At 31.5% G+C, this 72089-nt stretch overlaps 1 protein-coding gene across 1 annotated transcript; it reads right to left on the minus strand.

Moving 5' to 3' along the window:
* Positions 1 to 14056: 14056 nt before the first annotated feature.
* LOC124364349 (putative defense protein) lies at positions 14057 to 26443 on the minus strand. Its single transcript, XM_046819737.1, has 4 exons — positions 26291 to 26443; positions 25307 to 25646; positions 14916 to 15007; positions 14057 to 14288 (listed from the first exon to the last, which is right to left on the minus strand). Exons 2-4 carry the CDS (start codon positions 25643 to 25645, stop codon positions 14207 to 14209), a joined length of 513 nt encoding a protein of 170 aa, XP_046675693.1. The 5' UTR covers position 25646; positions 26291 to 26443; the 3' UTR covers positions 14057 to 14206.
* Positions 26444 to 72089: the final 45646 nt, after the last annotated feature.

Consider the following 72089-nt stretch of genomic DNA (forward strand, 5'->3'; position numbering starts at 1 on the left):
TCTTGCTCCAGAACATTTTAAAAAACAAACTTTGCACAACTCTACTGGTTAAAACTGAATACGTTGTTCATTCGAGAAATTTAAAGTTCTATTTGGAACAAGGTATGATTTTTGAAACATGTGAATAGAGTTATCGCATTCGATCAGAAGCCTTTTATGAAAGATTACATTGATTTTAACACAAACATGAGAACCAAAGCTACAAGCGACTTTGAAAAGGACTTTTATAAGCTGATGAACAACTCAGTTTTTGGAAAATCTATGGAAAATGTGAGAAACAGATGTGATATTAAGCTTGGAAATGAAGAATTTTCAATGAAACAAGCTAAGAAAACAAAATTTCAAATGCTTTAGTATCTTTGACGACAACTGTATAGCGAGTCACATGTATAAACAGAAAGTAAAATTTAACAAGCCGATCTACATAGGATTTTCAGTTCTCGACCTCTCAAAATTGCTAATGTACGAGTTTTATTACAACAAATTAAAGAACTATGATCCAGATTTGAATCTGTGTTACATGGATACAGACAGTTAATTTTCTAGAATTAAAACGTGATCCTTACAAAATTATTAAAGAAAATTTGAATGACTTTGATACGAGCGATTATCCAAAAGATCATGAATGTTTCGGTACTAAAAATAAGAAAGTCATAGGAAAATTCAAAGACGAACTAAATAGCGAAGATTTAGAAGAATTTTGTGGTTTAAGATCAAAGATGTACTCGTACAAATATCTAGACAAAAATCCAGTTAGGTGTAAAGGAATTAAGAGAAGCGTTGTAAATAAAACAATAAATATCGAAAACTTGAAGAGATGTTTGTTCGAAGATAAAGAAGAATTTAGGGAGATGACAGTAATCAAAAGCTACAAACATGAGTTGTACACCGTCACTATAAACAAGTTAGCACTGAACGCTAAAGATGATAAGAGAATTGTCCTAGAAAATAAGATCGATACAGTACCTTATGGCTATAAAAATGAAGCAAAATCTGATATATTAGATGAGTTAAATAAACTTGGAAACTTTGACATGTAAATGGAAGATGATTTGATTCACTGCCACAAATGCAAGAAAAAAACGAAAAAATATAGATTCTAAAATCGTTCAAACTCAAAACGGATTGTATAGAATTGCAGCAAAATGTTCAAAATGTAAGACAAATAAGAGTAAATTTATAAAGAATCCAAATGAAAAAACAAGTAAAGAAAGAATCTAAGAATAAGGAAGAAATCGAGATTGAAGCTAGAGAAATTCATGCACCAGTACGAAAAAAGTTTAAAAAGAGAAAAATTATAACTTTAGGAATTGACGATTTATGGGCAGCAGATTTAGTTATAATGTCTAACTATTCGGATCAAAATGATGGATTCTAGTATATGTTAAATGTTATTGATACTTTCTCAAAATATGCTTGGTCAAGAGCTATCAAAAGAAAAAACGGCAAGGATGTTTCAAAAGCTGTCGAAGATATAGTTAAAAGATGCCATAAGGATCAATCACAAACCTCCTAACCTACTTCATACAGATAAGGGTTTAGAGTTTAAAAATAAAGAATTTAACGATGTTTTGAGAAAATACAACATTAAGATTTATCATACTGAAAATGAAGAGAAATCAAGTATTGTAGAGAGATATAACAGAACTCAAAATGAGAGAATGAAAGTAATTTTTTGAGATTAATAAAAACTTTAAATGGATCGATATTCTTCAAAAAATCGTAAAACAATTATAACGATACAGTTCACAGCACAATAAAAATGAAACCGAAAGACGTAGATAAAGATGCAGAAAAGGAGTTATTAGAGACCGTTTTTCAAGTATATTCCACCAGAAATTCACATAAAAACGAAATTTAAAGTCAATGATCATGTAAGAATTTTTAGTAAAAAACAAACATTTTCAAACAAATATAAGAACAATTGGTCAAGGAGAAATCTTTGTGATTTATCAAATTAATAACACAGATCCTGTAACTTATAGTATAAAAGATTTAAATAATGAAGAAATAACCGGAAAGTTTTATGAATATGAATTGAGAAAGTCAAAGCTTTAATTTTTTCTATATAAATGGAGGCTGAAAAGAAATGTATAAAGTGTCAAGAATTTAAAGATTTGACGAAGTTTTCTCAAGATAAGACTAGAAAAGATGGATTATACTATTATTGTAAGGATTGTCGTAGTAAAATATAAACAGAGAAATTATACGATAAAATAGAAAAATTAACGTTAGAAGAGAAAAAATGTTGCGTTTGTAAAGAAATTAGGGATATTTCCAAATTTTACGATTGGCATTATAGTAAAAATAAAAAACATGCACATTGTAAAGATTGTGCCAAAAGAATTATTCAAAAAAGTCAAAAGAAACCGACTCTTTGCGAGTGTGGACGAATCATTCAATGGTTACCTCATCTTCAAAAACATTTACAGACAAAATATCATAATTCGAGAGTTTAACATTTTCATCGTAAAGTCTAGATTCATTGATAAAAACAGTGTCAGGATGAAGATTGTTAAGGGGCCATTCGAATAGCCCCTTGTTTCTCGGGGTCTATGGGATAGACTCCTGTAATTTATACATACAAAAGTTGTTTTTATCATCATTATCGACATTATTTATGATAGCTTGCCTCGTGTTTTCATATTCTAAAATTTCTGCAACATCTTTTGCTTTGAACCAAATTTTGAAACGTTTCTGCTATCTTCGTTTTTGATTTCAGTATTAAAGAATATATGCCCGGTTCATTAATGAAAATAGTGTTTTTTTTTGAAAGTTTGAAGGTAAGAACGATTTGTTCCCCCCTTCTGAATCTATGTTATCGTAGTTTTTTATATTTGTCTTTAACGTGATCTCTAATCGCTTTCATCGTATTTTTAAATTCCAATATTTCTGCAATATCTTTTGCTTTAAACCAAAATTCATTATTTTCGTCAACAAATGTTAAAATTTCTTTATTATTGAATTTGAGTAGATTCACAACTGACTCCATTTAGATAGAAAAGAAATTTAACTAGTAATTTTTATTTCGAGAATAAAGGCCAGATTCATTAATGAAAATAGTGTCAGGATGAAGATTTTGAAAGGGTCTATGGCATAGACTCTTGTTAATTTATATATTTAAAGGCTATTTTCTCGTCATTATCAATATTATTTATGATAGCTTGTCTAGTATTTTCATATTGTAAAATTTCTGCAACATCTTTAGCCTTAAACCAGATCACATTGTTTTCGTCTACAATCGTTAAGATATTCGTGTTATCGAATGTAAGTTGATTATTTCTTAGATCTATGACTGAATCCATTTAGATAGAAAAAAAATTTAACAAGCAATTATTATTTTGAGTTTAAAGGTCGAAAATAGTGTCTGGATGTAAGAGTCGCGATTCGATACCCTTGAAAATGTATATCTTCTAGTCTTTTCTTGAAAGTTTAAAGGTAGTCTATTCAATAGACCCCCTTGATTCATGTCCGTTGCTTCAACAATCTTAAGTAAATTGTAGTTTTACTCTCATTTTTCAATAAATTACCTTCAGAGTCTTGAAACAGTTAAGACGATTTTTTGAATTCTTTTCATATTTTTTCTAATTGGAATATAGTCTATTTCATTCGGGTTTTCACTAATTTTTGATCCATAAGCAACATTTGGGAAAAATGTGTACAAAATTTCAGATTCTTTGTGTAAAATGTTCGGTATGATTTTCAAAACTAGGTTCAACGAGATTACAATGTACTTCAATTACATCAAACGGTCTAAATTTTGGCGTTTTATTTCCTAAATATACCTGATTTGGCTCAATAGTTTCTTGAACAAACCCTAATAAATCTACAATAATTGCTGAAAACATTATTCTTACTGGTGATTTTATTTGAATTTTATTAGAGAGATAATTTTTTTGCATTTCAAACTTGTTTTCGTCAAAGTTTAAAGATTTATCTGATTGTTTGAATGTTTTCAGATAATTTTTAAGGGAATTTTTTATTTGATCGTAGGTATAATATCCTTTGTTTTAAACCATAATATTTTGTTATGTTCTTCTCACTAAATCCTATACAATAAGGAGAACTTTCACTAATATTTATTACAAAATTGTCAGAATAAAAAACCGCTTAAACCGATAAAATAATTTGATTCTTCCTCTAAGTGTATAGGATGTTCCAAGTTTAAAAATAATTGAGAGCTTTCTGAAGTCAACTTGAACAGCTTCATTTTCGCTATTTAAATGGAGAAATTTTTAAAGCAAAAAGATCAGATAAAACTTCAAACGTTTGAAGAAAATAAGAAAGATCAACCAATCAGATTGTTAATTGTTGGTTCAAGTGGATGTGGAAAAACAACTTTATTATTGAATTTTATCTACAATAGGTTGATTCCTTATTCCAATTTGTATGTTTTTAGTAAATCTTTAGAACAAGGACGCCTATAAAAAATTACAAGAAAGATTTGAAAATATTGAGAAGAACTTAAGCAAAGAAATATCACATTTTTACAATGCTTCTGAGGACATAGTTCCATTAAGCGAATGTAAACCCAATTCGTTAATCGTTTTTGATGATTGTATTTTGGAAAATCAGGACGTTATTAAGGAATATTTCGTAATGTCTCGTCACAAAAATATCTCTTGTATCTATCTTTCTCAATGCTTTTCAAAGGTTGATAAAACAAGTTATTAGAAATAATTTGAATATGTTGTGTGTTTTTAAGCAAGACGATCACTATTCGAGAAAGATTTACAACAATTATGTTGGTTTTGATATGAGTTTTAACCACTTTATTGAGTTGTGTGATAAAATTTGGAAGGAAGACTACGGATTTTTAACAATTAATCTAACTTTGAAGCCTAAAAATGGTAAATATTTGAATAAAATTTTTCTAATATAAATGCTGCTCAGTGGTCTGACAAATTTACTCGATAAAATATTTGTTACAATTATTTTTACATTATCTTTACTTTTTATTTACATTATGAAAACAACTGAAAAACGGTAAATCTGTTCACGTTTTCACGCTTCGTGTTCACGTTTTACGTTACACGTTCACGTTCTCGTTCTCGTTCTCGTTCTCGTTCTCGTTCTCGTTCTCGATCTCGTTCTCGTTCTCGTTCACGTTCACGTTTCAAAATTTTCCTAAATAAATGGCGAACGTAAACTTCAGAAGAAGCAAAAAAAACTTGATCAAATAGAAAAGAAATTAATCAAAGAATTTAAAGAACAGATTCGAATTGATGAAAAAGAACAAGAATTTATTCAAAAAAATTAATCAACCTGTAACTTCTGCAAATAAAAAATGTTGAGGGCAAAATTGAAAATGTTTTAAGCGATAATCAAAATTTAATGAATTTGGTTCCAGGTTGTACGACAGTTTGCCGATATTTCGATACCAGAATCTGAGTTTGAATTGCCAAAATTACCATCTTCAACACCATTTAGACCTCGAATCATTGAAAGACTCTACCATAGTTGAACCAATAAGTCCTGGGACAACGGATATAATAATTGGTGAAATTGGTAAAAAATTTCTTCCTAGATCCACCCCCCCCCCCCCCCACCCCCCCCCCCCCCCACCCCCCCCCCCCCCCACCCCCCCCCCCCCCCACCCCCCCCCCCCCCCACCCCCCCCCCCCCCCAATAACATTTTAATAACGTTAATTACATTACCGTGCTGATTTATTTATAATGTAGTTTACAGACAAATATATAAATTATTGTAATTCTTATAGATTACGAGACGGTCTAAACAAAGCTAATGTTAATTAGTCAAAGCCGAATTTGCAGATCATTTCAGTAGTATACATAGAGAGTCTGGTTTTCAGAGTCTGGATGTTATACTTTAAGTACTGGTTGAAAGTTAGTATAGGTAATAAGCGTTTAAATTGAGAGTCTGGATATCACACTTGGAATAATGGTTATTATTAGTATAGGGAGAACATGTTAGTTCTATGTTTTATGGACAACATTGGTGAGTGTGTTATTTACCAATGGGTGAAGGCACTAAACTGAGTTTCTGCAAGATAAATATGTATCCAGCAATAAACTTCAAATTAGTGGGAGAACGTTGAAGATTCCAGCAGCAAAAAAATCAGCTACACCAATAGCCTGAAAATCACATTGGTGAGAGTATTATTTACCAATGTGTGGAGGCTCTAAGGGATTTTCTCCAAAATAAATATTTCATCCAGTCAAAACTGCGTAGTGCAAGACCTAGTTTAACATGAAAATTCGAACCACAAAACAACCAGCAACAGAAGCCTAAAAAACACCCGTGGTGAAGCCGTCATCGACCGGAAGAGCATATTTCAGGCACATGCGGCCCTTATAACCCCGATGGAGCAAGTCAAGTAAAGAAACATTTTAATAAATGAGTTACATATCAATAACATTTTAATAACGTAATTCATTATCCGGTGTGATTATTTATAATGTAATTTACAGACAAATATCTAAATTATTGTAATTCTTATAGATTACGAGACGGTCGAAACAAAGCTAAACGTTTAATTAGTAAGCAGAATTTGCAGATCATTTTAGTAGCATAACAGAGGAGTCTGGTTTTCAGAGTCTGGATGTTATACTTTGAGTACTGGTTGAAAGTAGTATAGGTAATTAGCGTTGATTTGAGAGTCTGGATATCACACTTGGAATAATGGTTATTATTAGTATAGGGAGTACATGTTAGTTCTATGTTTTATGGAGAACATTGGTGAGGAGTGTTATTTACCAATGGGTGAAGGCAACTAAGGGAGTTTTCTCCAAGATAAATATGTATCCAGCAATAACTTCAAATTAGTGGAAGACGTTGAAGATTCCAGCAGCAAAAAAACTCAGCTACACCCAATAGCCTGAAAATCACATTGGTGAGAGTATTATTTTACCAATGTGTGGAGGCTCTAAAGTGATTTTCTCCAAATAAAATATTCATTCCAGTCAAAACTGCGTAGTGCAAGACCTAGTTCATGACGAAACATTCCAAACTGAAAACAACCAGCAACAGAAGCCTAAAAATCACCCGTGGTAAAACCGTCATCGACCGGAAGAGCATATTTCAGGCACATGCGGCCCTTAAAACCCCGATGGAGCAAGTCAAGTAAAGAAACATTTAATAAATGAGTTACATATCAATAACATTTTAATAACGTAATTCATTACCGTGCTGATTATTATATAATGTAATTTACAGACAAATATCTAAATTATTGTAATTCTTATAGATTACGAGACGGTCGAAACAAAGCTAATGTTAATTAGTAAGCAGAATTTGCAGATCATTTTCAGTAGCATAACAGAGAGTCTGGTTTTCAGAGTCTGGATGTTATACTTTGAGTACTGGTTGAAAGTAGTATAGTTAATAAGCGTTGATTTGAGAGTCTGGATATCACACTTGGAATAATGGTTATTATTAGTATAGGGAGTACATGTTAGTTCTATGTTTTAAGGAGAACATTGGTGAGAGTGTTATTTACCAATGGGTGAAGGCACTAAGGGAGTTTTCTCCAAGATAAATATGTATCCAGCAGTACCTTCAAATTAGTGGAAGACGTTGAAGATTCCAGCAGCAAAAAACTCAGCTACACCAATAGCCTGAAAATCACATTGGTGAGGGTTTTATTTACCAATGTTTGAGGCTCTAAGGGATTTTCTCCAAAATAAATATTCATCCAGTCAAAACTGCGTAGTGCAAGACCTAGTTTAACATGAAAATTCCAACCACAAAACAACCAGCAACAGAAGCCTAAAAATCACCGTGGTAAAAGCCGTCATCGACCGGAAGAGCATATTTCAGGCACATGCGGCCCTTATAACCCCGATGGAGCAAGTCAAGTTAAAGAAACATTTAATAAATGAGTTAAATATCAATAACATTTAATAACGTAATTCATTACCGTGCTGATTATTTATAATGTATTTTACAGACAAATATTTAAATTATTGTAATTCTTATAGATTACGAGACGGTCTAAAACAAAGCTAATGTTAATTAGTAAGCCGAATTTGCAGATCATTTCAGTAGCATAACATAGAGTCTGGTTTCAGAGTCTGGATGTTATACTTTGAGTACTGGTTGAAAGTAGTATAGTTAATAAGCATTGATTTGAGAGTTTGGATATCACACTTGGAATAATGGTTATTATTAGTATAGGGAGTACATGTTAGTTCTATGTTTTATGGAGAACATTGGTGAGAGTGTTATTTACCAATGGGTGAAGGCAATAAGGGAGTTTCTCCAAGATAAAATATGTATCCAGCAATAACTTCAAATTAGGGGAAAACGTTGAAGATTCCAGCAGCAAAAAACTCAGCTACACCAATAGCCTGAAAATCACATTGGTGAGAGTATTATTTACCAATGTGTGGAGGCTCTAAGGGATTTTCTCCAAACTAAATATTTATCCAGTCAAAACTGCGTAGTGCAAGACCTAGTTTAACATGAAAATTCCAACTGCAAAACAACCAGCAACAGAAGCCTAAAAATCACCCGAGGTGAAGCCGTCATCGACCGGAAGAGCATATTTCAGGCACATGCGGCCCTTATAACCCCGATGGAGCAAGTCAAGTAAAGAAACATTTAATAAATGAGTTAACATATCAATAACATTTTAATAACGTAATTCATTACCGTGCTGATTATTTAATAATGTAGTTTACAGACAAATATCTAAATTATTGTAATTCTTATAGATTACGAGACGGTCTAAACAAAGCTAATGTTAATTAGTAAGCAGAATTTGCAGATCATTTTAGTAGCATAACAGAGAGTCTGGTTTTCAGAGTCTGGATGTTATACTTTCAGTACTGGTTGAAAGTAGTATAGTTAATAAGCGTTGATTTGAGAGTCTGGATATCACACTTGGAATAATGGTTATTATTAGTATAGGGAGTACATGTTAGTTCTATGTTTTTTGGAGAACATTGGTGAGAGTGTTATTTACCAATGGGTGAAAGGCACTAAGGGAGTTTCTCCAAGATAAATATGTATCCAGCAATAACTTCAAATTAGTGGGAAGACGTTGAAGATTCCAGCAGCAAAAAAATCAGCTACACCAATAGCCTGAAAATCACATTGGTGAGAGTATTATTTACCAATGTGTGGAGGCTCTAAGGAATTTTCTCCAAACTAAATTTTTATCCAGTCAAAACTGCGTAGTGCAAGACCTAGTTCATTACGAACTTTCCAAACTGAAAAAAACCAGTAACAGAAGCCTAAAAATCACCCGAGGGTAAGCCGTCATCGACCGGAAGAGCATATTTCAGGCACATGCGGCCCTTATAACCCCGATGGAGCAAGTCAAGTAAAGAAACATTTAATAAATGAGCTATATATCAATAACATTTTCATAACGTAATTCATTACCGTGCTGATTATTTATCATGTAGTTTACAGACAAATATCTAAATTATTGTAATTCTTATAGATTACGCGCGCGCGCGCGCGTGTGTGTGTGTGTGTGTGTGTGTGTGTGTGTGCGCGCGTGTATGTGTGCTTGTGTTTTCACGTAATTCTATACTTAAGATAACTTGTGTTTTTGTGATTGGTGGATATATTTTTTATATACGATTTTACTATTATTGTATGCGATTGTATGATTTATAACCCTCTTCTCATACGTAAGGTTCCAACTACTATTAATATTTGTGCTTGTTATTTGTTTGCAGGTATGTGGGTCCAGAGAATCCGACGCAATCCTCAGAATGACAGAATATGATGGAATTCAAAGAATGTTTTTGAAAACACTTTGTAGACTGCCCTTTAACACAGCAAATTAAACACTTTTCAAGTTGGCTCGGAAAAATTATACTACTCTACCCTTCAATTAAATCTAAATTATCGAGGAAGAATCTGGATTATGACGCCAATGACAGCGTTGAGTTGGTGGGCCAGTTGACCAGAGTGGTTGAGGCGATGTGAACAGACTGGCGAGTGGAACGTACAGGGTGTGCGTGTACGTCTGTCTATCACTCACATTATTTAACAATCAAACCTGACCTTGGAGATAAGACATTCCTGAAAGATTGTTATGACGTGAATATTATATCTTGGGCAGTATATGCGCGGGCAGATTAGGTCGATTAGAATTACAAACATTGGTTTCCTGATAAAAGTTACGTTTATTCTTTGTGTGCCCGGAACGACTTTGTGAGTCGGTCTTTTACTTTGTGGGTATTTGTGATAAAAACTAAATTTGAGATAACAGTTGTAAGGAGCTAAAAAAAAACTAAAAACAAATTAACTATAACCCACTCAACAATTTTAACCATAAACGTGTGTTCCAAACTTTAACTTGAAACACTGTAATATTAATTCAAAACTATTTAAAAGCCTTTAATATCTCATAAAATATATCGTATTCTTATGTCAGACCTGTTAGACTTCAATCTTTAAATTTACCAATTATTTAAATTTTTTAACACTGTTATAAGACTTCGAATCGGAAAACGAGACCTTACAGGATGGAGACGAGAAACCTAATCTTAATTGGGCAAATATATATCTTTAATATTTGCCATAAGACTTTTGCACGGCTTTACTGTGGGTAAGCCTGCACTACATCCACAATATTTGTTCAGTTACTATAAGACAATACAAAACCACTTTTCTTAAAAAAAAACTTTAATTTAAGCCTCCCCTTGGCCCTATTTCCGGTAAAAAAAGGAGTCTAATGCCTCCGCTATTATGGTTATCAATTATAAAAGTGGTTGAATTAAATACTGCAATTTTAATCCTAGACCAATACATTATATTATATTGCTTACGTGGCGATAGAATATTTATGTCACTAGTTTTGTATAACTTTTTAATATGCGGCAGCAATGATGAACTCAAACCATTCAGTTTATTTAGACACTCGAAATTAGTTTCATTTGACACGTAGAATGGCATATACACAGTAGCTGAAAGAACAAATAAACTGAGATACCAGTAAAGTCTGTAAAATATGAAGTTTTAATGAAAGGAAAGTTATTGAGAGGATCGTTGGTCCATTTTGCCTTGGAGAGACGCAGGATACAAAATAGATACATAGGAAGAAGTATTCTATAATTTCTATTATAGAAATAATTAAAGAAATATCATGATATAGTGTACAGAGATCAGAAAGCAAGGACGTACAGTGTACGATATCAGGATTAAAGGTATTTATACTTTTTAAGTACTAATTTTAGTTTTCTGTACTTGTAGCTTCCAATAACCACATTGTAAATACTTCCATAGTTGTCAAAACACTGTTTAAAAGCTATTATATCTCAAAGCGAGTTGTAAGTACTTTATTGTTTAGAGTTATATTTATGTAAATCACAAATATTACACCCTACGAAACGATGCTAAATACTCACAGTGAAATACACCCATTTGGGTACAACTGACATACTGACAAAACTGTCACATTACAACTGTCATACCTTGCAACTCTCATACTCTAAAACTGCTATACCACTGTTTTATTTACAATATGGCTCGATGATGGCTGATATTCAAAATTGAAATGAATAATATTATAAACGCAAAAGTCGATTTAGATATGGAGTGATTTAAAAATTATATGCACCTAAGATATCTTTTAGATTTTACGGATTCTTAGTGGGTATAGCAATGCATTAATGGGATTTTTCACTATACATACAAATAGGATAATACAAATATTTTATGACAGTAAATTAAGAGAAATGAAATCGGAAAAATTGGAATTCTCCTTCTTTGTGTTGAGAATAATACATTTATAAACTTTCCATTTGAACAAAGGTATTTTAAGTTGATTTGTTAAACACCTAAAAATAGTAATCCAAATATAATTATGAATTTTTACTTCTTTGGATAATTGACTTGAATTAATATTATCAATTAAGATTACACTCAATCAACGTTATTACTTAAGTACACCATTCATTAAAAATGCCCAGCCTCTTAGTTGATTGCACGAAGAATGGTTTACATTAGTGAATTGATTCCATTGAAAGAACTGCCTCAATAGATTATGATAAATGTTCTGTATTTACGCTAATGTGTTTATAGCTTCGTCATCTCCTCATAATACTGTTCTGTTCTGCCAATATATCAACATGTGTAATAAAACAATAGCCCTATATAAAATTTAGAACCCTCACGGGTCTGCAAAAATTTCTTTTCTGTCTGTATTTGCACATGTAATGTCAAAAATAAACTGGCCTATATACGAGTACTTGAAAATTTTTATGAAGCTTCATTTTAATAGGTAGCAATAAGATCGATGATTGAGCATGCCCCTCCGCGGTTTTCAATGAGCGTTAGTGAATATTTTTAAACTGATTTTATTAGTAACCATGAGAATATAACAGAATGAAAAAAAAAACAGTATTCACACTAAGTACATTGATATTTTAATATGCAATATTTTTATTCGTTGAATAAACAAAAATAATTGAGTTTAAAAGTGAAAGTGAAAATTCGGTGATGAGAACAAACTCATTGCATTGATTAGACATCAAAGACGGACACCTATTCTACATAATACAGTGTAATCTAGGTGAAGAGGCATTCTCATTGCACAATTGAGAGGACTAGGACGTTTTAGACACGATACCAAAGCAAGGGTGTGTACACCAGCTTAGATCGTAGTATTCTTTAATTTCCGGGTATTAAAAAGCATTCTGAACATATATACTGAACAGTTATATTGTTAATGAAAATATGAGGTTAATGTAAACGACAAAGTAAATTTAACCCACAGTATATACTGCGCCGCAGCATTCTGCTACACTGTTTATTTAAAATTAACTAGTCTTCTAAATTAAAAGAAAAAAATAGGTGAAAAGAGTAAATATTAGAATCTAGAAGAAAGTTCAATGGTCTTAACTGTATAAGTTATAACTGTATACGCAGGTTAGAACATGTTATGTAATTCCTACACCAAAGATCGGAGTACAGGAAAATAAAGGCTGTTGACTTAGACAGAACCGGCCTCCACGACATCGAATTTGGCTGAACCTTTTGTCTCACCCTTTTATTATATTTATGGTTCGTCGTCAATAACCATGATTTGAGAGGGCCTTTCCTGAAACTTTGGGTGCTGGACCCAAGGGAATAAAAGGGTTTTCCAGCAATAAGATTTTAGTTCGTTTTGAGCTTAACTTTTTTATTTTAAATTTTAAAAGTCTGATTTTTATTTTAATAATCCTTGCAAAGGTATATTTTTAAAATGGTTGTCTATGTTATCTTCTACTTTTTTTGTTAAACCTAAGTGCTATATTTCCTTCCAAGTATTATTTGTAGCAAAGAGACCCCAAGTATATGGTGAAATACGCCTTATAGAAAGCAAGTTACCGAAGAAAAGGTTTCCTTAACATGCTGTATCGTACTTTATTATTGTACTTTCCGCAAAGGCGTAGCGTTATAAGAATGGAAGGGACGCATCCCGTAAATTGACTTATAAAAGTTCTTTTTCCCACGAAGCTGCTAAACTCTTCCTCTATCGGATTTTACTACGAAAATACACAGATGATCTAAAATACATTACGTTTAATATTAATAATAATTTAAGCACTGTAAAAAGTATACGAGATATTAAGTCTACAACTGGCTATACGCCTTTGTATAATTGCATGGATTGTTTTGTATTTGTTCTTAAATTGATAACATTAATTTTTTTCCACTCTTCTTACAATCATAGCTTTATAAATATCACTAACAATAATAATATTATCTTCCTTCAGTATTCCATCTTATTTCTTTGCTAATTACTTACAATTTAGCTATAAACTACTGTTAGTTATTTTTCCCTACACCTTCAAAAATATCCCTGAAAAGTAATAGTAGCTGACTTTTAATTTATGAAGGAGATTTATTTTTTTATTATTATTCAATTAATGATATGTATCCTTTAATAAATATAACTGGATTGATATTTTACCCAAAATAATAATAGCAATATTCCATTCGTCGCCAATTTTTGAAACATATGTCTTAATCTATATTGCATTACTCTTACTGGTATGTGTATAATTAAATTTAAAATATTATACAATTTTATTATTGTTCAATCACTCTTGCTTAATTATTTTGGTGTTTGTGAATACATTTTTGTGGCTATTTATGAGGAATGTGTGTTATTGTATATAAAGCAGACTGTATATTTGTGGAAAGTATGGAAGGGTTACTATTAAATAAACAGTTGTTGGCATAGTGTACAGAACTCTCCTAAGTACTTGAAATGTGAAAGGACGAAAGGGCTACAAGAAGTCACTTGATAATTTGAAGTGTTTTCGTACGCTGGCAAGCCCAGAACCTCACTAGAGGGTTAACCTTTTCAGCAATTGTGACACTGCAAAACGAAAAATATCACATTTTAATAAAAAATAATACTAATTTATTATTTAATAATTTATATACATAAATACAAATATAACAGACACCATATTTATAATAGTTTTCGTGAACGTGGTATATCGTTCAATGACAATCGGCAAAAAAAAACTGATATTAGACAAGATATATTTGAAAATCCATCCGATGTCCTACACCATTCAGATGCAGTTTCTATCAAACCTGCTACTAGAGTATACAAAATATTTATTTTTTTAGTCCCCACCACTCAAGGTTTTAGAGATGATAAGTGAGTGTGTGTTTTTGATTTACCGCAATTTGTTATAATGTGATTATAAAATGTTCCAAATTATAAATAATTGTTATGTGAACAAAATAATCCTTAACATACAAACAAAACTAATGAATGGAACTAATATATAGGAACATTAAGGTATATAATCTATAATAAACGTACCGACGGTATTTAGAAATTTCCAAGGTTTAGGAAGTTTTATTCCAGCGATCAGTAAGTAACCAAAAGTAGACTTTATCCCTGTAATTTGGTATATAAAAGACATTAACGTCACAAATCGATGTTAGAATCTTCTCCTATCATGCGGATAGACACATGTGATGTACTCACTAAAATGTTACGGTAGCGTCATTGTCATCCTCGGGCGCCCATCTGGCCGTCACCTCCGTCTTGGGGGAATTGTCAGCGTGCATGGCCGTGCTCTGACCATAGAACATGGTTAATATACTTATATTTGTCATGTTTCATAATACTTAACTTAGATACACCTCAGCACTTCTTTAAGTTTGTTTCTATGTAAATTAACTGAATTTAACATTGTATGCAGCTTCTTCATTATTCTCTTATCTAGGAAAATAAGAAATGAAAATTCATATAATAAAAATATTAGAATAAAAAACTTGGGTCTTTATGGGAAATCTCAGCCATTCCTTAATGTCTGCGTTACGGAAAAAACTTATCTTTTACTACGGAACTAATTAACTAATCACATACAGGACGTGTAATATTCTCATTCTTGTAATAATCCACAAGATTTTACTGATTCAATGTGATAGATAAAACTTACTCAGCTGGAAGATATAAAAACCACAATATAAAAGGTTTTAACTTGTACCCTGTATCTTGTTTTAGTTATACATGTCTATTTATTTTTCTGTTCGCATAAGTGTTCATACATATAAATGAAGCGTGTGCACCTGTGATGGGAGTATAAATATTGAAATAATCATTATTTTCTCGATATAACAGTCGATTCAATGCGACTAATCTGCTGAATGAAACTAATTTTTAAAAAATTTTAATTTTTTATAATTTATTTTAGTTTTGATATTTCCCACAATTGATCACTTTATTGTGACTTCTGTATAAATTATTACATATGAAGCGTTCAGGGCTTGACAAAATAATGGAAGTTATTAATCGTATTGTCGGTAATGAAGGGAATATCGGAATCAAACGGTAATATGCCCAGAGGGTGAACTTAGTTTAGTTCCCTCGTCAGGTTTGATGAACTGATTCTATACCGTTACTAATAACAACTTAAATAACAATTTAAAATACAATTTATGTATTACTAATATAACAATAATAGTATTTAAATACAAAATAATCTTGACTAACGCCCTACTGAATAAGTTAAACTATTCACGACCCGCCTCTTGTCTCGTCTCGAGACACGTACGACCTTTGCTCATGTGACGTCTACTTGGTTTAAGGCGCGGTGAAATGAAAACATCGCGGCTAGCGCCACAACCTCCCTTTCTGCGGGGCGAAACACGAGAGTAGACTAACCTTTAAGGGGTTGGGGTTAAGGAGGGATTAAGAAAAAAGTATATGTCAGTTGATCAACATACTAACTAAATAAAATGCCTATGCAGCAGACAATTCGGAATTTTGGTGGCCCCTCTCCTAGTGAGGAGCAGATAACCCCTGGTTGGATTTACGACGGGGCGACGCGATATTGGCATAACAAACTACGTGCCGTGACGAGGCTCCTGGGCCTCCCCAGGGAGACTCCCGGCGACCAACGCGACCGACTCAACCAGTCGTGAGGTTATCAGTAGTTGGGAGGTAAACGTACCTGCTAATATGGGGGAGCACAGGACCAGACGCCGTGGACAGAGCAGACTCGAGTTTTCTATAAAATAAACGCAATCTGATTACCAGCGTGGACTCCCACCTCCCCATGGGGCGAAAGGAAAACAGAAAACCCATTAAGCAAGAGGCCTCTTAGAGCAGAGAGTAGTGAACCAAGGCAGGGTGTTTTGGTATAGGTTTTACTAGGATGGTAGCCTTAGATACGTAATACTATTAATCAACATAAAAATATTTGGGCCCACGATTGCAGAGGGTGTGTTATTTGGGTGGTACCAAAAGGTGAGTCATGGCGCCACAAATGGCAAATTGCCATTGATTCATAAGGTTACAAAATTGTCCAGACAGTTCGTAAACACTATGTATGGTTACGGTCTTCAATGTGAAATAGTCTATTGGGACTCACCTTAAATTACAAATCATTGTTTTGGGAAACTAACCCAATAACCCATTGCAATCGATTTAAATTTAATCAATTTCTTATCAAACTGTACATATTTGTGAGACTTGGTACGAGGTAAGGATAGGAATTTTAAAGGTGCACACCCATCTGCTCTAATTGTAATTACAAATTAATTAAGTTTATAGGGTTGGTATAAATATTACGAGTGCACGCTGGTAATCCGCTACTAAGAAATCGGACTTTCTTCACAAACTCAAAGCCTACTCACCTTCAGCATCTGTCATGCTATATTAATATATTGGAATAAAAGCCAACCGAACAAAAGAAAGGAAATGCAAACCAAACAACGACATTGGCCTAACTTTGAAAACAAGTAGTTAGTAGAGAAGAGGGAGAGTTGGGTTTGGTCAATCACTCGTTTATGTGCAAATGAACTAATTTACTAATAAAATCATAGTTGACTACCCGTTTGTAAATAATTTTTAAGACTCGCGCCTATATTTATTGATGAATGACGAAACTAACTAAAGGATTCCCCTTTAGGCCCATATTTAGCTATTTCATTAACAATCTTAATAGCTATGACAATAAATTATTAACAATATTATAACCCCTCTTAACATAACATTATTATGGAATTTCAACTAAATAACAATATTATAAACCTCCTAATAAAAATTAAACTAACAATTTATTTCTAATAAGGAAGGATAAAAAGTGATAGGAGTAGTACAGGTGAAAATAAATTATTGTATTGGGATTTGTTGTTGGACACTCCTCTGTCTGGTCTAGTAACAGACAGCTGCCAAAGGTTCATAAGAGTGGAAGGGGCCCTCCTCTATGGAATCAAATAACAATAATAATAAAAAAAAATTAAAAAAAACAATATACAAGAATCCAAAAGAGGTGGACTAACTACTTTTGCTGGTAAATTCTAATGCAAATAAAATTAAAACTCCTTCCACTCATATAAATCCCGGTAATCCACAACAAAAAGTTTCGGACATTGACCGAACCCGGAATGTCCACCACTCTAGGTGAATCCTTAGAAAAGACGCACCTTAGACCAAGTGTTGGATGCCCCGGACAGTTCGGCAATTAGTCCGAATGATGTGTGAAAAAATGAGAAGAGGAAAACAGAAACTTAAAACTAATACCAACAAATGAAGGAACTCAAACCAAGATTCCCTCTGGGCATTAATATGTTGGTAATAAAAATCTTTTTCATTGTGAGCCGAACAAATGAACCTTCCAGTAGATTAATTAGCTTAGATGTAACTGAAGACGTAAAGAAACTATAACACAAGGTTTAAACCTTAAAGGCATTAGTGTATGATTTTATTTATCCAAGAGCTTGGGCGCTGTAATGTGCCTAAGCGGTCGCGATTTTGGAACCTATCGCGCTTGCAGTTCCCAGTATATTTTTTTTCCATTTGGTGTCGTTATCGTCGGAAATTTGAAAATTTGGTGTGGAAATACCAGTCTCTAAGTTAGTATCATTCGGTTATCTCCTTGTGGCACCACATCAAGGAGAAGTTTATGTTCTCCTCGGGATTTAAGTTAAGTATTTTTCTCAAGTGTGGTGTTACTATTTATAATAGGTGTATCATGTTGTATGCTGATAAAGCTTCTAAGTAAAGTTTTATTTGATCCAAAGTATCAGCTGGGTCAATAGACCAGGCAATGCATTTTCCTTGGCTTGTTTATTTGTTAATGTGTATGTATAAAAACTGCCTGACGGACGAGAGGGCACCGAATATATAGAGCCGCTTTTTCAGGTGTTTACTTGAAGAATTTGTATTTCCTTCGACGTTCATGTTATGTTTTTTTAATATATGCAACAAAGCTTGTTACTTTCTACCGCGACAAAGATAACTATTCTAAACACAAATACTATCGATACACAAATTTACATTATTGAGGGGAGAGGTTTAGTATATGCAATCTTTATGAGTGATTTAATGTAGCTACGGTATTGGAATGCATCCTTAAGTTTTTGTATCAATTTTTACACGTTGATCAGAACATTATGTCTCCTTTATTACGGTGAATAATGTTGATTTTTGCCGACCGTGGATAATACTTGTAAAAACTGATTCTGACTGTAAATGCTCTCCTTAATTAATAATAATTAAACATATAGAATAACTTCGCAGTTGCCTGTAATTTATTAAACATTTTCATGCACTGGATTTGACAAGAACATTCAAACGTCTCGGAAATATTGGTAGTTAAACAAGAACAAAGGATATATCCTCTTCTGATCAGATGCAACAGCGATAAATATTGGTCCTTAGTTAGTTTTAAGGATTTCTTCCCACAAATATTATTTGTGCCGAGAAATATTATAATAGGTATATTAGTGAAACGCTAGGACATGCACTTTTATTGGTTTTTTATTAAAGGAAATTTTAGTTCCAGAAAAAACAAATTCGCAAGGCCTTATTATTTAATTTGAGTTATTGCGAGTAAATAGAATCTTAAGCGCTTAGTGTGAGACCCTCCTCGTATCTGGATCTGCAGCATTACTTATTATTTATATAAATAGCTTTTTAACAAGATATTTGCGTCAAGTACAACCTTTATTGTAATGGTGAAGATGGGTTTGAGGTTTAACGTTTGAGGCAGATAACCGATTTACTGTAGAAATTTAAGTCGCTAGTACTCAATTAAATTGTTATTGTACGCGTTATAATTTATTAAAACCTTTTTTTACCAAAGAAAATAATTACAGCATTGAAAGATTAGATGAAAGCATAGTTAGTAACATAGTTAGTAATACGGTGTTCCCTTCCTTGTTTCTAAGTCTACCACGGTAATGGCAAAGAATTATAAAGAGCTTACAGAACTTAAAGTTCTAAATAAACTTCTGACTTCTAGACACTATTAAAATTTAAAATTATGGGTGTCATGTCGCAATTTATACTCAAAACCACCCTGTACAAATGGTGAATTATATGTTTTACATTTAATTTGTAGAGCTGCTTTTAATTCAATGTGTGTATACATATATAACAAATCGAACCTCATAGTTTCTACACTGCCTGGTAATCACATAAGCTTTTATAACATTAAACATAACGTATCTAATAGTTAATACTTCTTTAGCCCTTTTAGACAAGTGTAAAACCAATGTTCCGACTTTTATATTGTGATGAAATGATCTTAAAAAAATATAAAACAATTTATTGTAAGTGAGAAAACAATAAAAGTTTTTCTCAGAGTTTAAGTGATACTGATCTATAACTATTAAGTTTGTTGTGAAAATTTTTAAATATAGTTAAATAAACGTATCTATTGTGATTTTAAAGGAAACTCAATGCAAAATATTATAATGTTACACGTCTTCAATTCCTGCTTGTGTTGTGCCCTTGTTATCATTGTGCCTATCTACACTTGAAATCAATAAAAGACATCCGGCTTAAGTAGTTAATCAGTTATTTGTTGGCATAAGAAGTTTAAAATCATAAAACGTTTAATTAGGGTCAAGCTGAACATTAAAAAGAACATATCCTGGTTATAGAGCGTAATAGGAATAGATAAGAACCTTAGCTTATTTACGTTATCTAAACTAATATTATAAAGAGGAAAACTTTGTTTGTATGTTAGTTTTTGGATTGTAATGAATAGGCTCAAAAACTACTTTACTGATTTCAAAAATTCTTTCACCATTCGAAAGCTACATTATCAACGAGCAACATAGGCTATATTTTATTTGGAAAAAATATGGTTCCGTAAGATATTTGGGTTTTTCGGACACAAGGTGTAAAAAATCAATCAGAAAAATACTTATTTCGCGTACGTTGCCTAAACCATAATAGTTAGAACTATAAAATGTTCTAATTAATTGCAGATCTTATAAATATCTACAAAAAGTCCGCGACACACTATATCTATCTATGTCGAGTAAGGCACAACAACAATTTTTTCCTTAAAAAATCTTGATTTTTTGGACTACATTTAAACGTGTTTATTTTACTGATGCCATTAATCCTTAACAAAACAAATTATTTAATCACTAATTGCAGGTTATGAAGATAATATTTGTCTTTGAATGATTAAAATTGGAAGTTTGGTTTTTGAGTTGTGGTGAAATTAAAATATCACGATTTCTGCTGCACGGCCCGCTGCGAAGTGGGCGTCACCAAGGCGGAGGTGCGCGTGCGGCCCTTCAAAAGGCTCCAATTTCCAATAAAAATTTATTTCGCACTAACGATAAACAAATCCCAGGGCCAAACATTCAAATTAGTTGGAATTTATTTACGAAAAGAATGTTTTACGCATGGGCAACTTTACGTTGCCCTATCACGGGGCGGGGCTCCCGACCATCAGTATATTTTATTACCTGAAAATAATTTAACGTCAAATGTTGTTTATAGAGAAGCTCTACAATAATCGCTTTAGTTATCTATCCTAAAACAACGGGTTGCACTCCGGGACTGCGGGCAGAAGTGAAAACTTAGTATTTTAATTACATTTAAATATTTTCATCATTAACAAATTTAACATACACAGAAAGACAATCTGTGCAGGCTGCGGATAATGACTGCGTCGTTGATGTTAGTTTCGGTGTCTGTGAATTGACCTGGGAATCATTTTGCTGACCGTGTCATTCCTGGGTAGGCTTATTGCAGCTGTAACCGACATCTACGCGGGCAGAGCTGCGGGCGACCGCTATTTATAATAATATCATCGTATACTTTTAGCGATATCAGTAACTATACAGAATAAGTTTTGATGAATAAAAAAACATAAATGTTTCGTGTTTTGTTATGTTTATCTTCCGTCATCGTTTACAGCGCTCCACTCATACACTACATGCTCACATACTTATAATAATGTATTCATGTTATTTTACTGAAATAACGTTTAAAAAGAACTTATGTGGCAAAACAAAGTTTGCCGGGTCCACTATGTATAACAACATGCTTCATACATTAGAGAACCACTGATAATTTCAAGTCGTAAATAAACACATTTTTTGCGCTTATATTGCAAACGCTAACTAAACTCTACAAGATGTATCAAAATAATGTTCTATGTTATAAATGTAGGGACATCGAGGTTGCAGCGGTACCGGCTGGCCGGAGGCGCGGCACGGCGCGTGTACAATGAAGTCAGCGTGACATGCATCTATCTTTCTGATATAAGAAGTTGTAAACAAAATAAAATCGTAAGAAATCATAAAAGACGCTAACGAAGTATCGGGTGGGTCGCTAGTTCTTAATAAATATGGTAATATGTGCATCATTTTCTCTTAAGACACAAACAACTTTAAATTCAGAATATTTTAATTTCCATGTACCTTAATTTTAGTTCTCAAGATAATTGCATTACTTTAAACCTCTGAAACCCCCATACTTAATTAAATTGTGCAACTCTACCACACCTTTCTACAAATTATTCACTTTATTTCACCTTTAGAGCATGACTGTGCTTTTTATATTATATTTCAATAAAATTTAATGATTACAATCAACTCAAATTTTTTCATAATTCTATACATCTCAGTAAATATAAAGTAAAACATAGTACTAACTGTATGTAGTGTAAGCTAAAGTTAAAGTAGAAATTAATTATAAGTTTATCACTTTTCTTTAATATATTTCAATGTATTTATTGTAACTAGAATTATTTTATAGACCAGCATATAATTTGCAGGAATGATTGACAAATAAAGGCACTTTTAATCCCAAATTAATTACTACTCACTCCAACAAAAAATTTTCAAAATATAATATCAATAAATTAAAATGTAGACCCTTGCTAAGTATAAATGCTGTAGATTTTTTACCAGAAACAGGATATCACAAGCAACAGAAATAATCAGTTTTATACACTTGTAATACGTAAGCATTGATTCATATCTAATTTCAATAAAGCAACTACATAATAAATGTACATTAGCTGCTATGTAAAGTGTACATTACGTGATAAAAGGGTTTCATTTTAAATTTCAGAATTTTAATCTAATCTGCAGATAAAGTTTTTATTCAATCATTAAAAAATTAGAGCTTTTGGAGAAAGGCCTGATATAAAATACAATCTTTCCTTTTTTCCTTCTATTTCTTGCTATATCAAAAATAGTAAATATAAATTTTAAAAGTAACAGTATAATACCAACAAGCTGTATTTTTAACATTTCATTAATTTAAGGCAGCTATTTCTAGTCACACTGACAAATTTAAACTTGATACCAAAACTATTCTTCAGGACTTATCATGCATGTTCTTTCATGTTACAACTGTTGAATCTTGTTCATAATTAATAAATGTAAAACTGGCGAGGGAATAAAGTAACAACAATCTGCCACTACTTGAAGATTTCAGGGCGTGAGGAAATAGTGGCAGGTATTAATTTTATGTTAATTGATATCGTATTTTACTCAGAGAGTGTACTTAGTTTAGTTCCCTCGCCATCTTTGATGAACTGATTATAGACTGCTATTATTAACACTTTCATTACAATTAATATATTACTCATATAATAACATTATTATTTTATATATAATATTTAAATAATCTGATTCTCCTGAATGATGGCAGCTAACGAAAGAAATGTTGGCAAACCCTAAACTCCGAAAACCCACCGGATTATTTAATTAAGGTATATTCACATTATGGCATACTTCGCGAAAGGCTATAATAAAATAATATAATTGGTTAGATAAATTGTACTTCCCCACACTGCTGCTACTGCTCGGCCAGGGATCGTCGTCGTCTTCTACCGGTGCACGTCCTCGTGAGCTCTACTCGCGACTGCGACCCGCCTCTTGTCTCGTCTCGAGACACGTACGACCTTTGCTCATGTGACGTCTACTTGGGTTATGGCGCGGTGGAAAGATTTCGTTATTGATGTTGGCCATTGTCTCTATATGTGTATCGTATACATCATGTATCGGCTTAATGTTTTCAATGGAATTTACCACTGCAAATAAATGAAATAATTTTTTATAGTTAACCGAAAGATTTTTGTTAAAAGCAATTCATTAAAAATTAGACTAATTTATTTGTAAAACATAGTGTTCATAATGTCTTTTTTTAGCAGTACGAGTATATAAATAGATTTCTCTTTAAAACTGAAATATATATATATATATATATATCATTAAAAAGTGGGATGTATGTGTAATACTCATTAAATGAAGGTCATTAAATTCAGAGTTCCCGTAAGCCAGTACGATTAAAGGAACTTTATCTAATCTTTAAGCTTTATAATAGAACATGAAATCAATACAAAATACTCTAATTTAATTATATATTATATTTCGATGCTTAAAAATCACAATCTAACTATAAAAACTATGTTATGAATTTAAATTACAGAAAATATTTCAAAAAAATCTTTTACTTTTACTGTGAAAAAATTAAAAACATCTTGATTATTGTAATGTTTTAGGTAATAAACTATGTGGTTATTGCTTACCATTATACCACTGAATGAACAGATGTTTCAAAATTCCACTAAATATGCTCACTATATTATGTTACTGAATAAGCAGCTACTTTACAATAAAATCTATCTGCATAATATCCTTAAAGAGAAGAGATATCTGTAATTACCATAAACAAACCCAGAGAGACTGCTGAAGGTTCATTTTGCTAAATTCGGAGCATTTTGAGCGATAAATAATTCCTATAGTATTTTATTATTGTTGCCAGTTATAATAGTTTATATTTTGTTATTTAGTTTAAATGCTATTTAGTTTTATTTCTTGGTTTTCATTAGGAGACCGCCCTTAGCCGATGGGTACCGGGTGGAATTGGCAGTTTTTGTTTTAAATTATGGCTTTTCCTAATTTTGTATTTATCCAGGTGCACCTGAGACACTTAAAAATTTTTGGGTTAACTGTAGTAGAGTGTTTTTTTTAAATTTGTCAGACCAACTATGTCATCACGAGAGAAAGGTTTTTATCTTGGTTAAAGATATTATTTTTTCAACTCTGTGTTGGTGATGAATTTATAATGAGTAAATAAATCTGAGCACGCTATCCACAGTGTTCTATCTTTTCTTCTGATCCGCCCTCCCGTTCGCCACCATGGGTGCCAGCTTCCTAATGGTCTTCTTGGGTGTGCGAACGGGGAGGTGCGGTTTCAATATATAATAAGTATTTTTGGCTAGGATAAAAAATGTATACATCTATTTGCATTTACACACTCATACGCTTTTACAATTTACGATTATAAAAATTTTACGATTATAAAAATTAAGCAATATATCCTGGTATACAAATTTTCGTTAGTTTAAATGCAATTGTAATTGATATCTATAAAGACTAAGAACATCTGTTAATCTGTGTTATACATGCAACACTGCCACAAAAGTAAGGCTACGCCAAAATAAAATACATACAGATCTTGTGATGTGGATATTTTTAAATTGTTGTTCTCGCGAGTGTAACCTTTGACATCACCAATCGTCAGAACTTCGCTATCATCCTCGGAATTGTGTTATGAATTACATATTTACGGCGATTATTTCAAACACTGATCATAATACTTACATCTGGCCTGCCGAAGCAATTAATGACGCTGATCTTCCTGTTGTCTGTGTCGAACTCCCCGACAGCCTGACCGGTCTTGTCGTCCCGAGCCTGAATCATAAACCCCTGGAAACTGAGTGGAGGTAGTGCTCTTATATAAACGTACACCGCCTGATCGCTGTTGATGTATGGTCTGTTGAGAGTAACTATGTAGGGCATGGGGTCGGTCTGGGGTTCAGTCAGGTTACAGGGGACCATGGACTCGCAGTTGTCTGCCCAAGGATCCCACAGTTCATCTTCTTGACCCTTAACCTCCAGAAGGATTGTTGTCGTCCACAAAACCATCACTAGAGTCTGCATGCTGCAAGTTACCATTTTAGTTAGTTATATGATTAATCATATGTAAACGGACTAAATATATGTCAATATTTATACTATAACTAATAAATTTTTAATTCAATTAATTATGCAAATCATGTATATTTTAAGTATTTTTTAGTTAAATCCTTCTCTTCTATAAAAGAGAGTAAAAATTTAACTGTGATAAATATGATAAATATTCGTAAAATATATTTGAAGTTGTGATGCACATCATGAACATAATAGTTGTGAAGTATAATAAGGTTACACAAACATAAGAAGTATGGCACAAGAATTGCAGTACAATACCTGGTAAATAAAGGAATGAAAGTTAACAAATATGCACTATTTATTTTTATACAGCAACTCCTCTGCACTGACATCCAACAATAATAGGAAATTATTCAGACGATATAAAAAATTTACTTTAAATAGATAAAAAAACTTAACAAATGTACCAACACAAAATCAGCTTGTTTATTAATTATTATTTACCTCTGAATGTTGCTAGACAATTGTACCTTGCAGCGTTCCTCCAAGGACCAGATTTAGGGCAGTCACGGAAACGATAGACTTTAATAACACGTAGTCAGGGCTAACGAATTTACCGACACGAAATAAAAATGTTCACTAATGAATATTTACCTGTGATCGTTGCTATAACAGTGCACCAGGCAATGTTCCTGCTAGGACAAGTTTGAAGGCAGCTACGGACACGATGAGCCACAACACGTAGCCGAGAACCATCGCTCAGATAGTGGACAACTGTGATATCTCTATATCTAATCAGCTGCTAGCGATACCGAGCTATAATCTGCTACTTCATTGCTATCACAATACGTATTTCGTCGATGTATGGCTTGATAACAAATACATTTTCGGAACCTTTCAGTGGCTTTTATCTTTTTCCCTACCAGTAAATCTTTTTTAAGATTGCACTAGTTTATAATCATGCAAACGCATTATTCCACTTTATTTTCAACACGAATCAAATCCAAGTTTTATACAAGCTATAAATAATTTAATACAACTTCTATAGAACCAAGATTTTTTATCTATTAAAGTACTAAAAGATATTAAAGATTAAATATTTTTAATAGATATTTTTGAGGGAGGTGGGGAGCCGATAGCTGAGCGTTCTAAGACGTTTGACTTTGGGTCTTGGTTGGAGATAGTGCAGGTTCTTACCTGTTTATGACCGTATCCAATTTTATCGGTTCCATCCTCTTTGTACTCTATCGTCTCTTATCCTTATTCTTATTTATAAGTTCCTCACAAACAGAATACAACTCTAAGTTATTATGTATGTTTGTCTTTTATATATAAATATTGGTTGAACCTATATTGACTGTTATATAATATATATATATATAATACATGTACTTGTATACATGCGTCTTGTTTATAATTTTGTATGGGGTTATCAGGCACCTCAGCCTACAAACGGCTGGACTAATTTGATTTTTATGAAACATTAAAGAATTATTTAATTTGAAAAGTGTAAACGGTAATAAATTAAATTTGGAATAGAAAAGATAGTTCCTGCACAATATAAACTGCAATTACTGGACAATTTCGTTTATTGAATAGCTAAACACTATTTGAAGGCGCTAAGTAATGATGTATGGTTTTATTTAATATACATATCTGGTTGAACCTACAGCTTAAGTGTTAGACCACTTTGTAATAAAATACATGTACGTGCAGTATGCTTTTTTTAGAATTTTTTGTGGTTTCTAAGGTCCCCAGCCTACCTAAAATTTTAAATCGTCCATAATGTAATTTATAAATATGACCACTAATGTCCATAATGAAGTAATTTTCATTATTTATCAAACGCTACTTGAACTATTATGTGTCTGTAAAATTAATATGATTTTTAGTGATACCTTACATATTATAAATGTCGCAACAGATTTTTTTGTATAAATAGATGTTCAGTTTAAGCCTAAATCAGCTAGATGAAAGTCCGTCTGAAACGTTTAATTGGTGTCTAAGGTAATGGGCTCAGTCAATGATTTATGGGGGCCAAGTGTTACTTTTTGTGAACACCAATGATTAGTTTAATGAAAATAGAAAAGAAAACTTTATGTGAGAGTGTAGAAGAAGTGAAACTCTTACAAAGAATGAGAACTCAGGTTCCTAATGTATACAGCTCACGCGATCTGCCGTGAGGCTTATCGTAAGGCAACAACACTCTCGAGTTGAAACAAGAACATTTGATAAAGAAAGTTGTTTTGGTTCTAGTAATTAAATAAGAAACATCGAGTAAGTTACAGATGAAAACGTAATTCTTGCTTAAGGCAAGCAAAAATGTTTGGGAAATAAATGTGTTTAGATCTATAAATATGTAGATGAATTTTGGTCTTAGAATAGTTACGTTTTATCGTAGTTATGCGGAAGATATATATCAATAGTATTGTAGACGATCAAATTTATATAAATATCACTATTAATTGTATCTGCTATTATTTTAATAACTAATGAGAAGACCTTTATTTGGTAGTAAATACAAATTATTAAATTTACAAAAAATTTACCAAGAGCCAAAATTTTCTACATAATAACCTTCTTATGAATAAACAGGATAGAATTTACTTTGAACCATGTTTATATGACCAACTGAAGAGTTTTTACTGTATGCAAATTTTTCAATTCTCCTTCAAAATGGGGTAGTTTTTAGGGTATTTCAACAATTGAAATAAGAGCACCTAGCAAGTAATAACTCATTTTTATGTATTATGAAATCAATAAGAACTGCACAAATTAAAGGTATCTAACGTTAATACATAACATGTTTGGTCTATAATTAAGTTTAGAATTGTAACAAACCAAATTTTATAGAGTAACATCATAGATCTCTAGTTTACTTTTCTTTTTCTGTTTATAACACATTTAAAATGGGGCTACAAAATCGATACCCTTTGTCTTCCTAACGTACTCGTATGTAAGATTCAAGTTACTTTGAAATACAATTGTTTTAGGTAACACGTAAACTTGAATGACTTGATAGAAGAGAAAAAATATAAGTATATGTACACGCCTTGGAGAGACATGGGTCAGGTCAAGAATATCATTGAAGACTAAAAGGAGTAAAGCTTCTTAGAGTACATATTTTGTATAGATATAACATTGTACAGTGGTAGAATACATGAAACAACTATAACATATTTTATCTGTTTAAAATGTAAGCTATATTACTTGTGTATAAAGACAAAATTAAGTATCATTATAATACACAATTCGTTACTATTATTGGCATTACTATTATACACTTGAGGTTGCTCCTTATTATTTGAGTATTGTAAGTAAATTGAACATCGATGTGTCATATTATATATCTAGTTTAAAAGTTGAGTAAAACACGATGATTTGTTTAAATGTTTTATATAGTAATATTTATTTAATTATGTTCTTCGTCAGGAAATATCTGTACTACAATAACACTTTAGAGAAATAGCTGTAGGATGGCAGGTACAATATAAACGAGCACGATCTCTCAAGGGATCTGAAATAACCGATTATATACATACTATCTGGGGATTACCAACATTAAATAGAAACGTATTCGGCACTGAATGTTGTTGTGTCGGTCTAATCTGGTGAAAATCAACTGACCTTAAATCCTAAGAGTCACACAAGTACAAACACCGATGAGGTTAAACCGACACATGTGACAAAGTAACAAAGAAGGCAATTACAAAGAGTACACTCAAGTGTGAAGCGTCGACTTGTGTCGAAAGTACTTAACGGGTGAACGACATCGTGAGCGACAAGTATTGTGTGGAGTGTACAGTAGACTGTGGTCGAGTCCAACAGCTCATCCAACGCACACGTTTAATCTATACGATAGATAGTTATATATGGTACAGTTAGATATGGTTTAAGAGATTTTAATGAAGTTAAATTAGTGCAACTGGGACTTATAACGCACAGTGACGACATCCGTTTTAAAATATTACATTTTACTTTGCGTCTCCAGTTAGTAAAATTTTTATTCTAAACAGTTATTATTGAATAATTACGAGCATTTAAAGTATTACATTAAAACATGGTGGCCTACTTACATAATTCTAAGGATCACATATTTGTATTGCTATTGAAGTAAAATTAGTTTTTTTTTTTTACTTTAGATCCTTAGAATAAATTGACCCTGAACATTATAGATACTATTCTAATAACTATAGCTATTTTGATAATAATAAAAAATTGTAGTTAGCTAAATTAACCAATGATACGTTTATAAAAAATATAGGTTCAAATAAAAAGCGCAAATTATGTATATATATATATATATATATATATGTATATATATGTACATTATATATTATGTATATGTATATATTATATGTACTTTATATATCATGTATATATGTTGTGTGTGTGTGTGTGTGTGTGTGTGTGTGTGTGTGTGTGTGTGTGTGTGTGTGTGTGTGTGTGTGTGTGTGTGTGTGTGTGTGTGTGTGTGTGTGTGTGTGTGTGTGTGTGTGTGTGTGTGTGTGTGTGTGTGTGTGTGTGTGTGCATAAACTGTGTTTTAGCTTTACAACCGTTATAGTTAAATAAATTTAGAAATAATTCGATTTAATATTATTATTTACTTATATAAACCACCGTATCAATCGATTTAAAGAATAATTTTTTCATTGAGATTAAAGAAGACTGAGGAAATCTGTTCAACACTTTTCACATAAATTGGGAAGAAGAATATGAGTCGAATTTAAAACATGATTAACATCTTCAATCAACTAGATTGACTAACACTGGCTAGCACTTATAAGCCTACCCTTATCTGAACGGTGTTTCGACTCCTTTTTCCCCTAAGATATGTGTGACTATTAATAAAGATCACTAGCTCAGCAACGCGTCCCGTCCTACTGTCCCAGCTCTCAGTAGATGTCTCCTAGTAAATAATTGATAAAATACTGTCTAAAGAATAATTTAATTTAGGTCTAAATAATAGATGTACATGAACGTTTGGACCTTCAAAAGATGAGCCGTAAATACACACCTGTAAATGTTTATGTTTTTCAGAATTGCAAGAAATGAAGAGCTCATCCAAATTCCACGGAAGGACATGAACCATAATCGAACACTATGTTGCCAATAAAGAAAAAAAAGCGAGACAAATTTTATAGTTTACAGATCAGTTTGTTCACGTGATTTTGTGCGTACAAATAGAAAGTCAAAAAAGAAATTTTCCCATTCTTGAGTTATGTTACGATGACACTCACTTAATATCAAATGTTAACAACCTTTCCTTGCATTAATGTGTACTTAAAGTGAAAAACCAAGTTACAGGGCAAGACTTGCTTTTGGTATTATTTTCTACAATTTGTCATATAATATAGTCACGCAAAGGCCGATTTAGCATTTCCCCAGTGCTGGCAGTGAAGGCAACAACTAACTGCTAATGGCTCCGGGGAGTTACAGAGTAAACAAACTAACGATGTCCGAGCGTTTGAAACTTTGTCAGAGACGAATGTAACACATCAAACGTTTTATCAGCTCAAACATAACAGCTTAAAATATTTTATAATGATCGCAAAATAAACGTTCTAGACAACAATACATGTTACATGAGATGTTCGCAAACATAATAGGCAATCAGATAGGACAGATATATAAAAGAACAACAAAATTTGTAAAAATATTGACCTCTAACGATGGCATTGTTCTTATTTTTTATAGTTCGTATAACTAAGTACCTTTACCATCAAAATAAAGGATTACACTTTTATAAAAATACTTTATATCATATAATCATTCTAGAATAATATGAATACATCGCATGAGGAGCAGAAATTAAATAGGAACGTAAATATATGTAAATAAAAATATATAGATTTTTTATATACGTTAAATTACATTTTTAGTTTGCTGTAGTAATTCTCTATAGAATTTTATTTTCTATAAGTTAATGATGGATACCTGACTTCATTATTAGTGACTATATTGTTATACCATTGATAATACATTACCGATGCAATCCACATAATTATGTAAATAAATTTAATTTTAAAGAAAGGTTCTAAGTTTGTTATTCAATCATCCTAGACTCATTGTAATGTCTTAATAACACAGTATTTCCAGCACTATAAGAGTCTTTTATTATTAATTTTGACACATCTTTTGTGCAAATTAAAGTCCATCTACAGTCAGTAATACGAAGTTCAAGATGGTTAGTTATCAAACCTAAAAACCTCATACTCACTCACACAAGTATGCTTTTACTAAAAATTTAAATACATAAACACCTATGTTTACAGGTATACACTCTTAGACTATACGCACAGTCACACAGGTATGTCAAGTCAAGGAGGTACAGCTACTGACTGTTCATTGATCATGATCAACCTCATGACTCCTCTCGTTGGTTATATAGTTCTACAGCTAAAATCTAGGATATATTTTTCTCATTATTTATATTCTAATTAATACTTTTTTACCCAATCATTTCAGTACAAAAATACTAAATGTTATAGTTAATCTTATTGTGTAGAAACGAAAAACTGTTTTACTTCAGGTTCAATATTTTCTGAGACGTTGAATAAGCTGTTCAGTTTTAATTATATTTATAAATATTTCTATTTAATTAGGCATCAGCTGTTGTTCCTTTAATCTCAATTCTAAATTTACCACGTACGATCCACCCCCTCCCGCGTCCCTCGGCTAGCAGTGAGGTGGTATTTCTTGTACCGGTATGGTCGATAAGACCCACACTTTCTACATTACTCACGTGTCTATGTATCTCCTCTACATTTTGACTTCTTTGCTCATTATACCATCTCACCCTCTCTAGTCCCCTTTCTCCTTTATTAATTTGCCTCTTTTGTTATACCTTATTTATCTTTCATGTGCCCCATTGTGCGTGCTAAAGTCGTTGAGCGTCCTCACAGGGATTGACAGTCTATTCTTTGTCGGTCCATTAATTGAAGTTGAGAGCAGCCCATGAATGATATATTATAGAGTAGACAAGTTACAAATGATGACAATTTACTAGCTCATTCCGAGTAGTGATATCACAGTATTCTCACCTCGATTTTTATCCTAATTAAGTATGCAAAATTATTGCGAAGGGAACAAAAAAGGGTAAAATGTGGAGTACGGAATATATAGTGAAATTTAGGTTTATACATTCATTTTTGACCAATGCATTAAAATATTTGAGTTTGTTGCAAGAAAACCAAAGACTACGTAAATAAATCCATGTTATAAAGATAACAGCTATCTGCACCTCTTAAACCAATGTGTCGCAAGCAAATTTCCCCGTATCCACAAGGTTAACATGATATGACTGTGTATAAGTGTTTGTAATGTATGTTCATCTTACGTTTATGTGTCATATTTACCTAACCGTTGATTATTAGAGCACAATTTATAAAGATCACATTCAATCCTTACAGACACGGGTTAGCGTTAATCTCAAATTTGGTAGAGAAATGTCTGAATTCGTAGGCCATTTGGGCAACGTATTTATTGTTTGACAAATTATTTCATACGTTGACTAATTTTAGTATGACATTTAGTAAAGTACAAGGCTAGTTCGTCAGAGCAAAACCTGCAATATAAAACTTTCGTTGTAAAAGGGCCGTAATGTTTTACGGCAGATTTTTTTAACGGACAATAAATTTTTAGAGCTGCTCATAAGAAAACACAGGAAATCTTACAAATGAAAAATATTTTAAATTCAATGCACTATAAAAATATATCCAACATTATGTAAACGTTGTTACCTAATATATTCTATTTTAAGGAAGCGAACAAATTATTATAAAGGATGATAACTAGGGAGAAATTTCATTATTATTTAAAATTATTAGTTATTATTTAGTATAAAATAAAACCAAAATACTGGTTTAAACATGTGTAATATGTTTTGAACACATGCAATAATCTGTTATATGCAAAAGCTACGAGTAACCACTATAAAATTCTATTTATGTTTGTAATGGTAATTCTTGGAATGTGCCCGGTAGTATTCTATAAGTAATTTTGGTTCTCAGAAACAGTAACAGTTCGTGCATATATATTTACCAAACGCTATTTCAAGTTCCCAGCGCGCTATAACTTATCCACCAAATGGTGTCAGTAGAGTGTACCTAACGTGAACTGATGAGCTGCGATTCCAGGTATCATCAGTGATAATGATAAGTGATAGTCACTGAGTTACACTGCTCACATGTGTCGATAGCGTGTACCTGACGTAAACTGATGAGCTGCAATTCCAGGTATCATCAGTGATAATGATAAGTGATAGTCACTGAGTTACACTGCTCACATGTGTCGATAGCGTGTACCTAACGTGAACTGATGAGCTGCAATTCCAGGTATCATCAGTGATAATGATAAGTGATAGTCACTGAGTTACACTGCTCACATGTGTCGATAGCGTGTACCTGACGTAAACTGATGAAGTGCGATTCCTGGTATCATTAATGATAAGGTGATAAGTGATAGTCACTGAGTTACACTGCTCACATGTTAGTATTAGTGTCGATATCGTCTACCTGACGTAAACAGATGAAGTGCAATTCCAGGTATCATCAGTGATAAGGGGATAAGTGATAGTCACTGAGTTACACTGCTCACATGTGTCGATAGCGTCGATAGCGTGTATCTGACTTGAACTGATGAACTGCGATTCTAGGCATCATCAATGATAAGGTGATAAGTGATAGTCACTGAGTTATACTGCTCACATGTTAGTATTAGTGTCGATAGCGTGGATCTGATTTGAACTGATGAACTGCGATTCTAGGCATCATCAATGATAAGGTGATAAGTGATAGTCACTGAGTTACACTGCTCACATGTTAGTATTAGTGTCGATAGCGTGTATCTGACTTGAACTGATGAACTGCGATTCTAGGCATCATCAATGATAAGGTGATAAGTGATAGTCACTGAGTTACACTGCTCACATGTTAGTATTAGTGTCGATAGCGTGTATCTGACTTGAACTGATGAACTGCGATTCTAGGCATCATCAATGATAAGGTGATAAGTGATAGTCACTGAGTTACACTGCTCACATGTTAGTATTAGTGTCGATAGCGTGTATCTGACTTGAACTGATGAACTGCGATTCTAGGCATCATCAATGATAAGGTGATAAGTGATAGTCACTGAGTTACACTGCTCACATGTTAGTATTAGTGTCGATAGCGTGTATCTGACTTGTAAACTGATGAACTGCGATTCTAGGCATCATCAATGATAAGGTGATAAGTGATAGTCACTGAGTTACACTGCTCACATGTTAGTATTAGTGTCGATAGCGTGTACCTGACGTAAACTGATGAAGTGCGATTCCAGGCATCATCAGTGATAAGGTGATAAGTGATAGTCGCTGAGTTATACTGCTCACATGTTAGTATTAGTGTCGATAGCGTGTACCTGACGTGAACTGATGAACCTGAATAAGGGGCATTGTGCTCACATGTCGTGACTACACGTATTTGCATGTGATACTGGCTGGCCTACACGGCTTAAGTATCGTGGCTACTAGTATTGGTGTGGATGAAAAAAATAACTGTGTTACTTATTTAATATTTAGTATTCAATTCGTAAATGGCGTAGTAATTGCTATTGTCTTAAAAAGTTAAGTAAGTATACTAGTAGCGAAGGATCTATTCATGGTGGTTTGCCTAATCGTTATTGAGACTGTTTAAGATTTCACATTTATTCATGAACTAAGTTAATAATATTAGTGATTTATGACTTATAAAAAATTTAGGACTTATAAAAAAATCTTATTCTAGAATTTTCCTTTAGAAACTGTAAAGTACACCTAACATTTTGTGCCTCTGTTTTTGTTTGATTTTGCAGCAATCGTAACTAAGTAGCATACAAGATGATGTTATAAGAGAGTTTAAGATGTAAGTGGCCGACTTGAATAGCATAGCCAGGAAATAAAACACAAAACAAGCCACAACTTATTCCCTACTCATATTGAAGTTCAGAGATTGTACAAACCGTGGTGTCAATATTTTCACTAAATATTTCAACTGACAGTGTCAGCGGTGTTTCTTGTGTTGTACTGTGACATTCCTTGTGTCAGAAGTTGACAATTGACAGTTACATAATGGCGTACGCTGATGTTGCGCGACTCCCTCGAGTTTCTTAGAGTCAATATTTTAACTTATTCAATCAGACTCGTCCCTTCTGTTTCTTGTTGTTTTGAGTTTATGATTCCTGGTACTGAGTAATAGATTGTGTACAGTTATAGTTAAATAATGGCGTGATATGGTTCATGTAACTGAAATCTTTATGTAAACTACGTTTTATGGTTCAAATTGTGTCAAAACATTTACTCAAACAATAATTAATAACTCCGCCTCGCTGTGTTTAATTACACTGTTATTCAGTAAAATTTTTACAATGTAGTTAACATTGTTAACGTTGCATTGCAACAGTGTTATACCATTTAAGAAAGAAAGGTCAGCTACAGCTTTCTGGTTTATTAAGGTATAAATTATCTAACACTTTGTTAACATTGATTCTTAATACTTAAAATTACCTACGATATTTTATTGGTTCTAATAGATTTCACCATATTATACTGAACTATATTTTTTGGTGGGTGAAATTGTTTTCCTCGTTACAATACCGATAAAATGATACATTTATTTGTGGTAAGTCATACAACTGCTCTTTGAGAAGGCAAGCGAGTTAGTTACTGTTCACGCATCTGAATTTCCATTTATGGGAACTCCCGAAATAAACAATTTAAAATGCTAGCAAATATTGGAGCCCTGAGTCCGGAGCTTTCAGAATAAGGGACCTGTCAAAGCCCGGAATCTGCTAGAGGCTAGGAACTTTAAACTTGCTCAAAAAGTCTAGGAACTCCCCGAAGACAGAAATGTTGCTATATATCTCGTATTCTTAATAGCTGATAGCTTCCAGAGTTCGAGAGCTACATGAGGATGGAAGATGACAGAAGCCGGGATGTGTCAAAACTGACACTTGCCAGAGACTAGGGCCTAATAGAGACCGGGAACTTCCAGAGATTAGGGCCTGCAAGAGACCGTGACTTGCCAGAGATCGTGGCTTACTAGAGACCAAGAACTGATCTGATTAAAGACCGGTTTTGCTAGAGGTCCGTAGTTCTAAGAAGCAGATTGCTATCAGAGATCGGGAGCTGCAAGAAGTGGGTTCTCCCAAAAGCCATGAGTTATTCCAGTGTTAGTACAAATTATATTTTAGAGTCTATAAAGAATTAGTTATTTCAGTACCCGGAGGTATCAATATACAAGTTTATGGGTTGCAATGGAAATCTACCTAATCTTGTGTCGGACAAACCAAAAGGTCTTGATTAAAATGTAATGATGTGTTAATAATAAATCAACTACCCATGAGGTTTTGTTAACAATACAGATGTTCCTGATGTTGCGTTATATGAATTCTCTAACAATAACTAGCATAGATAAAGTGTACTCAATCTAACCACATATTTAGCATAAAGACCTAAAACTCTTCTTTGATTTTTAAATGTCTTACATATTATTTGACTGTAATTAAAATGATCCTTGTAAACTTGTAAGAACTGTAACAGCTTTGGATTTATAAAATATTTTATTTGCTTCTTTTAAACAACCTCACCGACACACGTCTATTTCACATCCTCAAAGTCTGTTTTATTATTGAATCACAATAAATTCAAAAATCTCAATTTTGGTGAATGTCATCCGTTAAAAAACCCAAAAAAATAATAGTTGTATATTTACAAAAAGTTCGAAGGCTTGAGGACCTCACTTAACTTGTTTAGCTGGGAAAAGCCACATGGGAATCATAGTGGAAGTTTAACCATAAGTGCACAAAAGTCTGTGTTATGTGAATCTTAGTAGCTCACATAGCAGCTTTTTTTAAATCAATAGCATTTCATTGTCAAAAAAATAGAAAAAATATATAAAAAAGCCAAAACAACGACTCAGAGGTAATATACTACTCTCAGATTGCAAAAAATTTCTTGCAGGATTTAATAGACTGTCATTTTCTCTTATATAAGATAGACGGATATTCTATACCTCTGAATTATAAATTATTAGTAAGGTAATAAATGTGTATTTCATATGTGGCATATACTTTATTGGATGTATATATTGCACTTATTTATTATATTTAATATTCACCTTTTTCTAATTTTCATTAATATCTTACAACGTGTTTCAAGTTTGTAAAACGAATAGCAGTTACTCGTGAGTTGCTTGTGGTTTCGTCTTGAATAATATGTACATCATTGGAATATCCTTTTAAAATGTTTTAATTAGCACTGTAAAAAAAGTAATAATCAATGGAAGATATTTCTATGTGGGGGTGCTCAACATATATAATTATTATTTGCTGACTTTACATTTCAGGAATGGTTTAAAACGGAGAAAGTTTCCAAAGTACAGCATAATCTAATCAAAAAATCATATCATCATAGTTCATGATATCAGTTAGAAGTCCACTGATAACAATTAGTTACTGATAACAGTCGATAGTCACTGATATCAGTAGACATAACTTCATTTATCATTTATCATAAGAATGATAATTTAACATCCGTCATTACCATCAGAATTAATGACGTTCTGCACCATTAGTTTACGTTTATCATCATCCGAAACTATACAAAACCCAAAAGACCTAATAGTTAATTCCTTTTATGCAGAATAACATAGAACACATATAGGTGAAAACTGTTTCAGTTTTACGCTGGGTTTAAGAAGAAAAGGTCGTTTGAAATTTATTCCTTTTATCGCGAGCAAGAGTAATTATTCCAGTTTAATTTCGTGGAAACAATGATTTCCCTCTCGTTTGTTTTAACCCATCCATCACACAGTTTTCTGCACAAATCCAGCACATGAGATATAATGATGTTGGCTCACATCCGTGACGTTATTATGATTAATTTTAGGGACTCTTTGGTAAATAAAGTATTTAGATCATATTAACTTTATATTTTTAATTATTGAGTAAGCTAAACATGGCATATAAATTTAAAAATAGAACCTCTTTTTATTGTAAATATTGGTGCTGCTACTTTAATTTCCAGCAAAAACTTGAAACTATATCATTACATTAAAACGATTTCTCTCGGGAAACACTAAACAGATAATTTATTACACTTACAATGCATAATTTAACAGCGTAGTTAAGACTGAACGCTTAATGGAGAATTCGAATAGTATCGTCGCTATTCGTTATCAGTATTTTATATTGTAAGATCTGTTATTATTGATTTATATGACTACTAACTACTTACATAAAAGCTAGAATAGCATTTTTGTACTTATTTGTTAAAGATCTTTATAAATATCTAAAAGCAATAATTACTACATTTAAATATGTTACTTCTGATAAATTAATAATAAGACGGGTTTATTGTATTTATTCTTTCAGAATATTTATTTATATAGACCTGTTGAGTTGAACTAATCAATTTATTTTACTATAAATAGTTTACTTTACGTACACTTCCTCTTACGAATTATTCAAGAACTAATATTAATTATTAAATGGGTTATTTAATTATTCTGTGATTTACACGTTTCCATCCATTGTTAATAACCCATAGTTAACGAAAAAGCAATGTGAATATGTTCACTTACCCTCATACAAATCCTATTATTTTTCTTGACGATACCTGTATAAAAAGTTTTATTATGGAAATTTTATTTTAGAAATAACGTGTGGACTGAAACACTGACAGAAATTAAACTATTCATACCGATTCTTTCCTAATGCTCAGCCAATAATCGTTTAAGAAACGCTTTTGTAACAGATTTAAGTTACTTCAATGACGGGTAGTAACTTTTAAAGTGTAATTACAGTTAAAATAATAAGACAAACTAAATAATTGTTTATATTTGATTATTATTATTTATAATTATATTTTATAATAATTTCATGAATTTATTTATATTTGTATGTTGAGTTCTTCCATACATAATTCGCTTTAGTTCATCACTCGAGATAAAGCACAATTACAGCACTGGCAGTATTCATGTAGGAAGTAATTTATGATATACAATATACACGTCCCTCTCTCACCTGACACAGATTCACTAGGCGGATACAGACACGATTGTTTTAACCGACAGCCGCTTGATTTACCTTATTCCTTGTGTCATAGGTATGGTAATGACAGGTTACTCTTATATGGATAAATTTGAGTCCCTCTAATAACTTATTCGTACAAAACTTGTTATAATTTAAATGCTCTGCTTCTGTCATCCTTACACACAAAATTGGTTGGGTGGCAAAATAATCATAATACTAACTAGGCTTAACTTTCATAGAAGTTATAATTTAATAGAAAACATTACGCCGTGCTTAGATAACGCTTGTATGAGTATCTAAAGTCCGTTTTCTCTGGGAATTCCTAGTCTTCTGACACTCTTTAGGAGCTGAATTTGGTCTGATCAACGAACAAGAACTGCTGCACAAAAATACCTGAGTATCTCTTTGTTGATACTATTTAACGTCAAATGTAACTGTCTCAAAAACATGTTCTCGATTAGGTATTTCAATTACTTATTCAAAAAGATTAGATGTGTTGAAATTTGTGTGGAGTAGTAGAAAACAGCTTCCATTTCCAATGTTATTCACCATTATATAACAAATAATATCTGTGTATTCTATTGTTCGTATCTATTTTATATTCCAAAGGTGGATTTCATTCGTATTACTGCAGCAAAAATATGAAAGAAAACGATTAAGATCATAAAATTCGTTGCTTAACAGTCCCACATATTTTAGAAGATGCGACAATTAGTACTTAATGTTAGTGTAAGTGACAATCTAATATTAGTGACAGGTTTATTATTTTACCTTATGATTATTTAAATTACACTATAAAAATAAAGCACAACAGTAATGTTGCATTGCATATTAATACAATATATTTGTTTTGTTTCATTAGCGTATATTGTTACTCACTCACTGCTAACAAAGCAGTAAGTAACAAACACGCACACAGCTATGTATTAAGTGTTTATATTTTTTTTATTTTTGCAGCATAAAAAATATTGCATAAAAATTCAAAGTTCTACTTAAATAATGGTTTCAATACAGTTGCTCTTGGATGGTTGGTACGTTGACTATTATCACGTACATGCTATTGCGGAAGATGACTGTTACAGTTGGTCGGGCACCCATACTGCCTGTTAGTGAACATGACATAGCATCCACTGTCTGCTTTGACAAGAACTACAAGTGGGAGTATTTACTATTGGATGGTGGCATGTGCCAGCCTCGGTCCTCTAATCGTATCCATAAAAATTGAGGTTTTGCTATTTTAGATCCCAGCAGAACTTTGGATGCAGTGGAGGTTTTTCAAAATTTATGTACTAATGAACAAAAGGAATTTGTAACATTGAATAATTTTTATCGAAGTAACTCCCTCACTAATCATTTTATTTTACCGATTACCATCCATTTGTATTATGTCATGAAATATAAGTTGTTACATGTTGTTACCTTTAACCTGACATAAACTCAGTACTAATCTGATAAATTTATGAATGTTTAAATCGCACAGTAATTAATTTTAAAATCAACGCAGTATACACATAAATGATGACAAGAAGCGTATTAATATTTTGCACTAACTTTGGAATACAGGCTGAAACGAAATGGAACTTCTTATTAATAGCGGTTCAACATGACTAAACAGTCAGGAAATTAATAGGTGAAATGGGTGTCCTTAACCTGAATACTACTATAGAACTTTACCAAATAGGTTGCACAAGGAGCTATAAACCCTTCCGACTGTTAGCTAGCTAACTTGCCGGAAATTAGCTGTTGACAACACCGGACCTGTTTACTTGTACTTCGTTACTGTAATCGTTGATATTAGTGAGCGCTCCGTGTATGCGTTAGTATGGCATGTTGCATCATATCAGGAGACATCTTTTTAGAAGAGCAGGAATTTAAGACAAATTTATAAAACTGATCTATGCTATGTAAGTTCACATCAACCAGAGAAAACTCTCGAAACTTAATGAATAATAAGTCAAAGAAAACAATGAAATATTTTACAAATTGATAATATGATTGGGTTTTTAATTACCATCTCGGTTATCTTTTCTACACTAAAATTACAGGAGATAAAGAGTTCACCAACGGAAGTACCGGGCATTTCCGGTGCTCCATCGTTTTCAGTTTGTCTACGGATTCGTTGCGGCATACTTCCTCCTTCTGTTCAACATAAAACAAGTTTCATTGTACCTAAACAAGCAATAAAAGATCTAAATGTAAGTTATACAATTCTATTTCAAAAAACAGGCTAACCTCCTTTCCTTAAAAATCAAAATGTATCACCCTGATTTTAAGGAGATTTTAGTTATGTTAAACTCTTTCTAATTTGTTCGTATGCACACAAAATTATATGTTGTATAATAGCATTTCTGTAGTTATCAAACGTTTGTTAAATTTGTTTCTCTTTTACTTCTGTTTCAGAGATATCTATAGCTCAGGATTTAAAATTAGTAATTTATGATTCACTGTTATTTTAACATTTCTATAATTTTCCTTTCGAAAAGTATATACTAAATATCTTGTATCAAATATGTAGTTACAAAAACACAGAAAATTAACACCTTGGCATTAAAGTAATTCTTCTATATTTTTAAATTATTTCAGGCTTGCTGTAAATAAAATCATACATTTTTACTCTCACTGCCATTTTCCTCACTGTACTTTGGAAAAATGGAATTCTCCGATGTTATAAAAGAATAGTGGTACCGTCTAATTTAGTTTGACATATTTCTTCCACTCACTCAATTTCTGATGAGGGACTTGATATTATGAAGGTAATTGCTCTCGAAACAGTGCAATTGAAACATATGATATTGAAAACTGATAAATCTACTTACCTTAAGCGCAACCTGTGGACAACGATCGACGACTGGACAAGGCATTTCCTTTATGAGGTTAAAGTATATGTTCAAACTTTGTATACTGCATGGCTGAAGATATGTGTTCATTTTAATTTAGATAAAAGTAAATAAATTGTGATATATTTATAGTTACTGACTCTAGTTAATTTGTAAAACAGTTATGCAGACTGAAACTCACTCTGAAAATCGTCATTTGTATATGATACATTTAGCTTGATCTCAACTATTAATTTCAGAATCGTAGTTTGGTAAACAATGTGGCAAAACTAATTGTTAACATGTATACCACTCCTGTACACGAGTGGGGTTTAGTGATGTGCGATGCACTTGCTACAGGGCACTTCTCTGCCACTAAGGGTTGTTCTAATTTTATAACAAACGTCATATACCACTTACCCTCTGTTATTACTGCACGTTCCAGTGCTAAAATAACAGTTTCGTGTTGTCAAATAATTTTATAAGTTTATTGTTGTTGAATATTATTTCTTTGTACAAACGTACTCTTAAAGTTTGGAGTTAAAAAAAAAAACATTAAAATCAGATGTTCTACATTTAAAATTCAGGATTACATTTCAAAATATTGAGGAACTACATATTGACTTACAAGCAACTGCCCGCAGAAAATCTCATGTTAACTTGTCCATCTTTTTTTCAACATTGTGAATGAGAACTATATGACTAAAATTTAAAGTGTATGTTTTGAAATGCTGTTTAAATTGAGATATTGGAGCAAACAACCGTTTATTATAAATTATTATGTTATTATGTAGTTTGTATAATTTATATCTTTTAAACCATACATATTCCTCTTATTTAAAAAATGTCTCTATCTTCTTTCTTAAGTTACCAAAAAACAATATATTTGCCAAGCTGTAATGTTTTAATTAGTTTTAATAAAATTCAAAAAGTTTCACTGTGTTATTTATTTTATATGTTTTCCATAATCCTATATATTTGCCAAACTGTAATGATTTATTTAGTTTATTGTTGTTGCCCGTATATATATATATATATATATATATATATATATATAATATATATATATTAAAACAGTTACCAATTCATAAAATAGTATATAAATGTTATCTGTGAACCGAAAATGTAAGTAACTGTTTATGTATTTAAACTTGAAATTTACACAACGGTTTATGAGTAACTTAGATGAAACTGTTTGAAATTGTAAATTTTTGCGTAACTTGTACAATAGTCTTCAGATAGAAATAATCTAACTAATGATAGGTGTTATGATGTAAATAAGTTAATTTCTGATTATTTATCAAACCATTTTATATACCAACACTCCAGAGGGTGAGATTAAAATTGAAATAAATTAAAACATTATGTAAATAAGTAATGGATGTAAATATCACGTAAAGGACAGCACAATAATTAGATTGAGAGCTGAGATGTCTGCAGCACACAGATCAATCCGTCCCTTGGTAAACAAACCAATATATGATCCTCGTGTCTGGTCTCTCTGTGTTATATCTTTAGTTGACAGAAAACAAACATCTTTAACTTTAACATATGATGTCAATACTATTTAAGTACTAACACTTAGTAAATAAACTGCATATTAAGTATTAATAAATGCAATTTTATTGCATAGCCAAGGATTTTTTTGACATCAATTATTACGTTTTTGGACACTACACTGGCAATATATGTTAAAGAGGAACTGAGTATGACACATAGTATGATAGAGATTCTTCATTAGCGGCCAAATTATAAATATGTAAAAAACTGTATATGATGATAATATTATCCATATAGAGTAATGTGTTCAAAATTTTTTTAAAAAGGCCAACGGCGTAATAATTGTACATGGAGGCGGAAGTTAATAAGACGAAGCAAACGTAATGATTAAATATTATTTGTGTGTTACTATTTAGTTCCTGAATACATAATACTTCAACATAATTATTATAATAATACAAAAAACTTTGTTTTATGATATGGAAACGGGAATGCTAGACACAATGCCATTTATTAGGTGAATATTTTCTTGAACGAATTTATTGATTTAAGGAGACATTATTTTAAGGATGCCTTTGAATTATATTATATTTTAAATTACATTTTATTGTAAGAAGGAATATGTTAAATATATTTAAATTATTTTAAACTTTTCATTATTATAAGAATTATTTATTGCTGAATAACTGTTATAAAATTAATGTAGATGTATTTATTTAAAACAATATGCTTGTAAAGTACATTTAATATAATCAGAACACTTTTTTAATAGCATTTTCTCACCTGATTAGCAATGCTAGAGGGTTATATATAAGTTTAAGTATACTGCAATGTAATTATTGATTTTGTGAATTGAACAGGTTCTGAATTTGAAAATCGTAAAGGGCTATTATTAATAAATTCAAACGTAAAACCGATTGTACTAACTTAATAATGACGAGTACACGTACACCCAGGATGCTCTAACTCATTCTATATTCGTATTCTGCTTGAAGTCAAGGTATCAGGTTGTAACCGATTCTACAGTTAAAATGTTAAGCTGGAGTGTCTTCTTATGAAATTGGTGCTTATTGTGTTCTTCAGCACACATTACTTCATTACTGCAGAAAAACATTAAAAAAAATACTAATTCAAAAGACTTTTTTTTTTAAAGTGTTTTGAGATGGATGATAATCTTTGAACTCTAATTAAGCTCTTTGTCACATGCAGTCACCTTTTAAAAATATTTTCTATGGATCTTGTAGCCCCGAGTTCAATTAAATGGAACTAGAATCAATTACATTGAAACATAAACTTTCATCGTCGTGATTCGGTGCAAGCTCTCTCTTCAAGGAAGCATACATGATTCGTAATCAGCTTATTACATTTGAATGTTAGGTTTGCCACGTGAGATCTGGAGTACTGAATAGCCTAGTAATCTGATGTGACGAACTAATAACCTTACATATTACACAGTTACATACGGTTATTATTACATGTATCGTATTGCCAATTAGTTATAGTACTTGAATTCCTTAACAAGTTTTGTCGCTAAAAGATTTTTATAGCATGTCCTGTTATAATATACCTTCAAATAAGGCGTCACTTTTATTGTACATTTTAAAGATAAAATGTAATAGTAGGCTAATACACGTTTCCATGAATTTTTGTTTTACATATTGAGTAATAGGAAATCTATTTCAAGTACAAACACCAGATATTAAAATTAAATTAAATAATTATTTTGCAATATAATATTATTCGCATACTACACTTCTTGTAATAGATCTAAAATCTTTTTATTATACAACGGGATTAACATAAGACTTACTTACACACATTCATGCCTCAAACTTGTACAGCGGTCAGTTTTAACAAACTACCGTTGCAATAATTAGTATTAAATCGGTCCTGTAATGTGTTGTTAATTTTTACTCATAAGGGTCAGGGACATAAGGGTCGTCAGGGTTTTTACTCCAGGGCATAAACATAGTTTAGGTTTCATACAAAATAAATGTTATATTAAACCCCACAACATCAATTTAGTGGGAATTTAAATAAAACTGCTAGTATTAATGATAATTATAATTACAATTATATAGAAAGTTTAATAATAAAATAGTAATAATACGCCTCCACACATCCACTTGTTACAGATCGCCATGTATCTTGTCACTTGTGAGTAATACAGGACGTTGTTTGTGTACATGACATCGTAATCTTTTTCTAACGGCTAAAACCCGTCTTTCACTACTGTGTACTGAGCTATGTCAGTTTATGTGTACTTCTGAGAGGAAGATTACGTATTAACAATAATGATTTCTCATCAGTGAAGTGTCGCTCTTCGTTATTTATTGGGGTTCCACAGATATCAATCACACATCGGTTTTTGATGTATCTAGTACACAGTACCTTTACTTGCAGGTACACACACTAGCCAAAAGTAAAACCGACCTGGGGAATCATTTGATTAAACCTAAATGATAAGAGGCCTTGTCTGATGTTTGCAATTGATTGCTTATTTTTACACATTTACAATACTTTATAGTAAGAATGATTAAACTAAATCTCTACAAAATTGTATGTTGAACGAAAAAGGTAGAACCAGCTTAGAAAAACAAGGGTGTTTGTGTGCCACAACGTTGAGTAACGTTTACCAATTGAGAATAAACTGTTTACAAATTGTGTTCATAATTGCCAGTTTATACAATAAAATAATAATAAATAATATTTAAATATATATTTCAGTTTACTAATGCACTAAAATAAATAATTATTAAAAAATTATTGTCTATGGCACATTGATGACTTTAAAATTTTTATCCTTATACTAATATAACTTCTGAAAAATTGATTATCCTCCATAATTTATGTTTGCTCTTTACTTTTTCTGGCAGTTATGTAAAAATAAAGTCTATCCACAGATATTTCCAAACCAGACTCTACTCCAAAGACGCCTGCGTGTAAAGACCGGATTATTCTTTCAATACAATTATATGATCACGGACACCAAAACAAGTTTTTGTTTGCACATAAAATACTAAAAATAGAAGTTTCGGGTTCTATAGTGACTTACAAACTCTGGTTAATTAGGTAGGGTTAATGTGTTCCAAGAACTCTTTGGTGATGCTGTTGCAAACTGTTCACTTGGGCTAAAGGCAATTGTTAAAATGCAGGAAATAAAAGTCAATTAACAGTTCAGGATGAGACTAAAAAGGCCTGGGTAGTAGCAAGAACTAAACAGAGGAAGGTAGAGGGTATTGTGTAATAAGAACAGCTTTATGGGCTGGAATTTGAGCTCTTGTCTGAAAGAAAAGATTATTTTTCTTTTCGCTTTATTTCATCAAAAATTCAAAATTTCAAATTCAGTTTCACTTTTTTTTGTTTCCCACAAGTTTTCACCACATATTACCTTCAACCTCATTTACACATAATATCTTCAATTACTGTAAAATAACTAATTTAAAAAATTTCAAATATTATTTAAATATTTAGTGCTTTTTAAATTTTTTGGCGACATTATGAAGGATATTAACGTATTTTAGGTGTAATAGTTTGTTAAATAGTTAGGACAGCATTTCGATAGGTTATTTTACCTCCATATAATAGTTTTTATATAATTATTACGAAAATGACAAATAAAATATTGCGTTAAACATGACGACAGAATTCCCGTAAAGAAATATTGAATTAGTAAAAATGCATATGGTATTAACAACAGCCTGTTCAAAGAACGTTGAAAGAAACAGTAACAGTAATCGATAACATAGAAACCGTTGTATTCCAGTAATCTCTGACCGTGAACCTATTCAGGTATTGTTAAATATAAAAACAACTTAATGTTAATAACCATGATACAGTAGTTCCTATTTCCAATGATTATTAAAAAATGTAAATGTCTCTATTTATCTAACTTAAATTTCAAAACGGCTGATGCCTTTCAACTGACAGAATGTTTCAAGCTCTCGGCTTAAGCAAGCAAAGTTTTTAAAGCTGCCGTTCTCGTTTATGCGTTGACAGGTTATGACGGATTTCGTTGGAAAAAGTACTTTTTAGAATTATAATGAAAATTAAAAATTGTCTCTCGTAAAATTTTTTATAAAATACTTTGTTTTATGTTAGTGACTGACAAACTTATTAAGCGCTATTTTATTGATATTATAGCGAATCACGCTATTAAATTTTGTAATTTCCATCTTACTTATCAAAACCAATAAATTATAAAGTTTAATATTTGTAGCTTTACTAGTTATAGAGGTATGTTTTATAAATATTAGAAAATTGCGGCTAGTGGGTAAATGATACATTTCTCGACATATGTTAACAGAAAAATTTTTAGTTTCAATTGATGAGTACTATAGAATTTTATGACACCTTTTCCAAACATCGTGCCCTTTTCAAATTTTTTAATTCTGGGATACAAGATTTCTATTAAAACTATCTAACACAAAGGCACTACAAATAAATATAAAAAAATTACTTTAATACTACAAATATTTAAAAACATTTACGATTTACAAGCACACAATCATAGACTTTAAGCACATTTCCTACACAAGCATTTTATACAATTAGTAATAGAATGCAAGAATAATGATTTACGATGGTGGATGTCTTTATGCCTACTTATTGTTTTGATGTTCAGGTATAGTGTATAAATTAACTTACTTATACAGTATAACCTAAAAATTTCGTTTAAAATTTGCGAAACTGGAGAAGTCATATAATGACTATAAAATCTAGTAAAACGTTTTCCACTTGCTAAATTCTACAGCAAACGTTTGTGATCGTTTAATTTTCAAGCATTACACAAATTAATCCTATCAAGTTTGTGGTAATTCCAGTGTAAGCTGACTACGCTGTCAGTAATGCTTTAACTAGGCCACGAATCAGGGTTTGAAAACATGGATTCGTTTGGTACTTCACTTAAAATAAACTGAAATCATATAAATAGAGTCAATTACTGATTATTAGCCTTAACTTGGACCATAAATTTTATTTTTTTTTATGTAGGACATTGTATGTTCCTTTTCCACACTCACAGGAGGTCAAGATGTCCGAGATAGTTTGATGTAGATTACCTAATATTAACCTAGTTATTAATTGCACTGCAGGCGGTCCATATTCAATCAAAGTCAATACAATCAAGAACCTCTGCTCAATTATGCTAAAGTGCTTTATGATTTCTAAAAGTATATTCTTTATTTACTTATTTACATACTTGACTGACTCAAAATATATATTTAGGTTGTAAATATTTGTTTTTGTTTCTCGTTGAATTTAACCGAAAAAGAAGTAGCAGCCCTAACAAACGTATCACATGTAACCATAAATATTACGTTTTTTATTACATAGAGTGTATTTTTTAGATTTTCCACAGACTTCACAAACAAGCCTATACAAATAACCGTTGTACTTTCTATAAAATATGTAAATTTCCTTAAACTTTCACAACCAACTTCAGGTTTTCTGTAAAGAAAAGAAAGACATTCAGTTTTATTTACTAAAATGCACATATAAATGTGTGACCAGCACAGCTTTCTAATAAACATGAATATTGGAACTACGCTTTCAGTTCAAACCTAATTCTTTGAAACTTATATATATACAAAAAAAATGTTTACAGTAATATGTTACAATATCAGCGCAAATAGAAGGTTTATTACGACTGCCGCTCAAGAAAAAAGTTAACCATATTATAAAGAAAGCGAAAACATTTTGGTGCAAAATGTGAATGTTTCCACTTGGGAAAAAGATTTGTTTCAAAATAAACTCATGAACCTACTTCTTTCATATCTATCAAAATTAGAAAAAGGTGGTAAAGGCATATGTAGAAATAGTGTCCTCCTAAAGAAGGTAAGGCTACTACCGACATAAAACAAAATAAAATAAAACATCTAAACATACTGTATGTATGTATTCTCCCACATACTGTATGTACTAATGACATATTCATTCGGAATAAATGTTTTCATACTCTCGTAAGCAATCACAAGAAATATTTGTGCTCATAGCAGTTTCTTCTTTTTTTTAAATAAATTGCAATGGTAATAGTTATACACTCTTTTTACAGATATAGGCTTCTCAGATCTTCGTACATGTATATATTCTTGATGGACGGACAACATTGCTAAATCAGCTATTGTTTCAAAATGAAATAAAGCCTAATTAATCATCACGTAATGAGTTAAGTAACTAAAAAAAGACATTTTTTGCATTTAAGATTCTTCCACGCTGGCCTAAAATAGTTTAATTAATACAGAAATTGTTAGTGATAAAATATTGGATATAAATTCGAGTTATTCCATGTTACTTTAAGTTTTGATTTTGGCGTAGTACATAATCATTGTTATAGTTAACACGCAAACTATTTCAGACCCCATCTTAAAATATAGTTCTTGCTCGTAGTTGTAGCACATAGGCTGACTATCAAAACCTATTCAGATGGTTGGAAAAAATATGATTTGTCTGTCTATTCGTTCCCACTACTTCTCGATAGAGAATTGATCTATAGATTTTAAATATGTACTGAAGCTTCATTTCTATATATAGCAGCAGTGAGTTCAATAATAGTAGATGTCCATTTACCAATTTAGCTGAGCGTTAGCAAAGTTTTGACACGAGAAGTTTCGAATATGAATTGTACTATAACTTGAAATCTTTTTATATTGCTGTCAGTAAGACGCTGGTACCTTTCTTCTTAGGCTTATAACTCGATAATATGTATGTATATGTATATATATATATATATATATATATATATATATATATATATATATATATATATATATATATACATATGTTTATTTATAGTAAAATATCATATGGTACCGCTGTCACGTGGTACGTGAATTGGCGTGCTCCTTACCTTGTTCAATATTAATATTTAATCCTTTGAAATGGCTACTATAGGAAATACTTGTCTAATTAATGAAATTTTTCGTGTTTTTTTTCTTTTGGTAGGTTGACGTGGATAACATAATTATATTCCTCATGGAAGTATTAGGTACTTTAAGCTCTCTATAATGACTACTACTACCATGATTCAGGACTTGAACCAAACTGACATGTTATGTATCCTTTACACTAATCTGAATAAGTGTGTATCACCATTTCAATCTACGTAATATACGTTTCACAATCTTTAAGTTTATTAAATAAGTTTGTATACCAGTGATCGCTTGTAACCTCGCTATAATGTAGGCATTAATTACGGAATGATGACTTAGAGTTACATAAAAGAACCATATAACTATTGAGTTCCTTTGGTATGCGAATCTCTTTGGCACTCTCGGTCTTTTTAACTGTCACAGAGATTCGTAACAAGCAATAATTGCAAGTTAGCGTTTATTGGAAAACCCTTCTGGCTCATACGGCATTCCAGGAGCCGCTTTTTCGTTTAACACTTTCTCTCGAAATAATGTCTCCAGAATCATAATCAACTTTAAATAAATGATACATGCGCATGTAGAGATTTACATAAATTTAATAGAGATTTAAATTACAACTAATAATAGTGCAAAGACATTGGAAATTCGAAGTAGAGTATAGAGCTATTTATGGAAATACAGAGGGATTTTCATTCGAAGAGTAAACTTCGTTTATATAACCGAAAGTTTGTTGAAGTAACGGAACCAGTAAAAGTGTCAGTAGAATTTTTCATCCTATTCGAGTGACCCTCCACTATTAAAAAAAAACTACCAAACCATTTGTGTAAGTGAATAATATAAGTAATAGGGTGGACGATATATGTAATAATTTAATGCAATCTAGTGAAGGGAATCATGTATTAACAGGTTTAGAGCTTAGTATTGTAGGTTGTACTAACTTAGGGAAACGAATAGCAAGCGTAGAATCTAATCAATACATAAAAGAATACACACCATTATTCAATAAAAATTAAAAAAAAATACTATTAAAATAACAAAGACTTAAATAATAATACTAAAATAAAGGAACTAAAAACAAAAATTTATTTTTATTTGATAAATTGAAATGTACGCCAAGCATATACCACACAACGTTGCACAAAATTTGGAATACAATAATAATAATTAAGTGATAGAAAAAGAGACGATGAGAAAATGGAACGCGGTCAATTAAAGAGATATAATTTTCTTAGAATGGCGTTATGAATTAAATAACGTCACTGATGATGTAAAGTTATAAATCTTAAAGTTTTAGTTTCGTTTGCTTAGAAACATTACGCATCATATTTATATGGGCTGAAATAAGGAGTACATCATTTTAATGTATAAAAAGAAGAATTACTTGCATAATATATGTATCCCATCAAATTTGTATGTAGGCTACCTTCAAAGATTGTATTGTATTAGTTTTCAGTAACTATTATTTTTTCACTTTATAAATATGTTATACATTTAAGTTCCCTAATTTTTTACAAGTATTAAATGTTTTACTGTAATATAACTTAGTACTATATTATAACAAAACGATTTTTTAAAATTCACATAATTCGTGTAAACTACACTCTTACGTTGAGACATTGTACAAAGAGTTTAATAACGTGTACATAGTACAAAACATGCTAAACATGGGATTAAATTATATCCTTGAACATTACGTGTTATGCAATAAAGAAGAAACAATACTTTCTGTTGTGGATGTTACCACCTAACTCACCGACTACCCTTCAATGTAACTCCTGCTGTACTAAGAGATTCAATATTATTTTTTCTCAAGTTTATGACAAGTAACACATAATGAGTGCTATGGCAAAAAACAGAAATCCAACATCAGATAACACAATCGTTTCAAACAATAGGACAACAAGTGTTGATACTTTTAAACGTTTTTGAACTTCCAGAAGCTAGGTGTACTCCATAAAGGAAATGTATTTTTGTATTCCTTGCATACGTCATATTCAGTAATGATAAGAGAATGTGCTAATATCAGTTGAATACATCACTTCTTGAGTAGTTTTATTAGATTTAACTACTGAACATAATAATATTTTACTTACATCTCATAGTAGTAAATAAATGGCCCCTCAAAGTAAATACGTTAAGAGCTTTCCTTGAATAAATTGTGGGGGTCCTTTCCACCTGTAAAATGATTCTCACAAAAATATAAACCTAATCCCCAGTTTTCAATCAATAGGCTAGAAGATTCCTAAGTAAAACACTTTTCAGGTACAAAAGGAATAATATTAAAGGACAAGGATAAATAACCACCTTTTATTTCTTAGGTGCTAAGTTCAATACCAACTAATCTTAAATAAAAAATTTGAAATGAACAATAAATTAACTAGTAGAACTAAAACATCAAAGGCCCATTAGCACAGAATCCACCAGGGTCAAAAAATGAAAACGTCTGCCAAGACCGAAAACGGTACGTTCCTACAGCTCCGAATGTTTCCAAGTTCACGGACAGTAGTGACAATTATTATCGGCCTATGGCATTAAAAATTCAAGGCTCACGGATGACTCTAAATTTTGACATATTTTTTCAGTCCTATGGCATCGACCCGTATAAAAATGTTTCATGAATGTAAAGCATTTTATTTTCAACAATAACTTTTAGTTTCTTATGTCAATATAAAACTAACCGTTACAGATTTTTTGTGCTATTTAACCAAACCGAAAATTTGCAAATTCATAGTTTGGAAACTATATCCGACTGAGGCCCAATTATTTTACAAAATATCTATTTTAGTAATATTTGAGGGATTACATAGACAAAGTAGATATTACGTTAATATATACATTTTTAATTCACGACCAGGTGATTAAAAATAATTGGAATTAGTCTCGTAATGGAGTTCCATACATCATTATCTTGGCCTTATAAATTTTTAATCGGCGATTTAAAACGTTTAATTTTTAACCATTGATTTAGCTGAGCAGGTTTTGTTACTCTAACTCAGATGGTGCCGCCTGTCTGTCTGGACACTCAAATGGCTAATATGTAGTGATATTCCAAAAAAAAACATTATCATTAACAATAACATGAATATATCATTATATATCATTAACAATTATATATGAATATATAATTTTTTATATACTCTCTAGGAATTTTACAGTGAACAATACACTCACGTTTACATATATATATATAATTACATATAATTAAAATATATATATATATATATATATGTGTGTGTGTGTGTGTTTACTCACACAATTGTATAGAAGCTTGCTTTTGAAATACATGACACGTCCTTACCTTACCTGTTGAATATTGCATAGACACTTTCTTGTTATTGAAATTTATTTAATAAACTAAATAAATGTTCATACTTACACATGAAACATATCCTCAAACACAGACACCAACACAAATATATTCACCTATAGCTAACACACAGATAGAGAGGCATGTTTTACTATTATAATTAATTATTATAATTTAGTATTCTATAATATAATAGCTCCTACTTAACGAGGGATAGGTATTAAAATCCTGTTTGAGAAACAAAACTATGTTGCAAATACATTTATACATGTATGTCACATTAGTATTGTCAATATCTAATCTCAAATAGATGCTAACATTGTTGTATTTCTTGGACTCACATAACTAGATGCAGTGGAAACTGCAAGTTCGGTGAGGCAGAAGTGACATTTCATAAACTGTCGCGCCCTCAACTGAGGTCGTTATAAATTTTTGACTCTGTCATTTTACAGCTGCTAATTTAAGGCATGCTATGACATTGCTTTGGCTGTCAAGCAGCAGAAACTACTATTCAGTTAAACATAAGTTATTATTCATAAAAAGTACAGTCCTCGGCTATCACTTACTACTATTACACATTTGATTCGCATGGTTATTACTACTATAAATAATGCCCTGACGTAGTAGTGCGTCTTATGCCTACAAAACTAAGAGCAGCTGTAACTACTACATCACTTTTCTAAGCTGAGGATATGTATTATAACTCTTGGTTACAATATGGAGATTAATACTCTAGACGACATGTTATGATTATGCTGATTATAAATGATTTTCAGCCTTACAATCATACATAATAGTCACGTAATTTTCAATTTAATCCATCAAATTCAATGCAGGTATAAGGCATATACCTATTTGGGAAGAAAAACACTCTAAAAATCACATCATTAAGCTTTAAACAGTGTAAAAAGTTAGTAGTATTTATAAAAGTGATTATTTTTAAAATTTAAAATGTTTGCACGTCTTCGTCATAGTCACTATATAATATGTTAAGATGTATATTACATTAGAAACACAGAAAGCATTGTTATCTCGTGGGGAGCGGATAAGGCTGTTTGGGTGTTATTAATATTCATGAGCACTAGATTTTACCAGCATTAGAGAGGCATCGTACAGTGTAATGTTTCAAGTTATATAACATGCTGGGTAATATTAAAAATTGCGTTGCATAATTGTGATATTATTTACCATTATCATCCTAGATGGTGGAAAAGTAACAAATTTAATATTAATTTAACGTAATTTGAGTAGTTTTTTTTAGTAAAAAATGTGCGTTTTAATTTTGTTTCATGACAATTCTTTAGGAAGAATACATGAAGGTGGAACTGTGCTGGTGAAAAATGTCTACAGGAGTTTGGAAATCTGGGTACTGGAACAGCAACATGACAAAGCACACAAGAATACTGTAAATACAGTAATTTTATAGTGTAGTAACACGAAATCACTACAGTTTCGTAGCCTTCGATAAGACGTATTATCTTGACATTGTACAGTGCGTATATGTTGCTTTACACAATTCTGCTGTTTTTATAATAAATATTTCAACAGATCACCGATGTAGCATTCTAGTTTAGTGTTATATAAATAATGCGTACGATGATGATGTCTTTATAATATTTAATATAAATGAAAACATACAAGATTTTATCACAATTATAAATTCGCTTTACCCTTATATTAAATTTACATATTAAATTGAACAAAACAATAGTATCCCATTTTGAGACGTATTAGTTATTAGAAATGAAACAAAATTTGAATTCAATGTCTACAGGTAACCAACTCATACAGATAGAATCATCATTAATGAATCTAACCATCCACTGCGCAAAAAAAGCAATTAATTCAATGATTTACAGGCTTTTAAATACACCACTTTCAAAAGACAACTACAATAAAGAAGTAAATTGCATAAAAATATTGCTACTTTCAATGGTTATACTACACAACTCATTGACTATATACTAAAAAGCATTGAAAAGCAGAACTAGAAAAGATAATAAAACATTAAGGCCACCTCAAGACACAAAACAAGAATCTATTTTGCACAACATACAGCAATTGTTGTTTTCACTCCCAGAACAAGCTACAATCTATCCCAAATTTTAGGAAACCTTAAAAACATGATTTTAAATGATAATAAATCAGGAATTTGTGAAATTGGATTGATGACTGTGACAAAATTTATAATGGATAAACAAAAAAAAACAATAAAAACTAAATTTCAAAAGAATTTATCACACACAAAATATAGAATAGTTGACAAATAGGCTGTAGGCAAGCACTGCATTGAGTCAGGTCACACAACATCAATTAAAAATCTAAAATTAATAAAAGAAGTAACACAACCAATAAACTTAAATGCTTGGGAAACGATACACACAAACAGAAATAAAGAAAAAGTCATCAACAATGAAGTAGGCCCTATTGAAAATTCCATTCTTCTTTCTCCTGAATTTATTAAAAAATTAAACTGGAGTCTTATATAATTTTTCATACTGGCTGAAATATTTCCAAACTTTTTGTGTTTGCATATTTACCACCATATGCTGTTTTTATGTTAATTGTAGCATAAATATATACATATTTATCTGAAGAGAGTCGCCTGATGATGAAATCTTTCGTTGTTTTCATTAACATTTAGTAATATTTTAAATCCACTCATAAATTTAGCAAGCAAATTATTCAAATTCCTTTCATGGTTTGTCATGTATTGTATGTATAAGTTATTATGTTAGAATTGTTGTCGTGGTCTGTGTTATTGTTATAAATATTTATAGCAATAACAAATTTTAATTTGTGGAAAATTCCGTTTACAATTATTTTTGCTTTAACTTATGAATCGGAAGTCCTGGTCCTATTGTATGATGTGTAATGTTGATATTGTTAAAGTGCCGGTTTAATGTTGTTTGAATCTTTTTATATGGTGTGGATTATATTTATTATTTATTTTGATTCTGTTCAATTTTGATTCGATATTAAGATATCAGTTGCCATTATCTGTTGATTTGCTTAACGTGTCTCTCAAGTAGTGAATAATTCATTGCTCTGGTCGATTGTCAGTGTGTTATTGCATGTTCTAATACATTTATTATGTTTAAAACTTTTCAGTCTGGTAAGTTAGTTTTTAACTTGTCATTTCTTGTTATATCTTTATAATAATAGTGTTTGCCGTTGGTAATTAATTAATACACAAACCTGGTGTTCCTTGAAAATGTTATAGACAGCTCCCTTAAGAAAAAATTGTAACGTGGACCGTTGTAATTTTGGTAGATGTCGGAATGGTTGTGTATCAAAAGGATTGACAATAAAGTATTATATTTTATGACGTCATGTTTCCCTTAGCTTGATGCAGTTAAAACCAACCAGACACATAAATATATGTTGAATCTGCAAACTACACACGACACATGAAATGGCGACTTTCAGTCCCTTTATCTAGTTTTATGACGTCATGTTTCCCTTAGCTAGATACAGTTAAAACCAACCAGACACATAAATATATGTTGAATCTGCAAACTACACACAGACAAATGAAATGGCGACTTTCAGTCCCTTTATCTAGTTTTATGACGTCATGTTTCCCTTAGCTTGATACAGTTAAAACCAACCAGACACATAAATATATGTTGAATCTGCAAACTACACACAGACACATGAAATGGCGACTTTCAGTCCCTTTATCTAGTTTTATGACGTCATGTTTCCCTTAGCTTGATACAGTTAAAACCAACCAGACACATAAATATATGTTGAATCAGCAAACTACATACAGACAAATGAAATGGCGACTTTCAGTCCCTTTATCTAGTTTTATGACGTCATGTTTCCCTTAGCTTGATACAGTTAAAAAAAAACCAACCAGACACATAAATATATGTTGAATCTGCAAACTACACACAGACAAATGAAATGGCGTCTTTCAGTCCCTTTATCTAGTTTAATGACGTCATGTTTCCCTTAGCTTGATACAGTTAAAACCAACCAGACACATAAATATATGTTGAATCAGCAAACTACATACAGACAAATGAAATGGCGACTTTCAGGCCCTTTATCCAGTTTTATGACGTCATGTTTCCCTTAGCTTGATACAGTTAAAACCAACCAGACACATAAATATATGTTGAATCTGCAAACTACATACAGACAAATGAAATGGCGACTTTCAGTCCCTTTATCTAGTTTAATGACGTCATGTTTCCCTTAGCTTGATACAGTTAAAACCAACCAGACACATAAATATATGTTGAATCAGCAAACTACATACAGACAAATGAAATGGCGACTTTCAGGCCCTTTATCCAGTTTTATGACGTCATGTTTCCCTTAGCTTGATACAGTTAAAACCAACCAGACACATAAATATATGTTAAATCAGCTAACCACATACAGACAGATGAAATGGCGACTTTCAGTCCCTTTATCTAGTTTAATGACGTCGTATTTCCCTTAGCTTGATACAGTTAAAACCAACCAGACACATAAATATATTTTGAATCAGCAAACTACATACAGACAAATGAAATGGCGACTTTCAGTCCCTTTATCCAGTTTTATGACGTCATGTTTCCCTTAGCTTGATACAGTTAAAACCAACCAGACACATAAATATATGTTAAATCAGCTAACCACATACAGACACATGACATGGCAACTTTCAGTCCCTTTATCTAGTTTAATGACGTCGTATTTCCCTTAGCTTGATACAGTTAAAACCAACCAGACACATAAATATATGTTGAATCTGCAAACTACATACAGACACATGAAATGGCGACGTTCAGTCCTTTTATCTAGTTTTATGACGTCATGTTTCCCTTAGCTTGATACAGTTAAAACCAACCAGACACATAAATATATGTTGAATCTGCAAACTACATACAGACAAATGAAATGGCGACTTTCAGTCCCTTTATCCAGTTTTATGACGTCATGTTTCCCTTAGCTTGATACAGTTAAAACCAACCAGACACATAAATATATGTTAAATCAGCTAACCACATACAGACACATGAAATGGCGACTTTCAGTCCCTTTATCTAGTTTAATGACGTCGTATTTCCCTTAGCTTGATACAGTTAAAACCAACCAGACACATAAATATATGTTGAATCTGCAAACTACACACACAGACAAATGAAATGGCGTCTTTCAGTCCCTTTATCTAGTTTAATGACGTCATGTTTCCCTTAGCTTGATACAGTTAAAACCAACCAGACACATAAATATATGTTGAATCAGCAAACTACATACAGACAAATGAAATGGCGACTTTCAGGCCCTTTATCCAGTTTTATGACGTCATGTTTCCCTTAGCTTGATACAGTTAAAACCAACCAGACACATAAAATATATGTTGAATCTGCAAACTACATACAGACAAATGAAATGGCGACTTTCAGTCCCTTTATCTAGTTTAATGACGTCATGTTTCCCTTAGCTTGATACAGTTAAAACCAACCAGACACATAAATATATGTTGAATCAGCAAACTACATACAGACAAATGAAATGGCGACTTTCAGGCCCTTTATCCAGTTTTATGACGTCATGTTTCCCTTAGCTTGATACAGTTAAAACCAACCAGACACATAAATATATGTTAAATCAGCTAACCACATACAGACAGATGAAATGGCGACTTTCAGTCCCTTTATCTAGTTTAATGACGTCGTATTTCCCTTAGCTTGATACAGTTAAAACCAACCAGACACATAAATATATGTTGAATCTGCAAACTACATACAGACAAATGAAATGGCGACTTTCAGTCCCTTTATCCAGTTTTATGACGTCATGTTTCCCTTAGCTTGATACAGTTAAAACCAACCAGACACATAAATATATGTTAAATCAGCTAACTACATACAGACAGATGAAATGGCGACTTTCAGTCCCTTTATCTAGTTTTATGGACGTCATGTTTCCCTTAGCTTGATACAGTTGAAACCAACCAGACACATAAATATATGTTGAATCAGCAAACTACATACAGACACATGAAATGGCGACTTTCAGTCCCTTTATCTAGTTTTATGACGTCATGTTTCCCTTAGCTTGATACAGTTAAAACCAACCAGACACATAAATATATGTTGAATCAGCTAACCACATACAGACACATGAAATGGCGACTTTCAGTCCCTTTATCTAGTTTAATGACGTCGTATTTCCCTTTATTAAGAAACTAGTACATATCTGACAATCCTTTTAATAAGAAAATTATTTTTCTGTACATTTCTATAAAAAACCAGGTTGTGTGATTAGACACTGTAGATTGGTTTAAGCTTATTGGCCGTATGTTTCAACTACTTTTATAGATGATTCTGAAGGTCTAGGAAACAGCATTAGCTTATTACACTATAACTGAGTTTGGTCTAGAAGCTTTTGGTGTGGAACGAAAACAAAGATCATGAGATTTGCCAACAACAGTGGATCCCTTTGGATGATTTCCATAAAGAACAGGACATCAGACAATTAATCCAAACAATGTATCGTACCCAGCGTAAAAGAACGGTAGTATAGTAATTTCGTAATAATAAAAATTACAAGATCATGCAGTAGTTATATACATGAAGAATAAGGTGATATTTCACGAGGAATATACTGTCAGGATTAGAGTGGCTTGGGTACAATGGACAGATACTACATAGGCACCTGAAATTATGTAGACGTTTTGTTATCTATGATCTTTGTGGTTTAGTTATGGAGATTATTTAAACAAGAAGCTCTTTTTAACCTTATGCTGGCCGTCCTTACGTAGCACGGGCCAGAGGATAACAATGGCAGCAGAATAACTGTATTTTTAACGTTCATGAGACTGAGGTGACTTAGGCATTACGATTGTTGCAGTTTTTTATGGAAAATATGTTTGTTTATGGAAAATGTATGAAAGGCATTATCGTAAGTAGGTGTATAAAGATGAAGTGGAATTGAAACGATGGCAGCGGATATTGCTGTTTGTGGGAGTTATCAATATCCATGAGTTCTACATTACATATTGGCCAGGGATGGCAGAAGAGTTATAGGTTCAATTGCTGCCGCGGATGGGCAAATATAGCATCCGTTAAGGTTTTGTCATTTAACACGCTTAGAGATAACGGCATAGTTTCATATGCATGAACATTGTATGCGTATGAACTGTCCATTTACTTGACTATAAGTTATTGGTTTTTCAGTATATTCGGGATATTTTAATGATGAAAAGTAAGGTAGTGAAAATAGACATAACAGATCAAATGTATTGTGCTTATAATATCCGTAAAATATTAAATATAAACTTTATTGTTGTGATAATGTCCATGGAATATAGTTGCAGCATTCTTGTGGTGACTTTGATGTTGGTGACAGATAAATACGGATATTCTTGTGGTTTGGATACACGGTAACACTTTCATTGTTAGGCTTTGTGGTTAAATTCACCAATATATATTTTATGTCTCACACCATGTCATAGCATTGCTTGTATAAATAAATTATTGTTAGATGTAATGTCATTTGAAAAACACTAGCCGATGAGGATACTTGACATCAATGATTTTGCATTACCTTAGTTGTAATACAATTTGTGCTCCACCATGAAATAACTCTTATTTTTTACATCACAAAAGTTATACAAAACTATTATGTAACAAAGCTGCATTATTAAACTATATTTCTGTTAGAACATTTCTCTACTCAGTCAAAATTGAGGATAGCCAAAAGTAAAACAATAGACAGTAATTTGTACAGTTTGAATCCTGTAGAACATACTGACCCAATGCAATAGCTGGACACGAATATGTCCTCTATATTAGAATTTAATTAGTTTTTTATCCTATCAATCTATTCAGAAGCCGGTTCTTTCCTGTTTGTGGGTCTTGACATATAAAAGCGAAATAAGTTTATTTATCTCCTACGTAACTTATATTACGAGTACAAATGTAACATTATTTGTATTAATTTCTACGAACGTTTCACTAAAAAGATTTTTTGCTGGACTACATCTTTGGTTAATGTTTTTGATAGCCTTAACATATTACTAGTAATGTAAAGTCCTAAATTAACCAACATACAATTTCTACACAAATTAAATGTAACATTTGTTCAGTATGTAACCCAAACGCAGCTGACATCACAGATGATTTACCTTGCTATTATTACATACGAGAGGACATTTTGTGGCACATTAATCTTGTTATACCCTGCCACAATGTTGACCAGGTTTATCTGTATATATTAGTTCTGTGTGATTTTAAACTCTGCTTTATAATTGCACTGCTTACGGTTGGAAATAAATTGCGTATATATTTCACTTGATACATGTGTACGTTATTACCCTAATTATATTTATTTGAAAGCCATTATGTGAAAATAAATTCGTACAAATTATTGAAATTTTCCAAACCATTGCATCAAATACATAACATTTATCGTGTCTATATTAATTTTAAAATATGTAGGCTCTTTTTAAATACTTGTATTTTTAAAATAAGAAATATTCTTCTTTAATTTTCTTTACAAATATTAGTTTTACTATATTTCTGGGCATTATTAGAAGTGCAGAATTTTATTTTATTTTTAGATGTGCCAATGTCTACGGTTGATTATTAATTGTTCTAAGATTATGTGACTTATGAAGACAAAAAATAATAGCTTATACGACTTTGTAATTCCTAGTAAATCAATTCACCACTCTCCTCTATTTATGGTTCAGTAACTTTTAATAATATAAGAATATTGGTATTGTATTCTCTCTCTCGGAAAATATTAATATTTCATTCAATAAAGGTTGGTCTTCTTACATCAAAAAGGTTGTTGCTAGGTTGTGAAGGAATTATTTACTTTCTAATTACTTTAATTTATTCTAACTTAAGGTCATTATTTAACAATATTACTTAACGCCATTTTATAGTCATTAATTATTTGCCTAGAAAAAACTATAAATTTTAAAGTTCCAGTGATTACCTGAATCTAGAAAGAGTTTCCTACAATTTTGTAATGACTGCTATAGTAAATTAATGTATCAAAATAATTACAATAAATTCGTAGAAAAAGAATTAATTATAGTATAAGTAGATAACTAAATGTGTATATAGATATTCCAGATAAATACAAAATGCGACATAATGCAACAGTTGTTGCAATACAGATACTAAATGTCTGTATTATAACATCATTTATTGTGATGATTTTACGTACGCGTTGTTTATATGACCGAATAATTTAGAACTATCATATTAAAGAATATTAAAATTGTTCTTATCGCCAGAAATACGAGTGAAATCAGAGCAATAATAAATTACATTGGCTGATGAAGACAAGAATTAGAGAAAGTGGAGGTATACTAATGTAATAGGTAGCGCACCTGACCGAACGAATGCAGCCCCAGCAGCTCTTGTAGTCAGTTATCTTGTTTTACCTACGAGTATTAAAATGCTGTCCTATAGATGAGAACTAAAGCATTTAACATGAATACTAGAATATGCTGCCCAATCTCACTCATTCCTGGGCTGGCTACCAGATCCGTACAGGTCACACGCGACAAAAAAATAATTTAAATTGCCAAAAAAATGTACGCGCACAGGGCTGACGTTACTTAATATTAATCTATAATCAGCTGCAGTTACATCCAAATGATTTAGTTTCGGTATAAAAGAGTTTATTAAGTATATAATTATTAAAAAAACTAAAATCAGATTCTGTTATTCTACTGACACAACATTAATATAAAAATACTATAATGTATCACTTAAATACTGATCTCTATTGTTGAGTGCAGAATAATTTGATATGATAATTAGTTTCCAAACAATGTTCTCGTGCAGACCTAAACAATGTAAATGACGTCACGTCCCGCTGGCCTGTCGCTGATTGGTTGTCACAATCACGTGATACGTTCACTCTCAATATGTGTCCTTGATTGGTTGAAATGAAACAAAATAATATTTGTTCTCACTTTTTACAATGGATTGAAAATATTAGAAAAATATTATATACATATTATCTAAATCTTTTAAGATTCTGTCATGCCAAAATGATGTTGACGTTTTAAAGCTTAGCAAAATATAGTGGACCTAATATTTAGTTTAATTTAAGAAAAATTAATGTAACAAATATAAAATCCCTTCCGGCCCAGTCAGAAGCAAGATAAATTTCACACGAGGCCGTCATCTTTAAATGTTTAGACTGAAGATGCATTATTGGTTTAAAGGTTTAAACTCGCGCGAATGTAATGCACAAAAAAATCCCTCTATTTGGTTATGATAATATAATTATAACATTTTCCAACATTTTGAAACTCCATAATCATAAAACTTTAAACCTTTCATGACTAAAATTGTTTTAAGCATATACAATCTTTGTACAAACATTAAACCCTTCCCACCGTAGCTACGTTATGTGTAGAATACTCGGTTGGTTTATCATAAAATTTAGAAAACGGGCTTATTAATAAGAACTCCCTATTAAAAGTTAAAACATAATTTTCTTCTTTGTACCATTTTCTATAACATTGGAGAAGGTTTAAAAATTAAAAATAATACATTTCAAAATATTCTCAATCGCCAACATTTCTATGTGACATTCCGAGTGTCATGTTAATATTGTTTCTATTTTAGAACATTTTATTGTTGTATAGATTTTGGTCTATAGTCTCTTTTATTTTTGTTCTGTTTTACAATCACTTCGACTTTTTTATTAAATAATTGTTGGATATTATTTATTTACTTATTACTTTATTTATTTGTAATTATTTTTACATTTTGTATAGTTTGCAAAAGGCGCTTTAATCATTTAGTTAAATGGTTTGCTATTTTCAGATATTGCTTCAATAATGCAGCTACTTTTCTTTCATGATGTTGAAATTTGCCATTGCTTAATGCTGGAGCTATGTATTTGATTTTATGTAAACGCAATATTTACTTACCTATGTATTCATTAAATATATTAGACATATTTTTTATGAATTACTTTTAATTATGAGTTAATGAGCCGTATTATGACTATTTTAATGTTTATATAAGTAATATCACATCAAAATATTGGAATTTGAACTTGAATTTATGCTAAAACCATCTACTAAGTGAAAGTAACCTACCACTATCAAGTTTTTCCTTGATTTCAGTTTGAATTCTTATTGGTTCCATGTGCACTGTAGGCACTCCGGAATGTCCCAAAAATACCTAGCGACATTAAGAGGTACACTTGCAGCAAAAGCCGACTGGTGCGTTGTCTGTCGGAGGTTTACATGTGATCGGGTGTTGTGTTCTTGTCCGTGTATCCGTCAATAACTAATACACTATTGAATTTTGCAAACATATCAGTTTCTAAAATGTATAGTGGTAATATTATTACAAATTCAAACCTTAGAATTCATTTCTACAATACTTTAACATTTGGTTCTATAAATTAAAAAAGTCATCAAACCGTAATATTTCACTCTACATACGCCTTCCTTTAATTTCATTAGAACGCTATAATGTGTTCGATGGTGGAATTCTCACACCTTAGTCAATCCTCCTGCTCCAAGACCAATATGAAACTGATCATGCACCACTGAACGAGAAAACATAGTGGTCTCATTAAATTCTTTTTGATATTAAATATTGTCTTGAGATTTGTGCAGTTCTTGGTTTGAAAAGAGTACGGCCATGCATAAGTACCTTGAGTAACCACATGAAGTACTTGAAAACTATGTATTTTAAATATAAAATGTATAATAAATTGTTACATACAAATTATTTCCGTAATTAATTATAGTATAGAAAGGTAAAATAATGTTATTTTATACTTTATTTTAAGGTAGTGTAAAACATTTTAAATGATATTATGGGAAGAAAACTCTGTTTCTACAATATTCAAGAAAGCCAGATATTTACATTAGGTTCACACACACTTTTGCTTGTATCTATGTATACTACCCTTTCATAAAGCTGTGTCTGGAACATTATATTAAAACACATTTTAAATCTATTGTTTCTGCGATTTATGAAAATCGAATTTCCATTTCCTTTATAGTATTTAGTTTAGTCCATGCATACATGATTTTTTCTAATTTGAAAAACCACATAATTTAAGGTTCTAGTTTATTATTTGAGCAAATAAAATAATTTCAATGTTTATTTCAGATCAAATAGAGTATTGCATAACACGGCTTAAACCTTTAAATACAGACTAATATGGCATAAACCGTACGAAGCAATAAACTTAGCTGTCAACTGACTGCAAACCTAATAGGTTTATTTCATTGAAGATTTTAAAGGATTATAAAAGGGGTCAAACGTCAAAGTGTCATTTATTGTATAACCAAATTTACTGTCAAACGAACATTCTATTCGTAATCGTTGTAATTAAATACTGAACTGCAGTTAGTTGTGATTACTCTCCAGAAGTACCTAGTACAATAAATATCATTTTCCAATTTTACATACTGCTGATAGGTTGAAAGGTTTCACTTTGTATAAGTCAGCTGAAAGATTTTATGGTCATGAAAATTTAGATCAGAAGTACCTAGTACAATAAATATCATTTTCCAATTTTACATACTGCTGATAGGTTGATAGGTTTCACTTTGTATAAGTCAGCTGAAAGATTTTATGGTCATGAAAATTTAGATTTTGTAAGACTCCCTCAAAATTCTAAAGAAGTAGGCATATCCCGTGTATAATTAGATATAATTTAATAATTTAGAGGCTTGGCAATGTGCTAACTACTGTCAAAAACAATTCTAGACTTGCATAATTAATATAAATTACGGCTAGGGCTTACATGAACCTCAGCTCTTCGTATCGTGTGCCAGACTGAGAGAGTCATCTAGGCGTAGCGTACTTACATAGCGTAGTACCTTAGTCCTCCACTGTAAGGCGGTCTGCCTTGGAAGCGATCTCCAGCGTATATGTGCTGAAACTCCGTGGTGCTCTTTACTTGGTCTAGCAGGATACCGCGAGCTGACGTCTTCTGTGTTGAAGTTGTGCTACTTCAGTAATCGTAGGTGGCAGAAGTAAAGTTCATAACATTTTATGTATACTAAAAAGTTTTCTATAACAGTTTTCTTACTAACTTTTCCTTATTTAATCTTCAATACTTTACCCAGCAGGTATCACTTCTAGCTGGTCTATATTTTCCAGTTAAACCTACACTAGGCACAGCAAAAATCGATGTGTCACTTAAATCTAGACAATCTTGTGCCGAAATGGCTTGTGTTATTTGTAGTCCCTGTGGGCGGTAATATCCACATTTTATAACTGTCTGCGTTCCACTGCTAGCGTAATAGCGAGGTATTCAAACCATAACAACACTACGTTTTAAGTTCAAAATTAAACCTGGTGCAATAACCTATATTTGTACTAGTATAGTGCAGCATCGATCATGGATCTAGTAATCGGATTAACAAACCACCTAAAATATTGTTTGTGATATCATTATGTTGTGAAATAATTATAAAAACTGTTATCAATGAAAGCGATAACAATTAATTTTAAAATTAATTAACGTGCAGTTCATGGGGGATTATATTTAACGAATATATACATGTAGTAGCGAAAAACTGTGACAGTATTTTCTTTTGGAGAGTAAAAGAAGAAAACATATAAATTTAATATAAATCTTTTAATAAAAGTACTTAGATTTTCTTACTTAGTCCTATGTAATTAAAAATGTGACGCGAATTTTGGTATTCAATGGAAGTACAAACACCCTAAAAAGGAACTCTGCTGACACATTACAAACAAAATAACACATATATTACACAGTTCTCTTAATAAAAACCATGTACGTTTAAAAAGAAGGCTATATTTCAAACTACTGATAACAATTATGTTTACAATCGGTAAGGGACAGTTTGCATGTCGATTACTTTTTAAAGTAAAGTTAACAAACAGTTTGAACTACTCATTATACCCCTAATGTTACAAACAATATATCCCAGTGTTATAATATAAGAAGTATTGCTTTATACTGGAAACATGATTTAAAATAACCAACATAATTATGAGTACATTATACTCATAATTTTAAAATTCCAAAATCCCCTGCTTATATCAGATATAATATAAATATGTGCATTATCTATATATATTTTTATACGAGTATATATATAATTATTTTGTATATACGTGTGTCCCTATTTTAGTTACATAGTACTTGTAATTATTTAATGTGTACATATAAATAAATGCCCAAATAAGTACAGTTTTTAATCTCGTAAACAAATTGTTTATGATAGATATAAATAAAAATTAAAAGACATTATTGACACGATATGCACCTAAATAGCTCTACAATCACTTGTATATCTCACCCAGAGGTGTAGGCTAATGTAACTGCTGTTTTTGAAAAATGTTTTGTTTACCAAAGTGATACATTTAGTAAAACGTGAATAGATGTAGATGCCTGTCAGACGAGGGTTGAATATTTTTACCAATGTCAAAACGATACTCACACAAAGTACATTTAGATTGACACAGTAAATCAAAAGCTTGACAGGTTAAAAAATTTTGTTGTTTCGACTAGGTAAATCCCTCAGACGAACTACTTGTTTGTGGACACAAATACGATGAATTTTCACGGAAATGACAGACAGCCTCCACTGTTGCAGTAATTGAATTAAAACTTTTGAGTTACAATAGAAATTTTACTATTGAATGTTACCGGGATAATTAGTACTTAGTTTATACTGTATATATATATATATATATATATATATATATATATATATATATACATGTACAATATATATACATTGTATTGTATATAAAGGTTTGTTCAAATAAACTGAACACAATTAACAAATTTTCTCGAACTTGTAATTATTGAAAGTTGATTTATTTTTGCTGTAACTATAAATACTATAAAATTGCAATGTCCCTCGTGTATCTATAATATATAAATTAAATTAAACAAATTACCTAGTTTACCACAAAATAAAGTAAATGAAATTACTGATATTTTTACATCCATAAATTACGTAGACATGGACCACCCTAACAAGAACTTACTCTAACCCTAGCCCTACATTCAGTACCTGGTACGCCAAGCAGTTGGGGTCACTTGTCAATCGTTCACGTAACCAGCGTTGACAATTCCGAAAAAGAATTTCTCAGTTAAGGCATTAAAATGATTATTCTTAACGAACGATTTTCTTAGTTTTGTCGTAGTTTCGGAAGTCCAAGCGTCATTTCTGAATATACACTTAGTGTTTTAACACTAAGAAATCATTTGTTAAACTTTGGCATTGGTTAGATTGATTAGACATTGTTTTGATCACTGCACCATGGTTTATCGACCAGACTGTCTTATAAAAATATTCATATAACTGGCATATATGTATATTCTAAAACGATTTATTCTGCAAAGCCATATGTAGAACGTTAAATAGAGTTGTTTAGAGAAATCAGGAACGCAATGTATGTAATTATCCTGAAGTGAAGTCCGTGTAAAAATTAACCATGTGTAATAAATCACTTTACAGTTACTTTTTGGCAGTATTTTATACACTTGTTGAGCCTTAAATTGCAGTAATTCAGCTTTAGAGATTGGACTGTTTATAAACAATATTGTAAATTATATTGAATAAACATTAAATTAAAAATTTTTTAATAAGAACATGGACCACTAAACTCATGTGTTTACCAGTACACAACAGTTTAATATGGCATGAAACAATATTCATAGCAATATTTCTCACGCTTCTGTGTTACAGCGCTACAGACGCCAAGTCAATGAAAGAATATTGGGTGAAGCAGAGAGCAAGACCTCTAGCAGTCGTCAGGACTTACCGTCATGTTATGTTCTGTCTAATATTCAAGGCCAACACTTTCAGTAGAACGTGATGTCAAACTTCATATTCTATAACATTTATAGTTACTTAAAATTATCTACTAACCAATTTAGGAGTATATTTTTATTTTATGCCATATAGTACACGGTATCTTGCCTTCGAGAAAAATAAGGCACAAAGAAGAAGATATTATCTGTCAATGCAACTTTTATATCCTACGAAATATCATTTATCAACTTTTATAAACTGATTTCTCTCTTTTGAGTATCCTTAGTAGTTTTTTTTATTTATATGAGTATATATACATGTTATGTATATGTACATGTTAGTTTATTATTAATATAGATGTGCATCACTTATTTAAAGATAAATATATATTGCGATAAATTAAAAAATGTAATCCAATGCCCTTTAAAGCTGCAGACAATTTGCTTTTGTTTTAGGTTATAATAATTAATTTAATTTGTTTTTATGTGTAATGAGAACAGACTGTGCATGAGTTGGCTTTACTGCCACAAAATATGTTTTGAAGAAAATGCAGTTAAACATTTTTTTTAATTTTTTGCTACAGAATAGATAAAACACAAAACTCACTTGAGGTCAATTGGCCAGACCTATACCAGAGTGCTACAAATAATGCCACACTGGGCGTGGCTTGTTATTTGTCCTGCTGCTGAGCAGGCATAGAGCTTGACTCAGTGACGTTTTTAGTCTTAAAAAACCTTGGCGATCCAAAAAAATAGATATAGAATTAAAAAAAATTTAAATATTAGAGCTGCTTATGATCAGAGGCAATATTAACAAGTAGCAAGAAAAGTCCTACGTTTTTATAAAAGAGTTACAAAAATATTGTTTACAATTCCTTTATTTTATTCCACTGATAATACGTGATTCTAGGAATCCTCATTAACCTAAAGTGAGTGGCAGAACTAAATTGTGCTGTCAAGAGATATAACTACTCAGCAACTGTTACTGTATTGTGAGATAAAAATACTGTTGTGGGTTATAAATATCAATGGTTATGGCTGTTTCTCAACAGATAAATATAAATGTGCTGTGTGTTTGAACTATAAGCTATGTGATTATTTGTGTAATAGAATATATAATTTTCCAATTCATCCGGATAGTTATAACTTTACTCATATTTGGATTTTAATTGTAATATATATTTCTTTAATAAACCTGCACAAAAAGAACTGTTGTAGAAATCGAAATTAATCCTTTACCACGAAACAACTATAATATAAAGTCGAGCGTTCAGTTAACAGTTTGGGTGGGGTTTTATGCTGGTTTGTAAGCAATATTTTATTTTTAGTGCACAGTAATGCATAAATATTTTTGTATATTATGAAATGTTTACAAAGATATTTATATTTTGTCATTACATTTGATTCCAGATAAAACTAGAAAATCGTTCACTTTTATTCCTTGTGTTTCACAAAACGGATATTATAAAGTGTAATGTTCGCCTTTAAGATTTATTTACAAGTTAATGTTATAAAAAAGTATATTATATTTCTTCAGTCTTTCATTAAGAAAGTAAACAGTGGCATTTTATGATAACTGTTAATAAAATATTAAAAAATATTCTAACCTTGCATTTGTAACTGCAGAGAGCATATTAGTAATAAAAATAGGTATTTAATATTTGAAAAATTATCATAAAAAATTGGAAACTTAGGGACTTCTGATGTCACAGATTGAAGCACTGAACAAATTTGATTAGCTTTGGAATATAATTATATTGTAATTTGTAATCTCAAATTGCTGCATAATCGAAACTGAATATTACTGAGTAATTTTATGTTGTTAGGATAAATATGTAAAATTTGCATTAAGGAACACATTTATGAAGCTTTATGTTAAAATACCGCTTTATCACAACATATAACGTGAAAGAAATATCAATTAGCTTCTATTTACTATATTTACAAATAACAAGCGCAAAATATTCAGCGTTTTCAACACACATTTCACTTTTGATTATAAAGTTCCTTCCAGGCTATTAAAATATTTATAAATATTTAACAGAGCTTTAATAAAATGTTAAACATCTATAACTTTAACTAGACTATCAAAGATGTAGTAGTAATATATTTATTTTTAAAATCTAAAATTACAAATTGATGCTAAATATGTAGATGA

This window comes from Homalodisca vitripennis, chromosome 6, assembly GCF_021130785.1.
Source record: "Homalodisca vitripennis isolate AUS2020 chromosome 6, UT_GWSS_2.1, whole genome shotgun sequence".
In the NCBI taxonomy this organism is placed as follows: domain Eukaryota; kingdom Metazoa; phylum Arthropoda; class Insecta; order Hemiptera; family Cicadellidae; genus Homalodisca; species Homalodisca vitripennis.

Bases quoted from the DNA above. Each gene is read 5' to 3' on its own strand.
- LOC124364349 (XM_046819737.1), bottom strand. From the start codon at position 25,645: ATGCAGACTCTAGTGATGGTTTTGTGGACGACAACAATCCTTCTGGAG. The intron at 15,008-25,306 runs GTAAGTATTATG...TTCTATGGTCAG, and splicing joins ATTGCTTCGGCAGGCCAGAT to AGCACGGCCATGCACGCTGA. The intron at 14,289-14,915 runs GTGAGTACATCA...TTCGTTTTGCAG, and splicing joins GACGCTACCGTAACATTTTA to TGTCACAATTGCTGAAAAGG.